The sequence below is a fragment of the Saccopteryx bilineata genome, chromosome 3, assembly GCF_036850765.1.
Source record: "Saccopteryx bilineata isolate mSacBil1 chromosome 3, mSacBil1_pri_phased_curated, whole genome shotgun sequence".
NCBI classification, from domain to species: Eukaryota; Metazoa; Chordata; class Mammalia; order Chiroptera; family Emballonuridae; genus Saccopteryx; species Saccopteryx bilineata.
Genome location: NC_089492.1, coordinates 269,655,956 through 269,717,365, shown reverse-complemented (window position 1 = coordinate 269,717,365; position 61,410 = coordinate 269,655,956). Strand labels below are relative to the sequence as shown.

The window sequence follows — 61,410 nt, the reverse complement described above, 5'->3', positions numbered from 1 at the left end:
ATTAGTTTATATAGAGACTCTTATTTCTCTCAAATTTTTCTTGAGAGTTGAGGAGGCAGAGAGACTCCTGGGATTGTTGCAGTAATATAATGTTATAGTCATTAAATATATAGAAATATAGGAAAACGTGGAAGATATATAGAAATAATTAGGATATAATATTAGAAGCAGTTAAGAAAATTGAATAAAATTATGCCATCTGGATAGGAATTAATATAGCGTGTACAGATATGATAAACAGACTCTGCCTTTTGCGCAGGGTCCAGTTGTGTGTGTGTGTGTGTGTGTGTGTGTGTGTGAAGTTATATATAGATAAAAAATGACTTGATGTCATAACTCTGTAGGTTAACAAACAAGAAGCTTCCCTAGAAACACCTTAAAAGTGGCTTGATGTAACATTTCAGTAGATAACATAAAAAGGGCTTCCTTCGAGGAACTCCCAAAAAGGGGGTTTGAGGTGATAATCCTGTAGATTGACAACTGCTAGAAGGTGTAGGCCAGAAAAGGTATTAAAGCTAAGTGACCCCTCTGCTGTGGTAGTCGCCCAGACTCTTTTTTTTTTTTTTTTTTTGTATTTTTCTGAAGCTAGAAACGGGGAGAGACAGTCAGACAGATTCCCGCATGCGCCCGACCGGGATCCATCCGGCATGCCCACCAGTGGGCGACGCTCGGCCCACCAGGGGGCGTCGCTCTGCCGAGACCAGAGCCACTCTAGCGCCTGGGGCAGAGGCCAAGGAGCCATCCCCAGCGCCCGGGCCATCTTTGCTCCAATGGAGCCTTGGCTGCGGGAGGGGAAGAGAGAGACAGAGAAGAAGGAGGGGGTGGGGGTGGAGAAGCAAATGGGCGCTTCTCCTATGTGCCCTGGCCGGGAATTGAACCCAGGTCCCCCGCACGCCAGGCTCTACCGCTGAGCCAACCGGCCAGGGCTGCCCAGACTCTTAACATTGAACATGGACTGTCTCCATGCTGCTCCGACCAGACTCCCTTAACTTGTACCCAGGAACACCAAAAGGATTTGTAAGTAATAAACTGCTTGTGTGATTCTTGTAACTAAATTGTGTGCCGGTCATGTTTTTCCTCCGGTGGCAGTTGGTCTCAGCATTGATAAGTAGAATCCTCATAGCTGCCTCAGGAGTAGTCTCCAAGAGGCTGCCAGCCCTGCTGATAAGCAGGAGTGCCCCACTGTGCGAGCAAGTTGAATCTGGAACACCTGATCTACGTAGAGCTCGTGGAGCTCAGGCTCTACTGGGACAGGGATCCACCCAGCAAGCCCCCTACCAGGCAATGCTCTGCCTATCTGGGGTCTTTGCGCCGTTGCTCAGCAACCGAGCTGTTTTTAGTGACTAAGCAAGACCATGGAGCCATCCTCAACGTCCCCAGGCCAACTTGCTCCAACTGAGCCATGGCTGTGAGAGAAGAGAGAGAGAGAGGGGAGAGGGGAGGGGTTGAGAAGCAGATGATCGCTTCTCTTGTGTGCTCTGACCAGAATCAAACCTGAGACATCCACGTGCCAGTCTGACACTCTTATCACTGGGCAAACCAGCCAGGGCCCAGACTCTTGTTTCATAAGTGGGGAAACAGGTCCAAAGAGGCAGTGACTTGCCATATTTCACAGGGGGCCAGAGGCAGAGTGTAGCCTAGAACTGGGTCAGTGTGTCAACTGATGGTCCATGGTCTGGGCAATTGTTGACACCAATTCAACACCAGCAAGAATCCCCAATTTGGGATGTAGTGAAAAAGGAAACTTTATTCAGTACAAAATAGCTCAACTGCAATACAGTAGAGCTGTGAAAATTGCAAAATGGGGCCAGGCAGCCCTGGGCCTAGACCCCTATCTGGCCAGACAGCTCTGTTCTATTCCTCAGTGTTCTGCTCTATGCCATACAGGTTTGCTTCACTATGCTCTGGAAGACATATGTGGTGTTTCAGTTCAGCCAGGGAGACACTATCCTCCTTCTCAGATGGAAAGAGGAAGTGCACCCCCAGAGCCAGAGAGGAGCTGCTTATCCTGCCCAAAGTCTCTGCCCTTGGTCCCTGATAGGTCTGTCCCCATGCAAATGAGGGCTCCAAAGCTTCACTGTTTGATTGGGCCAAAAGGCACTGTTCTGATTGGTCAGAAGAGCCACTCTGCCCAGAGCTACACAGCTCTGATTGGATAGAGAAACCCTCAATCCTATTGGTTGAAGTAGGATTCCAGGAAACCTTTATAAGGGCAAAAAGAAGTGCAGGTAAGCAGTTCAGTGCAGTTTGCGTAAGAGGTCCTTGTACAGAAATGGCTGTTAGGCTCTGCTTTTGTATTTGATCCCAGTTAGCCACCAAGAGCCCTTCTTAGTAGGTGTCTTCATTTATTTTTCCAGGGATCACAAATGGGTGTCAAGTTCTTAGCAGGGAAGTCTTCACTGGTCCCTTAAATATATATATATATATATATATATATATATATATATATATATATATACACACACACACACACACACACACACACACACCTCAAATCCTGGTTACCAAGTGGCTTCATAGTTGTGGAACTTGGGGGTTCAGGCTCTACACTTGCTTTCACACTTATCTCATTAATTTGTTAAATTCTTCTGTATGGGCACAGATCATGTCTGGGTTTGCTTATTATTATATCCCCAGTACCTACCACAATGCATGACCCTGAATTTTTTTCAAGTGAATAGTGTTAATGAGGTGTTATCCTTCCAGCCCATCTATGTAGCCAGGCACTTTCCAAAATCAAAGTGCTGATCCTTTTACTTGCCCACTGGACAGTTTACAATGGCTCCTCCTCTTCATTAATACCTACAACATAAGCCCCAACCTATTCATTCTGACATTTCAAGCCCTTCATAGTCTGGCCCAACCTCACCAACCTCACCTTTCCTATCTTAGGTCTTACAGCCCATCTTTGTTCCACTCTTGTACTCCTATATTTAGTTTTACCACTTAGCACTCTTGCTTTGTAATGAGGATCCTTTTTTCTTTTTCTTTTTTAATTTATTGATTTGAGAGAGAGAGAGAAAAACGAGAGGTCGGGTGGAGTGGGGTGGTGGGGAGGAACGGGAAGTATCAACTCATAGTTGTTTCGGGTGTGTGCCTTGACAGGGCAAGCCCAGGGTTTCAAACTAGCGACCTCTGCATTCTAGGTCGACGCTTAGCCTCTGTGCCACCACAGGTCAGGCATGGAGAGGGAATCTTGATTTTACTACTTTCTAACTGTATGACCTTGGGCAAGTTCACCTCTCCGAATCTCAGTTTCCTCCACTGTGGGAAACAAATATGTAGAGATTTGAAAAATGAGCTTATTGCACCTGCGTTTGTCCAGAGTTCTGCTCAAACCACTCCTTTCACTGGATGAGCCTCCCTCTAATTGCTAGCACCTCAGAGCTCAGTTCCAATCTCATCATCCACCTAACACTCTCACATTCTCCCCAGCTCCAGAGTTAGCCAGTCTCTTGCCTGCCTCTCTTTGTATTTGCTACTGTCACTGTGCTATATCCCAGCCTGCCTTGTATGAGTTCTCTTTGATATTTTTCCTAAAACCCATTCCTCTCCTTCATCTCAGAAAATCCACAAAGTCTCTCAGGCCAAAAAACCTCATGTGTGGTTTTTTGTGTGGCCTCCATTTCTCCATACAGGATCCCACCTCCATTTGCTTGAGTTCAAAAATAGACCCACATCTGCTCCTTTCTCCCTGTTTGCACTATCGCCTAGTAAGATGCCATCATCTGTGGCCTGGATCGTTACAGTAGCCTCCTGACCCAAGTCTCTGCTTTCATTCTTTCCACCATACTCTATTCTTCATGGAGCAGCCAGAGTGATTGTCTTAAATGTAAATCAGATGTTATCCCTGGGATTAAATTTCTCCAGAGGCTTCCTATAACTCTTAGGATAAAATTTAAACACACCCTTGGGGGTGGGGGGAGATAGAAGATAGTAAAGGGGGGATAAATGGTGATGGAAGGAGACTGGACTTGGGGTGGTGAACACACAATACAATATAAAGATGATATACAGTGTGTCCGTAAAGTCATGGTGCACTTTTGACTGGTCACAGGAAAGCAACAAAAGACGATAGAAATGTGAAATCTGCACCAAATAAAAGGAAAACTCTCCCAGTTTCATACCTATTCAGTGCAGTTTGATGTGGGCTTACGCACAGATTTTTTTAGGGCTCCTTAGGTAGCTATCCAGTGCAGGCGTCCCCAAACTACGGCCCACAGGCCGCATGAGGCCCCTTGAGGCCATTTATCCGCCCCCCCCCCCCCCGCCGCACTTCCAGAAGAGGCACCTCTTTCATTGGTGGTCAGTGAGAGGAGCACTGTATGTGGTGGCCCTCCAATGGTCTGAGGGACAGTGAACTGGCCCTCTGTGTAAAAATTTTGGGGACCCCTGCATAGCCTCTACAGACTCGTCACTGACTGATGGCCTACCAGAATGGGGTTTCTCCACCAAACTGCCGGTTTCCTTCAACTGCTTATCCCACCGAGTAAAGTTATTCCTATGTGGTGGCGCTTCGTTATAAACGCGCCGATATTCACATTGCACTTTGGTCACAGATTTGAATTTAGCGAGCCACAGAACACACTGAACTTTCCTCTGTACTGTCCACATCTCAACTGGCATGGCCGTGGGCTACTCCGCTGTATATAGTGTTACGTCATCATCTGCGCATGCGCACATGCTGCCACATCATCCTACAGAAACTGGGAGGGTTTTCCTTTTATTTGGTGCAGATTTCACATTTCTATCGTCTTTTGTTGCTTTCCTGTGACCGGTCAAAAGTGTACCATGATTTTACGGACACACTGTACTATAGAATTGTATACTTGAAACATATAATTTTATTAATCATTATCACCCCAAAACATTCTATTAAAAATAAATTCCCTGAAATAATACTTTTCTGAAAAAAAAAAAATTTAACACGTCCTTATGATCTTCATGGCCCTCTATGATCAAGACCCTGCCTCCACTTCCTGCCATGCTGGTCTGGTCTCCACCCCGGAACACACCGCGATCATTCCTACCTCCAGACATTTGATTAGCTCTTCTCTCTGTCTGGAATGCTCTTCTTTTGGCTGTTCACTAGCTGGTTCATCTTGCCATCCAGGTCTCAGTTCATATTTCACCTCTTTGGGGGGACATTCCCTGACAATGCATCTGCCTAGCATTGCCTTCCCCCTCATTCTTGTCATCTATCATAGCATTATGTCTCATTTTTTCACAATACTTGTCACTATTTGAATTGTCCTCTCTAAAGTTTATGTGTATATTGTAGGATTGCCCTTTTTTTATTCACTCCTCTATCCCCAGTGCCTAAAACAGTACTTGGCATGAATTCAATAGATGTTAGTAGTAGTTATACTGTATTGAATGCTTACTAAGTACCAGATATTACGCTAAATACAATGCATGGTTTCATTTTCACCACAACCTTTTGAGAAGATACTGTTGCCCATTTTTAATGAGGAGTTGAGGCTGAGAGAGGCTAAGTGACTTCCCTACTACCAAAAAGATAAATGGAGACGTTGGGATTTGAATCCAGGTCTACAATCTTTTAACTACGCAGTACTTAGTATTTAGTTGGTCTTTTCTTCATTACCTCTGTAAACCAGCTCCCTCTTCCCCCAGTCCAAAAAAAAATACTAGGTGGAATTGAATTGCAAAATCGCAGACAGGAAGAAGTACTGCAGTCTGGACAGAAGGTCGAGGGATATTTGGAGCAGAGAGAATAGTTACGCCTGGCCTGCAAACGGGGTAATGTGACACACGTTCATTTTATTCCACAAACATGTTAACCTACTGAGTGCCCACCACTTGCCAAGCTCTGTCTAGGTGCTGAGTTTTCAACTCCTAATATAACTTCACATCCCAGCTCCCTCTGCCCAGCAAAGGGCTCTTAGGAGAAGGGTCTATTGGATGTCTGTGCTATTTGGGGGCAAAAGTCATCTCCCAGGCTGTCAGAAACCAGCCAGAGCCAAGGCCAGGGCTGTGCCTCTGAGGACCTGCAGCAGGTCCAGGTGTGTTTATTTTGGAGAGGACTGGATAAAAGAGAGATCAGGATCTCTCAAAGACTGGAAAACAATCAACTCATTTGGCTCAACTACCTGAAGCAGGCAGAGGTGGGCGGGGCAGGGAGGTTCCTGTTATTGTACCAGCTCCAGCCAAAGCAGATCGCTTCCATTCCAGCCCTTTTTAGAGCACAGAGCTCTTTCCTGAGTTCATGGAAGCCTGTGATTGACCCATTAGAGGTGAGGCAGAGCTTGGTAATGGAAGGTCCATCCACTGGAAAATATCTCCTCCCCTAGAGACACATCATTCCCACAGGCATGCTGGCTCAGCACCAAGCTCCAGTATTGCTTACTGAGAAGGAAGACTGACACCTGATTATTATGGAATTAATTCTCTTTGATCCCAAGTAGAGCCAGTTGGAAATTTTAATTTCAGTTGGATGCTGTGGATCAGAAGGTGATTTGCAGCTTCCCACAGAACCAACAGAAAAATGAGAACAGCAGACATGGCAATTTGGATACATTCCCCTTCCATTATGGGCTCTTATGGAGAGTGCATTGATACGTTCTATTCCCATCAACTATTCAGGACAACAAAAAGATCTAGTCTGGTAAGAGGTTAACAGACCACATATGAAGTCTAATTAGATTCTGTTGAGTACTGGTGATGGGAAACCATTATGACAAAAGGAAGATTTAAATTCCAGAAGGCATCACGTTTTGGGACTCCTCTCTGCAGAATAAATAAGCAGCAGCCTTTCTTCATCTTACAGAGGGTTTCTCAATCCATTCTTCACACTGCTGTCAGTAAACTCCACATTAGGCAAATCTGACTCGACACACCCTCGCAGAAAAGCCCTGCTTCCCACTGTCTCCCTGGCTCACGCTCCACATCCCAGCCACACTGCACACTGTCTGTCAACACTCAGTGTGCTGTGCTCAGTCATCTCTGGACCTTGGCACGTGCTGTTCCCTCTGCCTGCGTCAATCTTTGTCTAGACACAGTTAGGTCCCTCGGCTCTGTGCTCCCCTGGTGCCTGGTACTGCCCCATCATCCTGCTTTATTGTAATTGCTCGTTTAACTGTCTGCTCTCCCCATAGACACTGCCGGGGCAGGGACCATATCTGTCTAGTTTGCCTCTGAATCCCCAGACAGTTCCTGGCACAAAGTAGAAAGAGGAAATGGACTCATCAAGTTAGGCTTTGCCAACCTGAATGATCTGTGCGTGTAGCTGTAAAAGGCCGGAGTACACGAAGAAATGGAGACAGAAGACTAACGTGGCGGGAATGTGGGAAAGCTGCCGGAAAGGGGTGGGAGGCGGGCGCCCCTCCTTCCTTTCTCTTCCAATTACCCCGTTCCTGAACTTAGGAGCAAAATCCATGGATTGTTTTTTGCTGACCACAGTAACAGCAGAGACTATCAATTCAGCTTTCCATCTGGTTCTTCATGGTCCAAGAAAATACAGCAATTTCAAACTCCAGGGAGATGAGCACTCAAATCATGAAAGCTTAAACCGAGCCTGACACACTCTCCGAAGAGTAGTGTGAATTTGACTCAAGAACAAAAGGGAAGGAAGCATCGTTTACTCCGCAATGATCAATGCCTGGGTGGCCCTCGGGTTGGATGAGTCTGATGTTTTCGCCTGGCGACTTTCCCCTCTGGCCTTCAAAGCCAACCTGCCTGATTCAACAGCTGGTCCTTGCTTCTCTTCCTTTCTACTGGCGCCAACGTGCTCCTCCTCCTGAGGCTCATCATCAGTTAACACTTCACAGGATGGGCTGGGAGGGGGCAGCTGGCCTTCCAATGGGAGTGCTTTAACATCTGCGCTCACCCGCTGTCCAAAACTGGCTGCTACTTCAATGAAAAATGATGTGTTTGCTTGTTAATGTCTTATGTTAGAACCAGGGTTAACTGGGAATTGCTGGTAAGAGATAAAATAAGAATTGATTCCTCCTGTACCTGCAAACATCATGTGAGGACTCAGGCATGCTCAGGAGTCAGCCTGGTTCACTCCCTGGGCCACACACTACTCTGCTCCAGTCAGGACAAAAAGAGGGCAAAGATTCTGAAAAACCACCCGTAGGCTGGTCTCCTGGTATTTGGAGTCCAACTTGAGAAGGGAATTTTAAGAACTGCGCTGGAAATATCAGCTCTGGAGATATTTGACAGCCAGTTTGAAGGCTTCTGGCAATTTGGAAATGTACCCTGGGTACATTTCTGAGCCTGCTCTGGGATCCCTTTGAAGTTCATTGAACTTGGATGAACCTTCTAGAAAGCTGGGGCCAGGCTTTCTTTGGAAGTCCCCGTGGACCCCTGCTGCTCTCTCACAGGGCAGCTGGCCCATCAGGACAAGGGATCTGAAAAGGAGAGAAAGAAAAACTTGAGCATGTTTCTATAATATTCAACTTGCTGTCCTTCCTTTCTTCCTAGCCTTTTTATGTACGGAGGAAGCAATAGATAGATCGCCAGACTCCCAGCAGACTTTGAGGACCACAAGCTTAGGTCTGATTGCGGCTTGCCCGTGACCCGTTTGTACTGATGCAACTTGTTTCCCAAGACTTAGGCTAAGATGAATGGGAAATGTTAGATTAACAAGTAACAAAAGATGCCATTTGCAGCCCAGGAGAGCTGGTGACAGGGCCATGCATCAGTACAGGCTGGAGGTTCCATCTCATTTCCCAGAGAAGCATTCCCTGGTTGCCTAGGCCAGGGGCTGGAGCCTGTCTTTCCTCCTGTTTCACAGGCCTTCTAATCACAGAATTACTGGAGCAGCAAGAAGAGACTGAGTGCTCGGAGGTGCTGCCAGGCGGATGAACACACTTCAGCACCGGGGGGCATTTCCCAAGGCGCACCCTAGATTAGCTCTGGGTCACACTCAAGAATAAAGAGGGTAGATGAGGTACTAAACACTGGTTTCTTTAGGAAAGCAACTAGGGAGGGGCCTTTATGAGCTGAAGGTGGGGGGGGGGGTTTCAGACCTGCTTAGGCTCACTCAAAGAGGCTGAGAGGGGCCCCTTCTCTGACTCTGAGAAGTGTACTGGGAAGGACGGGCAGGACACAGGTCCAGAGAACCAAAGCATGGCTCCGAAGCAGCTGGAGAGGACAGCTAAGCTGGCGGCCATACACAGCTGCACCCCACAGTGCTACTGGTCGACCACGGACAATGAGGAAAATACCCTTTTTGTAACCCTGGGACCAAATGTCAAAGGAGGATGACAGGGAGACCAGCTGCAGCACCAGAACACTGGAAGTGGGACTACGGATAGTTTTGTTTTTTATTTATTGATAAAAAAATATTAATAGCAATAATAAAAAATAAAAAAAAAACACATTCACAACCCATCACAGAGTCCTATAAGTTTTAGCCATTTGTGCCCAATGGAGTCCTTCATCTAACGGAGACGGTGATTTCAGCCAAAAGGCCCCTTCATGTTTTTCATGGGCGGGTACTGTTGCTCCATTGGCATGGCCCCAAAGCAGTCAGAGGGGTTGCAGTGGCCAGCCTTGCCCGGAGGGCCCGTGGGGCCCTGGGGGCCAGGGATGCCTGGGATGCCTTGTTGGCCCATTGGTCCCGTCGCTCCCATCTTGCCGTAGCCTGGAGGACCTTGAGGACCTAGAGAGGGAGGAGTCAGAAAAGGAAAATCAGGAGATCCAGATGACAAGAAAAGAAGAACTAATGATCAGCGTCAAAAATACCTTACATCTGATGAATATGTCTCAGGTTACATGTTCTCATGAAATCCTGATCTGACACTTAGTTATTTAATGATAACAATATTACTGGCTAGTTTTATTGAAAGCTTCTCAGACACAAGGCTGAGTGCTTTTTATGCATTATTCATTGAATCTTCATAGCTATTCCGTTAGAAAGGAACTATTATCTCGTTTGGTAGGTGAGGACGCAGGCTCGGGGAGGTTGCACATGTGGTAAGGGTCTCAGAGCCAAGTCATCAGGCTTTGGTCATTCTCTTTTAGGCTGTACAGCCTGGCTTAAATGACCTTGTCATGGTCATCCAGCCAGTGAGATGCCAGGCAGGACTGAACTCGCATTCCCTGGCCCCATGATATCTCGCTCTAGTCCACTGTGTCTATGCTAGCCCAGTTTAGGACCTGGCAGGCACCTGGTCTTCCACTCCGTCCCACACACACGCCTTAGTAGAGTGTCTTGCACACAGTCACGTTACTATAAATGTTGGTAAACAGGTGTGTGGGTATTTGAGGTTTCACAGAACTGTGTTATAGAAGGAGCATGAAGAAATGGGATCTCAGCTGTTCTAGATTCATGATCTTAAATGCTGGCTTCTCCTACCTGGTGGGCCAGGGAGACCGTTTTCTCCCGCGATGCCAACACCAATGTCCCCCTTTTCACCTTTGGTACCGGGCAATCCTGGGACAAAAGAAATAAAATAAATCCTACCCCTGAGCAGAAAAATGACACACCCAATCGGATCATTGGAAATAGACACATACATGCAAATATATTCACAACCGAGAATGACATGGGCACTTTGGACACCAGAGGGCATAATTACCTCTCATTCCTGGCAGGCCTTGCCGCCCTTCTCTGCCAATCTGACCAGGGAGCCCAGGTGATCCTGGAGCACCTGGCCGGCCGGGAGCACCATCCTTCCCTGGGGGCCCTGGTCGGCCTGGAGCTGCTGCTACCTCCATGGGAAACTGAATCCTGGAGGTGTAGTAAGCCATCCTCTCTGTAAGAAGGGACAGGGACAGGTCATAGGGCACCCCCGGGACTTAGAATGGCTGCAGATGCTACAGATGGGCCGTCAACATGGACTAGCAGCCTCCCTTCAGACGGAAGTGGGAGCGAGGAATATGGGGGTTAGTCTAAGTGGTCTCCCATGCCCTGGCCTCCACGTTGCTTTCCACGGCGATCCTTCTGAAGCACAGATCTAATTATAGCATCCCTTTTCTCCAACACCTTTCATTAATTCACCACTGGCTTCAGATTAAAGTCCAGACTCCTTGCTTGACATTCAAGGTCTGCTCCCCAATCACAGTGTCCAGCCCCTTGAGGACAGGTTCCATGTTTTCCCCAGTCCCTCGCATATTAATGCTGGACAAGCAATGAACAGGAAAAAAAGCTTAAAAGGAAAGCACACCAGCCCATCTTAGAGTTGCCGCTCACCCCACTATTTAGAGCTCACTTCATGCAGACTCGTTTGATGTCAATTTTCTTGTCTGTCTCCTTTGCTCTATTGGGGGCTTGGGGAGGGCAGGAGGGAGTTATTTTATCTTTGAACAGAGCAGGTGACAAGGAATGTCTGATGTTTTATTGAACATATGCCGGTAAGTGGGTGGCGGGGGCGGGGGCGGGGGGGGGTTAGAATATTGAGTTTTAAGGAAAAGGAGGGTAGGGTAGGGGGAAGAAGGAGCTGGGAAGGGCAAGCAGCACCCACTGCCACCCAGCGGCTGCCAATTACCATCAAACATTTTAATGATCTCTTGTCTGATGAATCTCTTGATTTCATCATAATTCACCATGTCTCCCTGAGGAAAGAGAAGGAAACCTGCCTCAATTATACTTCCCAGACTGGTACTCTCCCCCTGGAAATAGATTTTATGGAAACAAAGGATGGGGAGGGAAGCAAAGTTCCCAGGAGCTACCCACAGATATTTAATCCCAACCCCCCTGAAATGGTCCAAAACGTGTGCACAGGTACATTTTTCTGGGGAGAGGGTCCCCCCTTACACACACACAGTTAACAGCCATTCATATGGGGGTCATGCTCTTTCCTGCAGAATGTCAGCAGGAGGTTCTAAAGTGGTCCCTGCTCCACCCTGCATGCCCAGACAGTGTCCATGGCTGCCAGCCTCCCCTTACCATTGACCCAGGCAACCCCGGCAATCCGGGGCTCCCCACCGGCCCTGGGGATCCAGGGTGGCCTCTCTCTCCTGCAGGACCTGGTAGCCCAATAGGCCCCATGGGGCCACTCTTGCCAGGCCCACCAGGCATGCCAGCTCTTCCTTTCTCTCCCGCCTGGCCCTTCTGTCCTGAAGGTCCTGGATCACCCTACAAAGACAGGAAGTCACAGTCCAGCACTGCCCAGCACTATCAAGTCTCCCTCATCATGTCTAAGCATCTTACCCCCTCCATCCGTCAACCAGGGCCCTAGCATCTCCCTCTGAACTGTGGCCACAGCATCCTGACAGGCTGTCCCACTTCATTGTCCCCAGGACAGTCCTTCTAGAAGACAGTTCTTGTGATGTTACAACCTACTTAGAAATTCTGACAGTTCCCAACTGCCCTCTAAATAAAGGCCTAATTCCTTTGCCAGGCATTCAAGACCGTTCGTGATGTGGTCCTGATCACATCTTCTCTAGCCTCACCTCCCTGCCCTTGTACCTCCCTCCAGGCCTCAAAGGTTATGATTCTCTGATTTGACCATAGTGTCTTAGTCCTCTCTGCCTGAATGTTCTTCCCCTCCCCTCTACCCAGTGCACTCCGCCTACCCAGCTGAAATGTCCCTGTTTTTGTGCAGCCTCCCTGACTCCCAAGCTGAGTTGGGTGCTCTCTCCCTCTGATGGCACAGTGCTGTGCCTAATTTTTAGTAAAACCTGCCATGCTCTAGTCATGTGACTAGGCTAAGTGAGCACCTATTGGTTAGGGACCTTTGTTTACCCAAGGCAAGGACAGAGGGCCCAGAATGGAAGCAAGAGCCAGCAGATGCTTGCAGAATAAATGAATGAATGAATGAATGAATGAATCAGTCAATCAATCAATGAGTAAATGAACTGGAAATTTCCATTTCCCTAACCATAGCTAAGAACCCTGGAACAGCCCCATGTGAGTTTTCAAAGATAAGATTCTCCAAGTCGTGACCACTTTTTTTCCCTTTCCACTAGCCTTCCCGTGTCTCCTCTCCATGGCTAAAGTCACAGTTGGGAGCCAGGCTTAACCAACTCCATTCAAACCCAGCCAATGCCCACTCACCTTTGGACCAGCGGGTCCATAGAGTCCCTGTTTTCCAGGGGGTCCCTAGAGGAAAGCAAAAGTCAGGGGCCAAGTCTGTGCAGCATCTCCAAGCCACCCAGGGGAGACACGGTTGTGGAAGGACCACCCTCCACAGCCTCAGGCCCCTGCACATTGTCTGGCTGCGCTCTGTGTGAGAAAGGAGGACAGCCTCCCTGTTAACAGAAGGGTTGACAGCTGGAGAGGAGACTGATGTCCCCTAGGGCATAGCCTTGTATGATTATGTTGGCTGGGTCCCTTGTTACAGACAAAAAGAGGTGAGAAGTCAAGAATGAAAGGGCCAGTCTGTAGCATCTCAGAGGGCCTGGCCTTACTGGTGCCGGGGACATGTTTGTTTGAAGTTTATTATTGTTATTATTGTCTCTTTTGGATCAGGTACATGGTTTAAAAATAATAATAAAAAACAAGTCTTTCTCTTCTCCGCATCACCTAGTCCCCAGTGCCTCTCCCCAGAGCAACAGGGGCGCCAGTTTCCTATATATCTGTCCAGAGATAGACTGGACAAGGAGAACGGTTACTGAATGCACAAAGGGGGGTCAGGGCAGGCGAAGAGCAAGTGGCAGCGTTCCCGCAGGACGAGGACAAGCCCAGCACAGCAGTACCTCTTTGCCCACTGCACCATCCGCACCAGGCTCACCCTGGGAAGTAAGAGCAATAAAGATGTGATGAGTGCCAACCCAGCTTGAGGTCACATGCCTCATGTTGCCCACTGGGCATGCCCAACCCCCATTCCACCAATGGGTCATGATCCTCCCCCTCCTCCTCAGACACTCTGGGCACAGGCATGGAAATTTAGACCCACATTCCTGCCCAGTCCCGGAGCCCCACCCTGACAGCTCCAGGCTGTTCCCTGGCTGAGCCCTGCAAAGGAGCCAAGGAGCCGACTGCACCTCCCTGCTCTTTGTTTGAGATCCGGGCGCCTTGCACACTCCCTGGCTCTGAATGTATGTTAAATGTTTGCTGAATGAAGGCGTGAACTGGGGGAGCCTGCTCCCTCCCAAGGACAGGAGAAGCTTACTCCTGCCCCCCCTACCCCCCCCCCCCACTTCTGGTGGCTGCTGGGGAAGAGGAATCCGTAATTGCCAGGCAACCTGGCAGATTCATCTGGGATCCTGGAGGCTCCTGAGCCTGCAGGCTGGGAAGGCAGAGGAGGGCTAGAAGGACCTGCCTGCCCAGGGTCCTGGCAGGAACTGAGTGGGAGGTGAGACCTGGCCCTCTTGGCACATGGGCTGACTGATTGATGACCTTTGCTGGAATCATACACCCCATTCCAGGCCACCAGCCCCAGGGTCATTGCTACTGTTCCCCAGAAGAAAGCCTGTTTTTGCCTGACCAGGCGGTGGCGCAGTGGATAGAATGTCGGACTGGGATGTGGAGGACCCAGGTTTGAGACTCCAAGGTCGCTGGCTTAAGCATAGGCTCAACCAGCTTGAGTGTGGGGTTGCTGGTTTGAGCACATAGTTGTTGGCTTGAGCCCAAGGTCCCTGGCTTGAGCCCAAGGTCACTGGCTTGAGCAAGGGGTCACTTGCTCTGCTGTAACCCCCCCACACCCCTCATCAAGGCACATATGAGAAAGCAATCATGAACAACTAAGGTGTCACAACAAAGAATTGACGCTTCTCATCTCACTCCCTTCCTGTCTGTCTGTTCCTATCTGTCCCTCTCTCTGTGTCTCTCTCTGTCTCTGTGAAAGAAAGAAAGAAAGAAAGAAAGAAAGAAAGAAAGAAAGAAAGAAGAAAGAAAGAAAGAAAGGAAAAGAAAAGAAAGAAAGAAAAGAAAAGTAAGAAAAAAGAAAGAAAACCTGTATGGTGGAAAGTGCCCTGCTGGGAGACCTGGGTTCCTGCCTCAGCTCCGCCCACCGACTTTCCATCCCTAAAACTGACAATCAGTTCCACCTGATGGGGTTCACCAGCCTGGAACCTTTAAAAGAGTATTGCAGGGCGGCTAAGGAGCCAAGTTCTGGAATCAGGCTGGCTCTTCCACTCACTAGCTGTGTGACTCTGGACAACCTACTTAACTTTGCTGGACCTTGGTTTCCTCATCTGTAAAATGGGGACAATCAGACCTACTAAATAGGGTTGCAGTATTGATTAAGTGACAATATGTCAAGCACTTAGTCCAACACTTAACACAAACACATCCTCAGTGGTTTCTGAGTTGTTGAGAAAGCAAGCTTCAGTAATAACACTGTGTCTCTAGTTCCTGACATTTCTAAATGTTCTGTGGTCACCAACAAGCTCCCCTGGAGAGGGGCAGGGGTGGATCGGGGGTCAAGTGTCCCCGGCCTGACACCTAGCTGAGGGATCCCTACAAGCAGTGCTGGCACAGGTCAGAGACAGTGACCCGGTGTGCAGCTGGCCCAGCACTGGCTGCTGAGCTTGTCCCTTCTTCCAAACATGATGTGACCCTCAGGCCCAAGCTCCACACTGCTGTCCTCGTGCAAACAGCTTCTCTGTGCCTGGGACCCCCAGACATGCAGTGCTGTGCTCAACTGACAAAGCCACCTGGCCCTTCCCCTGGGGCTGTGCTTTCAGAGATGGGGTCTTACCGGGGGGCCAGGGTGTCCAGGTGGGCCAGGCTCGCCTGGAAGGCCTGAGAGGCCCCTTTCTCCAGTGGCTCCCCGATCTCCTTTCAGGCCCTAGAGGAAAGGAAGGAGGATGGTGAGAGGGGAGAGGGACATAGAGGCAGATATTATGTGCCAAGGACCATGTCCCCCAACCCCCAGGCCCCACAAGGGGAGCCGGTGCTTCCTGAACTTGAGACAGGGAGCACGGGCCTTTCCAAAGGCCTTCCCCACATGCTGGTTGGGGAGAGCTCTGGAGGCGAGAGAGGCTGACCAGGACAGGAGAGGGATGGGACAAACTGGTCTCCATCCCCCAGCTCCCTTTGGAAGGAGCCCACAGAGAAGTAGGGTCAAATTCCTGGGAGTGGGGGGTGGGGGGAGGAGAGCCTGTCACTCACCACTGCGGAAATCCCAGCTGGGCCTGGTTGGCCCGGAGGCCCTGGTGGTCCCTAGAGAGAGACAAAGTCAGTGGGTTGGAAAAAGTCTCCAGTAATAAGGCCCCCAGGAGGTCTGGCCAGACGACAGCAAAAACAAAACCTAAACTTCATCCTAAACCCTCCTTCCTTTCGGATCTTATACTTGAGCTTCTGCCAGAAGATTTGTGCCAGAGCTGAGGCCTGGGGGACCCTGAGCTCACGCCTACTGCACACGGAGGGGTACATCTGGGGCTGTGCGGGGGCGGGGGGGGGGTGATCGGGGAGTTAGAACCTACGCAGGGCAGGCTCAAGTGTCTTCTAAGCCCCCACTTTCCTTCTGTACTGTGGGAGGGGCAAAGAGCAGGAGCCGGACGTCTGCGCAGCAGGGCCGGAGGGGCCAGGGCTCAGCCCCAATCCCGGGCCTCCGGGTCCCTGCCGCCCCTCCCACAGGACGATAAGACTCAAACACGCAGCTCCCCTCCCACAGGACGATGAGACTCAAACACGCAGCTCCCCTCCCACAGGACGATGAGACGCAAACACGCAGAAGCGCTCCTGCCCTGCTTGCGCTGGCCCTTGTCCAAATGCTCTCCCTGTCTCTCCATATCTCCAGCTGAGGCCCAGCGCCAATGTCACCTCCCTGAACAGAGCTACACAGAACTACCCACGTCTCTGCAGTCACAAAGTCTCTCCCAGAGTTCCTCCCTTCACAACCCCAGATGGAAAGTTCTGGAGGCATGGTCTTCTATTCTACTCATCTGAAGTCTCCTGGACAGGAATGTCCAGCGCTGGGACTGGCGCACAGCAGGGGGCTGGGCTGGGCGGACAGAGGGGAGAAGGACCCTGCACCCCTCTTGTCCCCAGCCTCTGAATGAGTCCAGTGCAGACACACTTCAGAATGTGTGACTCCTTCTTTCATCTGTAACATGAGGGGGTCCCCAGCTGGGGGTCTCTGGACCCCTTGAGAGCAATAAAAATAGTGATGAAGATCTGAGAGTTCCATTTTTTTCGGCCATGAACTATTTTTAACATTTCCAAGAGCCTGTAACTACGCAGCCAGGCACAGTGGAGCTCAATAAAATGCCAGTGCATTAGTTCTCTCCTCTCTGGAATCCCACCAGCTTGGCACCCTCACGCTGATCAAAGGCAGCCATTGGCAGTCATCTACGTTACTAATGAGTAAAGTAGACAGGAAACCCATTATTGCATAATACATATCCTCTCCAACTCTCTATCTCAGTAAATACACCACCCACTTACCCAGCTACACCATGCAGGAGTCACCCTTGATTGCTCTCCTTCTACAGCTCCCAGCCTCCCATCCCACGCAGGTCATTAGCAAGTCCTCTGCCTTTAAACACACGCCAGACCTGTGCACTGCCACGCTGCTCCATCACTGCTGTCCGCCCACTGCTGGAAAGCCTCTCCGCTACAGCTCTGCCTCCCGGTGATATCACGCACTGCTTCCTTCTCCACCCCAAGCCCATGCCTGCAAGATCCTCTACCATTTACATCATGTCCTTTCCAAACCCAGCTTTCCGGTTCCCACTCCTGCCCTCTTTGTTTTTTTGGGGTTTTTTTGTATTTTTATGAAGCTGGAAACGGGGAGAGACAGTCAGACAGACTCCCGCATGCGCCCGACCGGGATCCACCCGGCACACCCACCAGGGGCGACGCTCTGCCCACCAGGGGGCGATGCTCTGCCCCTCCGGGCGTTGCTCTGTTGCGACCAGAGCCACTCTAGCGCCTGGGGCAGAGGCCAAGGAGCCATCCCCAGTGCCCGGGCCATCTTTGCTCCAATGGAGCCTCGGCTGTGGGAGGGGAAGAAAGAGACAGAGAGGAAGGAGAGGGGGAGGGGTGGAGAAGCAGATGGGCGCTTCTCCTGTGTGCCCTGGCCGGGAATCGAACCCGGGACTTCTGCACGCCAGGCCGACGCTCTACCACAGCCAACTGGCCAGGGCTCCTGCCCTCTTTGAACTCCACTCCAGCCATGCTGACCTTGGGCTTCCCAAATAGTACACCACACCGCTCCCCACCTCGCCCTTTCTGCATCACCTGCTCCCCCACCCAGCCCCATACGGGACCTGGACACTCTTCGCCCAGATGGCTGGACAACTGGCTCCTTCTTGTCAAAGATTCCTCTAAAGTCACCTCCCGGCCCCTCCCTGTGACATCACAGCACTTCCGCATTAATCTGCTTCTCTGTGTGCCTGTATGGAGGCTCTGGGCTCAGGTGACTGGGTTGATGTTTCCCACTGTCTTAGTCCAATGCTTGGAACGGTGCCTGGCACGGAGCAGGTGCTCCATAATTATTTGTTGAAGAACTGAGTGATTTTTGTTTGATCAGTAAATTCAAATGTACCCAGGAAATAAGGAAATGCCAAAAAGCCTGGGAACCACTGGACTGGGGTGGGCCCGAAGCCTCTTACAGCTTTGTGGGGGTCATCAGCAGCTCGCCCACCGCCACCCAGCCCCTACAGAATCCTAACTTCTCATGGAGACAGAGACAAAAACAGTTAACTCACAACGTGGCCAGGGGGGCCGGGTCTTCCCTGGAGTCCCATGGCACCGGGCTCACCCTGCAGGAGCCAGAAAAAAAAGAAGAAAGGACACAGAAACAGAATTACAAGGTTTTTAGGTGGGAGAAGGCTGAGCAGAGCAGGTGCAGTATCAATTGTCGAAGGAGCCAAGCTGAGCCCTGGTCTGCAGGCCTAAGTCTTCCAGCCCTGGCCGTGGGTACTGCTGGAGAGAGAAAGCAGAGCCCCAGCCTGAGAAGTCCAAGCCCTGCCTTTGTAGGCTAGTGACCCAACAGCCTATAGAAATGGGAACCGGTTACAATCCTTACAAGGAGGGAGAAAGTTAAGTTGTGCAGTGTTGGACAACACCTCTCCCAGAAGGCCAAGGAGGCAAGGCAGCCACTTTGCTAGGCAGTGAGAGGAAGTGGTCTCATCCTGGACCAGCAGAGCCCAGAGGCTGTCTAAAGGCAGCATGCATAGACCCCAATCCTTACCTCAGCCCCAGGCCGGCCACTGCTACCTGGGGGACCTGGCTTTCCACAATCACCCTAAAAGAGAAAGAGGCAACTGGAACTCACCAGACTGCCACTTGGCTCCCGTCACCCCCAAGCTGACTCCACACCAGAGGGGGCTGGCCACTGGACCCAGCTCGGGCCCTCTGACAACCTCAGGCTGGTAGATGGGAGGAGCCCTGACCCAATCTGCAGGCACCAGTGGCCTCGGGAGGCTTGGATGCTAGGACGGCATCTCAGCCCAGAATCAGGTCGTATGTCCACTCCAGCTGGGATGCCACTTCTGCCTGGGGTCAGGCTTTGAGAAGAGCCCAGAAAACCCGATTGGCAGAGGTTACCAGGCTCTTACCTTTGGTCCTGGGAGGCCAGGATGTCCTGTTTTCCCCTTGAAACCCTGGAAAAGAAGCAGGGAGCTGCCACATCCTTTGTCTCAACCAGAGACCTCTTCCCATGCTCCTTCCTCCGGGTAAACAAATTAGACCAGTCCACGGAGGATCTGAGCCACCCCACACACCAAGGCGGAGCTGCACCAGCTCAGCTTTGACACCTCTCAGGTCCCAGCTCCTCCTTGCAGCTCAACCTACCGGGGGTCCCATGAGTCCGGGCGGGCCAGCAGGACCGGGGTCTCCCTAGGGAAAGAGACCAGAGGCATTGAGACAGGAGCTTTGTCCAGCTTGTACCCAACTCATTCACCAGCGTCTTCTCCCTTCGCCAGTCCCTCCCCCAGCTGACCTAGGATGGCGGGAGGTCATGTGGGGCAGAGGGAAGACTTCAAGGCCAGGCTCAGCCTCTGACCGGATGTGGCCCTTGCATGCCATTGCCCCATCCCTTTCAGATGCCCCAGCAAAATCTGACCCAAGGAGCCAAGCTTGCTCAAGTCCTTCCATGTCTGCAACCTGGTTCTTTCTGACACTAGCCTCGTTGGGTCCCTTGGGTTGATCCATCCACTCATAAGCTGGGCACCTTGGTTCCATCCAGTAGGAGCTGCAAACCGGGCTGGAGTCCAGGTCCCTTACGCCACTGTGGCCACCCAGGCTACCCTGCTTGTGCGGGCCCCAAGCCAGGTGCCCAGAACAAGTGGGGCCCCAAGGGACACTAGTTTCTTTAGTTGTCTGAGATTTTGAATAGGAATTTACTCATTTCCCTGTCCTGCCTCAGGTGACGCCTTGCTCAGCCAAGCCGGCTGAAGCTACCAGCAGAACTGAGACACCAGGGGAGGGGGAAAGGAGAGGTCTCGGGGGCTGTCAGGGAGGCAGGGTGCAGTGAGAGGCAGAGCGACGGACAGCCTGGGCACCCTGGACAGAAGGGGTGGGCCACTTCAGTTCCCTTCATTTGGAGAAGGTAGGAGTCCAGGGGGTGCCCTCCCGGGCCCAGCACCTCACCCTCAAGCCAGGCTTGCCATCCTTGCCATCCAGACCATCCAGGCCAGCAGGGCCCTAGAAACAGAAACAAGGCATTTCTTTAGGCCTGCACTGGAACCCTTGGTGTGTGTGTGTGTGGGGGGGCTGATCCAGCCCCTCCAGGCTCTGCACCCCTCACCCAGCTCCCCGCTCTACCAATACACATGAGCACACATGCATGTACGTGCACACACACACACACACACACACATGCACAACCCACGCCTGTCAGGCTAAGAGGGCACATACTCACCTGAATCCCAGGAGATCCTGGTGGCCCAGGGGGACCAGGCATGCCTGATGGGCCTCGAAGCCCTTCACTTCCCTAGAAGAAATCCCCCCAACAAAGTCAGCAGGGTCTCATCCCAGGTTGGAGACAAGGCCGTGGGCTGCATGTTCGGTGACTGCTGGGAGTCAGGACAGCTGGCTTCTAACCCCAATTTTTCTCCTGGACTAAGTAGATATATTCCACACACCACTGTTCCAAGAGGCTCTGTCTTCCTCTGCAAAGCGCTTCTCACTGTCCCATGAGGAAGAGACAGGGCCTATCAAGTCCAGCATCTTCTTCAGGGTTGACCTGGGACCGGCATGCTGGGTGCTCAGTAGTGTGTGCTAACTGAAGGCATTCAATTCACATTGGTCCCAACAAGACACCAAGCACTATAAAGCCTCTGATTCTTCCAAGATGCAAAAAGGGGTGGCCCCTGTCCTCAAGGGGCTGAGAGTCTAGTGAGGGTCACAGACCCTCACAATCGGGGGCAATGCAGAAGTCCAGGTGCTCCATGGGAATAAGGGGCTATGGGCATTCTGAAGAGGAAGAGGCTCACTCTGGCCAGGGTCAGGAAAAGCGTCTCTGAAGAAGTGTCACCAGACACTAGACTCTGCAGGATGTCTGAGGTGTGGCTAGGCAGGGAGGGAGTAAAGGGCATGCCAGAGGGGACTTCAGAGAAGGAGCAGGGTTTGGAAGTGGTTACATGCCTGGCCTAGCCACAGGCGGCCAGGGAGCCCATCTGACGGTGGGGGAGGAGGCTGGAGAAGTTAGAGGCTGGTTGGCTGTGGGCCCTGAACACCGTGTCCAACTTTACTAAAAAAAAAAACCCCTGTGATTTTTCCAACTGTATTTCTCTGAGTCCCAGGGGTTCATGGAGGTCCTCAGAGCTAAGGGCACGAAGTGGGGGCCCAGAGAGTGGGACTCCAGGACCCCTCACCCTTGCCTCAGCCAGAGAAGCTCTATTTGTATCTGTTTTACAGACTGAGGATTCACATGAGCTCTTGTGAGATGGAAAGACTTGACTACAAAATAAAGTGAAAACCACTGCTACAGGCACCAGGGAACCATTGGGGTTTCAAAGTAGGAGAGTGATGAGAACAGACTGTTTGAATTGGAGTGTTTACAGGAGGAGGCTGGGTAGGCAGGCAGCTGGGGGAAGAGAACTGCTGCACTCCCCGGTGGGGAGAGGGTGGCTGCCCTGGAGCCGTGGCCATGGGGGTGGCCAAGGGGAAGGGATCTAGCTGGAAGCCCCATGGAGGGGGGCAGAAAAGCTCTGCAGGGCAGTGCAATGCCACCATCGACCAGGAGGGGTCAGCACAGCCCCAGAATAAAATGTCAACTCCAGGGAATGGGGAATGAGAACCCCTGGCCAGAGGTTTGGGATGGTCTACAATGACCAGACTAAGGCAAGCAGGTAGCCTGGAAGTATAGAGCCGACACAGGGGGCTCTGTCAGGGACTGCCACTCAGGTACCTCACAGAGAAGGGAAGAGACGTGGCCCCCACAACTGCCTCAACCATGAGTGGTAGGCAATGGTTCTGGGAAGCAGCCCGGGCTGGGCAGGAAGTCTCAGCTTCATCTCTAACTTACTGTGTGCCCCTGGGACGCCCTGGCCTCTCTGGGCCTCATTTCCTTACAGGAACCATGAGCAGTTAGACCAAGATAGCTCTTCTATAAGTCATTCCAGCTGTGCTGTGTGGGCTTCCAAAGGAAGGAGACTCCCTATGAGGGTGCAGGGCTCCTGCCCCTCCCTCTGAGCCATAATCCCCTTGCCCCAAACTCATGGGCAATCTTGGGGCCTCATTACACCACCCAGCTGTCACATCTGAGAAGCCCAGAAGTTGGGCTGAGACTAGGACATCAGCCCCCAGACCAGGAAAGTTTAGCAAGCCAAATACAGGGACAGCCAGTGTGGGGGCTCCCCAGACTGCTGCCCCTTTCCATCCTTGTTACCATGTCCCCTGGGGACAATGCCTCCAGATTAGTTTCTTCCTGCTATTGTCAGACCCCGAAGGCAAGTGCCCAGAGCTCCTCCTGCTGTGGGGCTTCTGGGGTGCCCAGTGTTGGCACTGCCTCCCTCCCCCAACTCCCCACCTCCTTGAGGAGAGGACGTTGGCCTAGGCGACCTGCTACATCCTAGTCACCCAGCTCTCACCACAGCCCTCTGCCTCCTCCCCACCCACACTCTCCCATCAGGCAGGGACCTCGGCTGCAGAGTCTGGCAGGAGTCCTGGGCCCATTCCTAGGAGCCCACTGGTTTGTCCTGGGTCCTGTTGCTAGTATGGGACTTGCTGGGGCCAACCTGGGGGACTCCCTTTCCCCACCCTGGATATAACTGAGGCAGTTCTTAAGTTTCCAAAGGCCTGGTGCTGAGGGTGAAACAGGCGTATGTACGAGAGCCAAATGGCTCAGATCTGTGACTGTAGCCAACTTGGGGGTCTTGCTTACCTTCTCCGCTTGGGGGCCAGGTGGTCCAGGTGCTCCTGCTTTGCCTGGGAAGCCAGGAAGACCCTATATCAACAAAGGAGCAGGCAGGAATGAACATGTGGGGCTGGAGGGGGAGCTCCCTTTCCTTCTTCTTGCCCTGCATGCTTCACTGTTGTTGATGCTTTCTAGAAACACCACCCGGGAGCGTGAGTCCGGCTGGCCTGCTGGGCTGGGGCCCACCCAGGAGGCCCTGCTCTCCAGGTCCCGGCTCCTGGAATCAGGCCTGGCCACCCAGCTATTCCTCCCGTGCCTCTTCCCTCCCTTGCACGGGCCCATGCTGCCAAGTCTGGCCTGGTCAGGCCTGCCCCTTCCAGATGGGGTCACGGCAGACAGAGCTGGTCTGTGTCTTCACTCACCGGCGGGCCTGGGAAGCCTGGTTGACCCTGAAATCCCTGTGGGAAGAAGCAAGGGATAGTTTGCTGTGCTGCTCCTTCTCTCCTACTTGGCCATCCAGGTAGAAAGAGTGACAGGGTGATACTGCTTCCAGATGTGGGGCCTTGCCCGCCACTCTGCCCGAGATGGCCAGCGGCTGAGGGTCTGGGCACAAGGCAGGACGGTCCTCAAGATGGATGGCGGTTGGGAGGCTAGAGCTGGTCATCTCTCCACACGCGAAAGTGGCCACGGAGGCAAGGGCCCAGCCCCCTTCTCCACCTCCCCCCAGCCATCCTCTGTGGTCAGAACGGCTAGCCAGGTCCCAACTGCCACTTACCTGGTCGCCCTTCTCTCCCGAACTCCCTTGGGGTCCTCGCTCTCCTCGGGGACCCTGCCACCACAGAGAACAATGTAGCTGGAACTCAATCTCTCTGCCCTCAGATCCCAGGACAGGACCAGGGGTCTCCATGCCCATATCTCCCCGTCTCTCCCTTACCACTGGACCTGGGGAACCTGGGAGGCCTTCAGATCCTGGTGGGCCCTGAGGACACAAAGGAGCAAAGTCAGTCACTCTGACTAGGGGAGAGGTGGGCAATCAGGGGATGAGGCAGGGGACAGGACAGGGAGCAGAGGCGGGGGATGGGATGGGAGGCCCCTCTAAGCCGGCAGGGCTCCTCCCATTTGGTTTGTTCAGGCTTCTGCTCTCTTGCCTGAGCTACTGGATCAGCCATTTTTTTTTTTTAATTTTTACAGGGACAGAGAGAGAATCAGAGAGAGGGACAGATAGGGACAGACAGACAGGAATGGAAAGAGATGAAAAGCATCAACCATCAGCTTTTTGTTGCGACGCCTTAGTTGGTCATTGATTGCTTTCTCATATGTGCCTTGACCACGGGCCTTCAGCAGACCGAGTGACCCCTTGCTCAAGCCAGTGACCTTGGGTCCAAGCTGGTGAGTTTTTTGCTCAAGCCAGATGAGCCCACGCTCAAGTTGGCGACCTTGGGGTCTCGAACCTGGGTCCTTCTGCATCCCAGTCTGACGCTCTATCCACTGTGCCACCGCCTTGTCAGGCTGGACCAGCCTTTTAACTGGCCCTGCCCCTCCTGGCTCGCTCCAACCCAGCCACAACTGGCTGCCATCTTCTCTTCCTCAACACAGCTTGGATTATAATGCTCTTTTGCTTCAAAACCTCCCATGGCTCCCTCTGCCAGCTGAGTAAGGAGCACCCTTTCACCAGTGCTGGGTTCTGTGATCTGATACCCACCACCCTTCCTGCTTCACTTCCCTCCCCCTTCCTTATCTTCTGCCCTACTTGGTCAGCCCACTGTTCCCTGAACACACTCTATACAACTTTTGCATCGCTGTACCCTATACCTACAATGCCCTCTATTCCCTGGCCCCTTCTAGGTCTCTCGAATCATTAGATCATTAGATGGCTCAAAGCTATTCCTTCAGCACCCCCAGCCATAGTTTTTCCCTCTGGGATTCTCCAGTATAAACAACCCGGTGCCCCCCTCCCCACTTCACTCAGGGCTGAGTTCAAATGCTTCCTGGTCTGAGAGGCCTCCCTGACCCTCTAACAGGCTCCGGCACTCACTCCAGCCGCTCACCTACTTTGTTCACCAGTCTTATTTTCATAACTTGTGCTTGCATATTTATCTGCTATCTGCCTCCCCCACCGGAAAGCGAGCTCCGTGAGGGCAGGGGACACAACTGCCTGTTTTATTCACCACAGCATCCTCAGAACCTGGCACCCAGCAGGCCCGTGGGAAATATGTGCTATTGAATAAATGCGCGGTGGGGTGGGCGGCATCATCGGGCCTCACACATGACACGTGTGAAGGGGAAGGTAAGACTAAGGATTGGGGGGTTTATCACACTCGGGTTCAAACGCAGGCTCCACCCTAACTCACTGACTAGCTGCGGGACCCTGAGCAAGTCACTGAGCCTCAAGGGCCTCAGTGTCCTCGTGTGACAACGGCCCAGCTCCTGCGCTCAGCACAGGCCTTGCTCTACAAAGGGTAGCTCTAGGTTTCAGTGGGGAGGACCGGCCAGATGGCTGAGTTGGGTCTAGGTTCCAGGCCTGGGCCCCTCAGGCCCACCCCTGTCAGCCTGCCTTCGCTGGAGAGCAGGTGGGGGTGTCCCCTGCCAGCTGACTCCTCAGCAACCCTTGGCAGCCCAGGACACTGGCTCCATGAACCCTGCTGGGATCCCCCGCTCAGCTCCAGCCTCCTCCACAGCCACAGCCTCAGCTGACTGCTTGAGATGCAGCTGGAGTGACTCAGGGAGCAGGGAAGCAGGGGGCCATGCTCCCCCCTCACAGGCTTCTGGGAAAATCTCTACTGGCGGTGGTGGCGGTGGGGGGGGGGGCAGGGCATGGCTCCGTTTGAAGCCCTGCTCCCTCCCAGCCCCGCGCTAGCTGGCACTCAGACTCACCGATTCTCCCTTCTCTCCCGAGGGCCCAGTGTAGCCGCGCTCTCCCTTGATGCCCTGACAAGCGAGCAGAGAGAGTGGAATTAGCCCCGTGGCCTGCTGTCACAGCGCTAATGTGCGGGGAGGAGACTGCGGCTGGTGCACAGACAGCGGGGGAGGCGAGAAGTGGACTGCTCCTCACCTGCCACTGTGGCTGTCCGTGGGAAGGGGGGACATGCCCACCCAGCAGACTTCTGTGTGGGCTGGCACCTTGGTGCCTCTATCTAACCCTCTCAATGCCCCCTGCCCCCCAGGAAGCAGAGCTCAGTCTTGTCAGGTCTCAGCCTCACATGATGATCAGAATCTGGCCTACAATGTGCACTGACTACAGTGGGCCCCCCAAGCTAAAGGTGGGATGAAGCCATCCTACCAACGGGGCTTCTAGTGTGTGGATGGCCTGGCAGAGACTTAGGCTGAAATGCTTGGAAAGGGAGGAGCTTCTCGGGCAGGGGTCGGGAAGCTTTTTGGCTGAGAGAGCCATGAACGCCACATATTTTAAAATGTAATTCCGTGAGAGCCATACAATGACCCGTGTACGTTACACATTATCCAATAAAAATTTGTTGTTGTCCCAGAGGACAGCTGTAATTGGCTCCAGCCACCCGCAACCATGAACATGAGCGGTAGGAAATGAATGGATTGTAATACATGAGAATCTTTTATATGTTTAACGTTATTATTATTTTTTTTTTATTAAAGATTTGTCTGCAAGCCAGATGCAGCCATCAAAAGAGCCACATCTGGCTCATGAGCCATAGGTTCCTGACCCCTGTTCTAGGGGATGTCCACGCCTGGTCCTGTCCTGCCCACCACCCTGAGGCTTCAGTACCCCCAGAGCCAGGGCCCCCGTACTCACAGGCAGTCCTGGTGGGCCCATGGCCCCTGGGTAGCCAGGTTGCCCTGGTGGACCCTACAAACAAAAGTAGACATAATCAGCCCTCTAACATTTTTGTTCCCCCTTCCTGGGCAAAAGGGCGGCCAAAGCCAGGAGACCTGGGGCTGCCATTCAGCAGACACCCTCCCCAGTGCCACCACCACCACCACAGGCCACTCCTCAAGGCCCGGTTCCAGGGTCTGATTCCCACCAAGACCCTGGGAGCTGAGCAGGAAGAGAAGGCCCAGAGCAGGGGCTGAGGACCGAGGAGGGGGGAGGAGAGGGGTTCTGCTGAGTGCTGCAGAAAGAGGGACATTGGTGGAAGCCAGGGGACAAGGGTGTGTGTCCCTGACAGTGAGTTGGGACACATGAGACTGGCCTCCCTTGATCCTGAGGTGGCTGAAGGCCCCCGTATGAGGGAATCAGGTCTGAAGGGCAGAGAGTTTCCACAGTAAGAGTCCTCTCCCACCTTCCATAGCAGCCAGCCAGGGGCCCAGCTGCCCCCCCAGGGCTCCTCGCCCATCTCCACCCTTGCCGCCCCCTCTTACCGGTTCCCCCTTCTCTCCCGTCAGGCCCCTGAGGCCCCGCTCTCCTTGAAGACCCTTGGAGAGAAAAGTCATGAGAAACTGCAGGGGAGAGCCTTCCCCACCCAGCCCCTGACTCCTCTCCCCTACCCCACAGCCCTCTGTTTCTGTTCCAGACAAAGGTGGGCGTTGCTGGCGGTCCTCTAGGGTCCCCAGCAAGGTGTCCAGAGGGCATGTGCCCTGGAAGGGTAACTGTCAGAGGTCTAAAGTCTCATGGATGGGTGCCTCTCAGAATTATACTCCCAAGACAGATAACTACAGAGACATGTCCCCCAAAGTGGGTGACTCCCAGACGGTACCTCTCAGGCAGGTGACTGTCATTGGTGTGCCCTGCTGTAGTAACTGTCAGGGGTGCAGCTTTAGGAGGGTGACATATGTGTGTTCACCCTGTGGTGGCAACTGTCAGGAGAGGAGTCCCTAGAGTGATGTTCCCACTAAAATGTATCACCAGATTCTCAACACTTACCTGTTCAAGCCCCCCCCCCCCCGCCCCAGTCAAAATCACCTTCTTTTAAGGATACAAGGGAGAGACATGGCAAGGCTCTCTCCAGAGAAATCTCTGTCACTTTTCGGGGTGGAAAGGGATATCAGTGTCAGTCAAAGCCAGAGCCCCCTCCCCTACTCCTTGCCCTGCCCTGAGTACCTTCACCACACCACTAAGGGGCCGTGTCTGCCCCTTCTCCCTCATGCCCGCAAGAGACGGCGCCCAAACCTTTCCACAACACAAGACAGATGGCTAGACGGACAGATGGCCCCTTCACCCAAGCAAGCAGAAACAGACAAGGTCCGGCCAGGATGAGGGTGTGGGGACAGATGGAACTGCGACAAGGACGGCCCTGCTTGCTGGGCTTTCGTCACCAGGCCTGCGAGGAGAGGGGCCAGGCTCCAGGAACACAACATCTGACAAACAGGAGGTTAGTTTCCATGACCCAGGAGGGAGCAACAGGGAGGATGGGGACAATTCAAACACACTTATGATGAGGATGAAGGCAGAGTGATTAACGACACCTTGAAGGAGCAGACCAAGATGCCGGGAACAGAGGGGCAAGGCCCCACGACACTCAGAAATCCAAAAGGCTGGCGTCGCATGCCCAGTCTCGGAGCAGACTGGGATGGGAGCCAAGGAAGAGGAAAGGAAGAGGAGGAAGCTGAGAGTTTCCTCCAGGACGATGGGAAAGGGGCAGGCATCGTCACCTTTTGGTCCCCAGGGTGCCTCTGGACAGCACTGCCAAGCAGCAGGGCAGCAAACCTGTGCCAGCCTGCAATGTGAAGCCCTAAAGCTTTGGCATCTCTGCCAGGCTCGGTGCCAGGTACCTGGCAGGGTCCCAAGAACGACTTTCAGCAAATCTTCAGTCAACACCAAAGGTGGGAGAAGCAGGAGGCAGAAATGAGAAGGGAGGAATAAAGAGGCCCCTAGAGGCACCAGCTTAAAATAAGAAGGTAAAATAGCTCCAGAGGACTTCTGCAGAGTGATGTGTGATTGTGGGGGAGAAAGGGGAAACCAGTGGGGGAGGGGAGAGAAAAGGAGAGAAAGAAAGCAGGAGAAGCGGGGAAAGGGAGAATGAAAAGAAGGCAGAGACCGGGAGGATGTTCAAGCTGCTGGGGCCTCAGGGAACCTGTGTCATTAGCCACCATGCCTGCAGGGGGGACGATGACAAACACGGAGGATGGAGGTGAGGGCATGACAAGAAAGGAGACAAGCAAAAGCCACAGAGACCTGGCTGACGGGGGGAAGGGAGGTCGAGCAGCGCTAGGTTCTTACAGGCAATCCGGGGGAGCCAACGGCACCAGGAAAACCTGGGGGGCCCTGGTGGGAGAAACAGGCAGGTCACATCTCACAACCCCCGTCTCTCCCGGGCACAGTGGGGGGCTGAGGGGTCACGGGAGAGGTCACGGGAATATTCCAAGGCGGCTGGAGAAGAGACTCATTGGAAGTCCTGGCCCGGAGAAGTGTGCTCCTCCCCTTGGCCGCAGGAAGAATGGCTCTGCCGTTGGCAGAGATAGGAAAGCCCTGAGCAGCCCTTCCCGCGTCTGCCCGCATCTGACTGGCCCCCTTGCTGGAGCAGCAGCCCCTCATGCCTGTTACCTGACTTCCACAGGCCCCCAGGTGGGTGGCTCCTGCTTCTAAGATAGCTCCCACCAGCCATTTTTTTCCTCCAAAGAAAGCATTTTCAGTTATTCCAGTCTTTTCTAGTCCATTCTATTTTCCTGCCATATCAACACCACAGAGGACTCCAGGGAGGATGCCCTGGCCTGGAATTATAACCTGGTCTTAGAGGCGGTCCTGCAGGCAGTGGAGGGCAGCTCCATCTCAGCCCCTGCCCCTGTAGGGACTGGTGTCACGGGGGCATGGAGAGAACTGGCCAGGCTGCCACACGCTTTCCTGGCTTCTGAGAGCATGATTCAGAAGCCTAGGCCACCCTGCCCAGGGCAGCCTGGGTCCCCCGTGCAAAACATCGCAGGGGTGGGGAGGGGGGAGCACGGGTGTGCCCGCCAGAGCCTCCTGCAAGCAGGACCACAGGCAGAGCCAGCCAAGTCCCCGGGGTTCGGTGGCGGGAGCCCACAGTCCCCACAGTTGCTCTGAGGAGAGAAAGGAGCGAGCAGTGGAAGTCTCTGCTTTCTGCCCCGCCCGGCTTCCTGGAGACGAGGCAGCCCCGTGGTGTCTGAGCACTGTGACCCCTCTGAGAGCTTCTCAAGCAGGCCAGGAAACCACAGATACTTACAATAGGGCCCGGAAGACCTGGTGAGCCCCTCATGCCAGGTGGACCCTGTGAAGGAAGCCAAAGGGAATGGATGAAAGGCTCAGGCCTCCCCAGAGCCCAGGGTCTCAGCGGCCTTCCTCCTGGCTCACACAGCCGGAGTGTACAGGCCGCGGATGTCAAAGAGGGATGTTAAAGCTGATGTTAAACTTCTCATTCAGTTCATTCAATTGGCCAATATCTACTGAGCAGCTACGATGTAACAGGCACTGGTCCAGGTGCTGAGGACACAGCAAAAAACAAGACACAGAAATCGAGCTTCGTGGCACCTACACTCTAGGGGAGAGGTGGACAGTGAGAAATAAGAGAGGGGCTGGCACATGGTTGGTGCTCAGTGAGACCTGTGGAATGTTCTTAACTGAGGGAAAAGCACAGTATGTCCAACAGGGATGAGTGCGAGGCGGACAGAAGCCGCACTGAGGCCAGGGCGCGAGGAGAGCCAATGAGATCAGAGCAGTCAAGGCGCCAGCTGACCTAGTCCTCCGAGGCCCCTGAAGGACTCCCAAGAGACAGCGAGCCACTGGAGGACCCAAGAAGATATTTGGCAGGAATGAAACAGCCCTTAGGAACTAAAGGCCACTGCATGGAGGAGGGACCAGCCCCTGGTCTTACCTCTTCTCCTCTCTGGCCTGGCAGCCCTGGAGGACCGGGCAGGCCGGGGCTCCCAGGACAGCCCGGATCTCCCTCGGTGTTGTCTCCCTGGAGTGGATGGGGATGGTGGGAGTGAGCAGTGGGCCCCCACCCCGTGCTCAGGGCAGGGGGTGAAGACAAGGCGAGGGCCCACTCACCCGCGCCTCCTCAGCTCTGGGGCGCTCCAGCTCTATGAAGCACTGTGGAGGACAAGACACTCTGTCAGGTGAGGCCACTGGGAGCTCTCCCTGCACCAAGACCGCCCCTGAGCCCAGCCTCCTACCCGGGCACAGTTGTCAAGGCCTGGCACGCCTGGGATGCCCTGGTCTCCCTTCTCTCCTTTCTGCAGGAGGGGCACTGGGCGGGCCGTCTGCCCCTGGACACAGTCGCCACAGATGCTCTGAGGAGGGAAGGGGCAGGGCAATGGGGCGTGTGTCCGAGGTGGCCAGGATGGGCCAGCTGGAAGAACCCCATCTGCACTCAGCCGGGGCATCCTGCCTGGCAGGGTCCTCCACCCACACTCTCCTTCTCCCCAGCTACGGCCCTCCGGCACCTCTGCTCCATCCTCAGGGGACCCAATCACAGCACTGGCTTGGAGTTTTCTTCAGGAAGAAGCAGCTCTGGTGGGGCCCTGCCCAAGCCACTTTCCAGACAGGCGTGTGGGAGGAGGAAAGGGGCCCTCAGAGGGACCATCTGTCCCGGCTGTTCCTGCAACCTGCACCCTCTGTGAGGACGCGGCACGGGGATTTGGGCTGAAAAGGCCCCTCCAAACAGCTTTTCAGGAGCAAAGGCAGCAGCTGCAGAAGCAGCCAGGCCCTTGCAGACGCCCTCTGGGAGGAGCCTGCCCTCGTTTGCCAGCAGATCCCAACTGTCACCGACTCCCGGTTCGCTGGGCCTGACAGTCTTCCCAACAAGAAGGTCCTCCTCTTACATGAGGGTTTTAAACTCTTTGGGTCACAGAGACCTCGAGAGTTTGATGGAAGCTATGAGTCCTTTTCCCAGAAAAATAAAACCCACCACTGAAAAGCGGGCTACAATTCTGGAGGACTGGGAGCCTGGAGCGTATGCCCAGCCTGGGGGTGTCCGCGGACCCCTAGGCAGGTGCACCTGCTCCACCTTCATTGTTCACTGCAGAGCCCAATGATAACGGTTGTCATTCACTCAGCACCCATGTGCCAGTCATTGTAATAGGCCTTTGCACATTATCACGCTCAATCCTGACAGCTCAGTGAGGCAGGTCATCTTATAAGCATTGTGGAAATAAGAAAACCGACACTCAAAGGGACAGCATGACCTGTCTGCAGTACGGGGGAGCCTGGACTAAACCCTGGTCTGTCTGAGGCCAGAGCTGGTGCTCGGTCCACAGGCCTGGGCATCCGCTGAGTTGTGTGTGCATGTGGTGGCAGCGGTGCCATCTGACCCCTCTCCAGACAACTGCTTGGGGCCATCTGCAGAGCACTTGGTTAAAAGACCTCAGATGAAATGTTACACAGAGAAATGTCAAATCCTGCATGAGTTGCACAATCACTTGCCCAGGGGCAGGACTTGGGGGAATCCCAGACTCCTGGAAGCCAAGGGGAGAAGTGCTGGGATTTCACTGCCACAACCCCACTGTGATCCAGCATGCGGCTGCTGCCAGGAGGTTAACCTGGCCCCAGGCTACTTCTGGAGATGTCTGCTGTCTAGAGCAGGGGCGGGACGGCAGTCCCTGTGCTATCCTGGTCAGGACCCAGTGGGGTCGTAGGACGTCCAGGGTTCTGACTAACCCAGTGCTAGAAGGGGGTGGCCAGAACAGGAGACTCTGGTGGCCAAAGCTTGGGAGGGACCCCTGAGGAGGATGAGCTGTAATAGAGTTCAGGTCTTGTCTCCAAGAGGTGACTGATCAAGGAAGGGCTGTGTGTCACCCTTGGTTCCCAATGAGAATCTCTCCCCATCGTGAGAGGCCAGACTAAGCCACAGTCCTTGGGTGTGATCATGACACTGTCTGCAGGCCCTGGCACAGGCTGACTTTCCTAACCTGAGTTTCCTTGTACCCCAGTCTTATCCTGGATTCTTCTCTTCCCTGGATTATCATCTCTTCCTTGGATTCTTTCTGGATTGACCAGAGGATGGCTGAAGCCTTCTTCCAGTTCCCCACCCAGTCTTATCATAGAATGTAACCTTGACAGGCAGGCCTGATGATCCCACAAGTGTACTTTCCCCTCCCCTATGCCCTGGATGCTGCTGGGCCCTGTCTGGGAGTGACCAGGGTGGTACAGGGCCTCACTGGCAGCAGGCTTTGGAGTTGGAACTGCCAACAGTATCCACCACGTGGGTACCTTCCCAGGGTTACTTCAAACAGTCATTCAGCAGGTGTTGTCCCCGGGGTCTGTTAGGGGCCAGGCACCACGCTAGGCCCTCTTAGACATGCTTGGGGTGCACATTGCCCACAAACAGCTTCATCTTCAGCTCTCTCTGTCACCCCTGCTAGTCCCTATTCCCTCCCTCTTACCTTCTTACCTGAAGGAGGTGCTGTTCAGTGGGTAAGGATCCCTGCAAGAGACAGACAGGAGGGCTCAGGCAGGGGAGGGGAGAGGGGAGAGGGGAGGGGACTCATGGCACCAGGTGGATCCTCGGGAAGCCACGTGCCACTCAGGCTTCTTCCAGGCTTGGGAGAGGGAGAGACGAGGGACCGCCACTGCAGCTCAGGGAGCTGGCCCGGCAGGCTCGGCCGGGAAGGGCAGGGGGGTGGCGGACAGTGAGAGCAGGCCAGTACCTACCAGCTCAGCCGTTAGCCCGGGCTGTCCTGGCAAACCGTTGTTTCCAGGCACTCCCTGAAGCCAAGAAGAGACATGAGTGAGGCGACTCCTCTCTCTAGCCCACAGGGCACCCTGCTCCACTCCCACCCTCCCTTCTGCCTCTTGCCTTCATTCTGTAGAGCTAAGCCCATATTCTTAGCTCAAGACCTCCAGACTGTTTTTAGGGAAAACTGAGGGGGCCCAGTGGGGTGACCCCCAAAACCAATCCAACAGGATGGTTTTTTTCCTCACATGTTACAGGATGTCACAAATTAGGCAGAAGGTCTTCTATATAGTAGATAACTATTGTTTCTAAGTCCTTTTCCTATCCTTTCTTATTGAATCATCTCAATCTTATTGGTGAACTAGGTGTTAGCTCCACCTTAAATACAGAACAAGAGAGGGTGAGCTACTACTACTCAAGGTCACAGGACAAGCAAGGCTCAACAGTGAGGTTCAGAGTGAGGGTGGCTGACTTCAACTCCTCTCCCCACCACTATTTCTCAAAACACACTCCCCGGAACACAATGAGGTAGAGGCTAGGGAGTCAACCTAGCTCGGTCCCCAGATTCCTACCACCTGTATAACTTTGACAGGTTACTTGAGGGGGGGAAAAAAACTCTGTGCCTCAGTTTCCTTATCTGTAAAACAGGGTTAGTTTATGGTGAGGCTTAAAGAAGACCATAACTGGTGCCTGACCTGTGGTGGCGCAGTGGATAAAGCGTAGACCTGGAAATGCTGAGGTCACCAGTTTGAAACCCTGGGCTTGCCTGGTCAAGGCACATATGGGAGTTGATGCTTCCAGTTCCTCCCCCCTGTCTCTCTCCCCTCTCTCTCTCTCTGTCTCTCTCTCTCCTCTCTAAAATGAATAAATAATAAAAAAAAAAAAGTAAGAAGACCATAACTGTAAGGGGCTTAGTGCAGAGTGTGGCACGCAGGAGGCTCTGCTCACGTGTAAAAGTTGCCACCCAAACTTTCAGTCCCCTTAGCAGAGTCACAGTGCACATTTGCATATTAAATACTCCATGGAGGCAGTGAGTATGTTCCCTTATAAATCCTCATGACCTGCATGGAGGAGGCATGCATTAAATCCAGGTTGAGTGAACACACCGCGGCTCACCCTGCTCTCCCCGCACGGGACTTCCACCCTGAGAGCTGGCTTCCCTTCAAGTCCCAGCTCCCGGCAATAAGACACGCCACCTTCTCCCCAGCCCACCCTATTTCAGGCCGGGCTCCTCCAAGCCGGGGTCAGACTCCATGTCAGCCTCCCGCCCCCTCTTACACCACTGAGTGTCTTCACCCAGTCCTGCTCATTCAGTACCCTACATGACTTAAGCTGGCAAAGTGCTTAGAACAGTGCCTTGGGAAAGAGAAAACACCTTGAACATGTTCATTATAATTATGTCCTAAATTATTATTCACCTCCTGCTCCACTCTCCATTGCCTGTGTCTTACTTAGTTCAAGCCCGATTCTTTGCGATTTGCTTTCCTTGACCTTCCAGAACTGAAACGCCCACCTGCTGTTCTACTGTGGATGTGCACAGCTATCTGCTCGCTGTCTAGCCTTGGGAATGTCTCTTAACCTCTGTATTTCAGCTTACTTTTCTGTGAAATGAATGAGGATTACATGATATAACCAAGCAGTGGCCTTGGACCACCAGTAAGTGCCGTATTAGCTCTGAGCCTGTTTCTGCGCATGGAGAAGAAGCTGAGGAGATGGCCTGGTGAGGAGGACCTGTACCTGGCCTGGCACAGGGCAGGTGTCCGTTAGTGGCAGCTTCAGCTTGGTCCCCAGCACTGGCACTGGAGGAGGAGCCTGGTGTCTGGGACCAGGAGCAGCAGTCGCTTTTTTCTGCCTCGTTCCCCCAGCATGCCTTGGCAGGGCTCATACTACATCAGTGTGAGCTTGTTAACGGGTCACTTTGAAATGACTGTCATGCTTCCCCAAGCAAGCTGCGGACAGATTCCTGTTTCCTGGCAGGAGTGTAGCAGGAAGCCTGGACACTTGGTAAATGTGTGGCTGCCCCCTGAGGACCCAGAGTCCAGAGTTGGCTCTACTTCTGCCTCTGAATGAGACAGAACTGTGATCCCAGTAAAGACTCCCACCAGCAGTGTGTGTGTGTGTGTGTGTGTGTGTGCATGTGTGTGTGTGTGTCTGCATAAACTTGCCAAATTGCCAGGGCTATGGGGAGCTTTTTTTATAAAAAGCTTCCATGTGATTCTGCTCTGCTTCTTCTGGCGAGAATCACTCTTTCAGGACCGGTACCTCCCTGACAGCCAGACATGCAGAAGCCACTGTCTGTGCCTCCTAGGAGCCCTGGAAAATGTGACCTGGTGTACAAACTGCCAGGGAACTATCCCGAAAGGTAGCCCAGGGAAAAAGAAAGTGCTCTATGCTAGGAAGCTCAGCCCAGCACCACCAGCTCTTGGCTGATGATTTCAGCCAGAGTCTTCACCTCTCAGGGCCTTTGTTTGCCCCGCTGTGACTTAGGGAGAACACCACCGCCCTGCCAGAGTTCATGTAAGGCTCCAATGAATGAGAGAATGGATGTAAAATAACAACAGTAGTTGTTGTTGTAATGATGGAGAATGCTTTCTAAGCCTCTACTACATGTCAGCCATGGTTCTATACATTTTGCATGCATTAACTTATTTAAAATTCACAGCAGCCCCACGAGGTGCATGCTGTAATTATCTCCACTTAACAGATCAAGGACTGGAGGCACAGAGACAGAAACATGACCAGCATCACACAGCTCGCACATGGCAGAGCTGGGATTCAGCATCAGGCTGCCAGGCTCTGGAACAAACACAGTGCAGCAGGGACCTAACTCTGGCCTCCTCGCCGGGGCTGGCACTCCCCCCTCCGGGCCCGTGCACCTGCTGCGTCCTCTGTCAGGAAGATTCTCCCTCACGGGCTCACTCCTCATTTCCTTTAAGTCTTGATTCAAGTGTCACCTCCTTTTCGATATTTTCCCCAAATCTCTCCCCTGCCCTCCTCCCATTTTCTATCCCCACTCCCGGCTTTGTCTTTCTCCTTAGCATGTATCACATTCAATATCCTATATTTTATTTCTTTATCTTGCCCACTGTTTGTCCCTCTTACTGGAAAGCAAGCTCTCCCAGGACAGGGCTTTCTAATTTGTCCACTGTTTTATCACCAGCACTTCAAAAACAGTCCCTGGGAAATAACAAGAGTGCAGAATACAGGTGGAGCTCTGCACTAGTGTAAAAAAGTTTTATCTGACCCAGATTCTGGGTTGCTGACAGCTGTGTCAGTAGTGTGCCTGGGCTGGCTCACACAGGACGTCCCTCAGAAAGAGGCTGGGAGTGCACAGAGCCTGCCTGAGGGTCAGTGGGCCGTCCACACCACTCTGGGGAGCAGCAGCGCAAAGGAGCAAGAAATGACAGGTGTCTGTGCTGGGCAGGGGAGCGGCACAGTTGGGGTCCAGCATGGAGCATGCGCCTTGCCTCCCAAACTCATTCTCTTCTCCCCCGTTTACCTGCAGGCCTGGCAATCCAGGGGGGCCTGGTGGTCCAGGAACACCTGGGGGACCCTGAGGGAGAGAAGAAATAATCAGACCCAGAAGAAAGCTCTGCCCCATCGCCAGGGGCAGCGGTGTGAGGGTGGGCAAGCCGAGGGGCGCTGGCGGACAAGAGAAACAGAGGAGACAAGCGACACACACCTGCGGGCCCGGCTGCCAGGAGCTGCCCATCCAAAGTCCCGGAGCACCCTGGGTGGGAGTGGGGGTCGCAAAAGAAGGGGAGAGGTTACAGGCAACGTCCACACCAAGCGCAGGGCTGCATGGGGAGGCAGCTGGCCAGGGCGCAAAGCCCTGCGGGGCCCTTGCATGTTGAGTTGTGGCAAAAAGCCAGCCACTCACCCCTGACTGGGGGGAAGGCTCTCAGCACCACTTACCGGCATGCCAGAGAAGACAGGGTCTCCTCGGGAGGGACAGGAGCACTCCCCTGGCTCACCCTGGAAAGACAGGAGCCTCTGTCAGAGGAGGGCAGGGAGGGAAGACCTTCCGGACATGATATCTGGGAGGCAGCACAGGCTCTCCGGATAGAGAGGTCAGTGTTTAAATCTAGGGTCTGCCTCCTATGATTGTGCACTTAGGCAGTCTGTTTGACCACTCTGAACTTCAGTCTCTTCATCTGTAAGGTGGGGATAATAATACCAAATTCATACTGTCATGAGAATGGAATGAATCAGTGTATGTAGTGTTCCTGCCCCCATGGCAAGCACTCAGCGAACGGGCTGCTGCTATTTCTGAATTTTTAGTTTCACTATTGTCTGCTAACAGCACAGGTATTCTCACCTCCAGAGCAGTCGCAGCTCTGGCTGCAGCTCTACTCCCCTTGGCCCAGCCTGGTTTCCGTGCCCATCTCTCCCTGTCCCTCATATCTCTGCCCTTTCACCACTGGTCCTTCCGGACTCAGTTCCTGCCCCTGTCCTCCACCTCAGCACCCATTAAAAATGCAGCGGCCCCTGGTGGTCAGGGGGTGGGGGGGGGAGGATAGCATCTTACAGCTCTCTGGGTCTCCTGGGATCCCTGTTAAGCTCTGAGTCAGCAACCAGATAATGTGCGGAGCATTTGGGGCCCCCGCTCCCTGGGACCAGGGAGCTGGTGGAAGGCAAGGAGACTCGGATGATTCTTATTTTCCAGTCCAGGACCACTAGCATATACCCTTGGGTGATGGGACTATAGGGGCTGCTAAGTTCCCGAGAACAAAACAATGGACTCACCTTCTCCCCCTGGGATCCTTTTTCACCCTGCAGGGAAGAGACAGAGGAAGATGAGCAGACAAGGGTGCAGAGGCAGGGCCAGCTGTGGCTTCCTGCTGCCTTGGGACACTGTACTCACTGGCATCCCTTTGGCTCCTGGAAGTCCAGCCTGTCCTTGCTGCCCATCAGGTCCCTGAAGGGAGAGAGCCCAGGGTCAGAGGTTAACACTGGACAATAGCCAGCCAGCGGCCTGCCTGCAGGGAGGGCTATAGGACAAACGGACACACGAGGTTCCCCTGGAGCCCATGTCCGAGAGGACAGACTGAGGTGCAGGAGACAAGGAGGAGGCTACGGAAACAGTCTGACGTTTCCTGTCACCTGGTGAGTGTCAAACACCAGGCCAAGCACCTGCCAGAGAAGACTGAATGGAACCCTCCTCCCGGCCCCATAAGAGAGCACTGTTCTGTTTTACAGGTGAGGAAACTGAGGCTGAAAGGAAGTTTATAACATCCAACAGCGTGACTGCACCCAGGTCTGTGTGGCCCAGAATCCCTTGCGTGTTGGACACGCATTCTCTTGATGGCAAGGTTTATTTTAGTTGATTTATTGCAGCTCCTATTTTAGCAACAAGGAACTGGAGATTTTGAGAGGCTGCCACCTGCCTAAGGTCACAGCTAGTGAGTGTGAAGCCAGAACTGGGGACCCTCCGGGATGAGATTCAGCTTCAGGGGAGAAGGTCTGGAGAGGACCGCCCAGCCCCACAGGCATCTGACAGCTGCCTTCCTGTGGGACGTGCCACTTCACACAGGGGACTGGAAGCTCGCCAAGGACCAGGACCACCTTCACCTCTGCTCTACCCTGGGAGTCCCTGGGACAAGCAGGGAGGGACCCTGACTGTCAGCTCTGCCAGCAGCCCAGACTGGCTGCACGGCCCTGGGCCAGTTCCCCAGCCCCTCTGGGCTTCAGAACTCCCTCGAAGGAATCCTCAGTAATTCCCAAACAGGTACTGCAATTTCTCTAGGGACCCATAAATATAGAAAAGATACGGTTCACTGGGCAATTTTCAACATTACCAAAAGCCCAAGAAAAATTCTACCATTTGTCCACAGGCTGGCTGAAAGGCAGCATTTCTTTGATTTAGGCTAGAATTTTATCATCTCGCAAAATTCTAGTGGGTTCACATGAAGTAGAATCTGACTGTTATACGGGTCTTTAGTAGACGAAAATGAGGAGATGCATTTATTATTACTTAATCAATGCAATTTGTTTAATAGACACATCTTTTAGGACCTGGGACTCATCGGTGGGACAATAACGAAGGGAGGTCTTAGAGGGTCAGAAGTGTTGCTGGTCCAAATGGATCCAGCTGTCCAGTATGGTGGCCAATAGCCACATGTGGCTATTTCAATTTAAATTAATTAAAGTTAAATGAAATTGAAAACTGAATTCTTCAGTCACACTAGCTACATTTCAAATGCTCAACAGACACATGTGGCTAGTGGCTCCCGTGTCCAGCAGTGAGGACAGAATGTTTTCATCCTCACAGGTAGTTCTGTGGGGTAGCACTCGTTTACATGATCCCTAATGACTCCAAGGTTTGAGGTGGGGGTGGGGGAGTTAACATACGGGCTTTGAGTCAGACAGAACTGGTTTGAGTCCTGGCTCTGCCTCCTCACTCTCTGGCTTTCAGTTTCCTTATCTGTGAAATGGGACAATAATATCCATTCCCTTACAGAGCTGTTGTGAGGATTCAGTGAATCACTGTTTGTTTAGAGCTTAGCACAGGGCCTCAGTACAATCACTGCTCAAAGAATGGTGGTGATCAGTATTGGTATTATTCAGGTGCTGCCCCTAAACAGTGTGGGTCCTTCTCTGAGGCTGGGCGGAGCTGAGGCCTCTCTGCTTTCATCCCCCCCCCCCCCCCCCCCGTGCTCCTGGGAAGGGGAGGGTCAGCCAGTGCTGTCTTCCCGGCAGTAACGCCCTAGGTCCCAACACCTCCAGCAGGGAGCAGAGAGCAGCACCCTTACCGGAGGCCCAGAGACACTGGCACCAGGGGGTCCCATGGGTCCAATGGCTCCTTTCACCCCTGGAGATCCCTGTGGAAGAGAGGGTACAAAGGTTGCAGGAACAATCCAGCAGGTGAGCCACATCAGACCAGGCCTTGTGCAGCTCTCCAATAGGCATTGCTCAGCTCCTGTGTCCTCTGTGCCGGCCGCCAGGGCACGCCCAAGCAAGCACTGTGGACCTAGTGATTAAGGAGGGAGAGGCTCACCTTGGTACCTCTCTCTCCAGCAGGGCCAGGTGGTCCTCGAGGTCCCGGAAGCCCCTACAGATGGAAGCACAGTTATTTATCCTTTATCCTAGAGAGGCCCCTTCCCCTGCCAGCCTCCTGCAGACCCAAGGCACACGTACCTGAATGCCAGGCAAACCCTGGGCTCCAGGTTCCCCCTGCAAGTCAGAAGAGGCAGACTGAGCTACACCAGCCCGAACCAACCTGCCCCACTAGCCCTGCCCCACTGGCAGACCTGGTCTGGGTGGGCTGTCTGCCAGAGCTCAGAAGAGCACTCCAAGGAGAGACCTTGAGGGTCACAGAGGCAGGGGTCAAAGCCAAGATCCCGTACAGGAGCAAGGCTAAGGCTGCTGCATAACTCTCTCCCGTGAGCACTGGGGGGAGGGCAGAGCTCTGTGGTTTTCAGGGTAGATGGGAGAAGACAGCTGCCTAGTGGAAGTGTTGATGGAGAGTGGGGGTGGGGGGGTTTGGAAGGCAGGCAAAGGTAAGGCTAGAGACTCACCTGGGGCCCCTGGACTCCGATTCCTGGAGGCCCAGGCTCTCCCTAAAGAGGCAGAAAGACATCCTTGGCTTGAGATGATTCCCACTCACCCTTGACCTCTTTCCAGCCCCTCCTCCCTAATCTCCTCTACCTTTTCTCCCTTCTCTATAGCTGACCTCCATTCCCCACTTCAGGCCCCCTGCCCCCACGCTTCTCTCCCCCACCCACACATACCTGCAGCTCAGGCCCCCCGTACTCACACCTACCTGCACACCCTTCAGTCCTGGGGGCCCCTGAACTCCTGGGAGACCAGGCTGGCCCTAAAAGACACAGGCCATCCATGAGTCTCACAGAGGGAAGGGGGAGAGAGGGGAAACGCAGACAGGAAAAGACCAGAGGGCAGGCAGCCTGAACTCACCGGTTTCCCAGGCTGGCCTACACCTTCCGGGCCAGGCTCTCCCTTGGGGCCTGGCTTCCCAGGTAGTCCCGTGTCAGTCAACGGTCCCTGCAGGCTGGGACAGGCAGTGCAACCATCACCCTGGTCAGAAATGGGCACGACCAGGAGTGGGTGAGCCAGGCTGGCAGCCAGGCCAGCGGCGGCATGAAAAAGAGGGGTCCTGGTGCCCCTCCGAGACTTCTGTCCCTCCGCTGTCCCCACCTCAACCCGGGAAATCAAAAGAGGCATCTGGCGCTCCTAGCGCTTCTCCCTGCCTCTTCTGAGGAGAGCAGAGGCGCCTCCCCAGGGCTTCCGGCCCCCCGGGAGGCTCGTGGCCCCACCGCACAGTCTTCCCCCTCATAGCTCTTGGCCTGATTTCTTTTTGTTCATGCAACAAACTGCCCCCTGGCCTGACTGACCTTTTCTCCTTTTGGCCCCATGGGGCCCCGAACCCCAGGCTCTCCCGACAGTCCCGGCTGTCCTGAGGTCCCTGGCGTCCCAGGGTCTCCAGGGTTCCCTGCATCACCCTGTAAGGAGTAGGCAGGGATCAAAGAGGGCAGAGGTGACCCAGCTGGGGGCAGCCTGCCCTGTTGGGGCCTGCAGATGTCAGAGCCCTTCGCTGGGTCTGGGGCTGGGCAGGGAGAGAGAGTGGGCACAGGACAATCAGGAAAAGAGGGTGGAGAGGGCATCTGAGAGGAGGTGGTTCCCGCCCATGCCCACAGAGGCGTTCTCACCTTCTGCCCCTTCCATCCACGCTCTCCAGCCTTGCCCTGGGGAGAAAGCATTTCAGCACCAATTCACGCATACCGGACACCCCTAAGTGGCTGTCATTGTGCTAGACCCGGGAAATGCAACAATATATATACAAAACAGACCCAAATCTCTGCTCTCAGATACCGTATAAATTCAGAGAAAAGACTCCTGCCTGGGTGACTCTGGGAAAGTTCCTTAACCTCTCTGTGCTTCAGTTTCCTCATCTCTCAAGTGGGAGGGATAAAATAGCGTAGGCCTCTATAGTGCGGTGTTCTTATGAGATTAGATGAGCTAATATAAGGGGAGCAGTGGGCGGCACATTGTGTATACTGTCAGCGTTTACTGTATTGGTAAAGTAGTAACAATAATCATCACCACAGTGGTAACTATCTTTTCCTGAACTGTGTGCTGCTAAGTGGTTCACGCACACCATTCTTGACTTCACACCACCATGCGCAGGAAAAAGGCACAGGGAGGAAAAGAAACTTGCTCAAGTCAAAAAGCCAGTAAAAGGCAGAGCTGGATTTTGAACCCAGGTCTGTCTGGTCCCAAGTTGGCACTCTTTCTGCACATCCTAGCATGCTGTGGCCCAAGATAAAGGGCAGAGGCCTGTGAGGACAGCGTTCTCTGGGACAAAGCACTGACCCCTCTACCACCTACTCCCCACTGCCTAGGGAGCCAAGAGACCCAGGCGGGGTCCCTCGCCTCTTTCGCGCCCTGTCTGCCTCCCCCTCCAGAGGCCCTGGAACTCACCTGTTTTCCCGGCAGGCCAAAGCCTGGAGGTCCAGGCTCTCCCTTTTCTCCAGGAGGGCCGGGCAAGGCTGCCACGCGGCTGTCCCCATCCTGAGGCTTGGGCAGAGCTGGGCATGGCTCACAAGGCTCTCCCTGACAAGCAAGAACATGGGGTCGGAGGCCCCAGGCCAGGATTGGAATCTGGGGAATGTAGCCAGGCCCGACGAGGCACCTCTACTGCGCAAGGGGCAGCCCAGGAAAAGTTGTGAAAGAACAGGTAAGAATCGAAGGTTGGGGCCAAGTCATCAGCGGTCTGTTGTGACCCTCAGACATCGGGAGCCTCGGAGAATTTGAAAGAAACAAGATGAGTGTGTGTTTAGGAAGTTTACTCAGGCTGCGGTGTGGAAAATGTCCCATACTCACCTTCTCCCCTTTGGTGCCTGTGGATCCCACTGGCCCTGGTGGTCCCTATGTGATAAAAAACCACATATGATGCCTGGCATCTGCCTGGGCCCTGCTGACACGCCATCCCGGCCTGTCATCTCCCCCGCAGTGGGCAGCACCTCCCGTCTTGCGTCTTGTCCTTCCCCAGAGCTGCTGCCGTCCCAAACACACTTACCGAGCTGCCTGCTGGCCCTGCCTCTCCGAAGTCACCCTGAGATCAAAGCAGAGAACGTAAGGTCAGATGGGGGTGCAGAGCTCTACTTGAGAAATCACAGGTGTGGTTTGCTTGGTAGAGCTGAATCTGAAGATACAGTTCAGTGTTTCTCACACTTGAACACTCGTACGCCCACAGAACCTCTCAGTTGAGTCACACAGCCTTGGAAGTTCAATGCTGTGATTTGTCTCCACTGCAACCATAAATAGAACTGTTAACAAGGCACTGAAATCGAGGGACCCAGCTGAGAGGTGAAGATTACAGGTTCTGGAGCCAGACTTCCTGGGCTCATATCCTACTTCTGCCTAAAAACATCCATGTGACTGTGGGCGTTTTACATGACCTTTCTGTGCCTCCATTTTCGCATCTGTAAAATGGGAATAATGGACAGTCTGGGGCTGGGGCTGGGGCTGGGCAGGGAGAGAGAGAGTGGGCATAGGATAATCAGGAAAAGAGGGTGGAGAGGAGACCCCATAAGATTTTGGGAGGAAGAAACACATTAATACATGTACAAGTACTTGGCACAAGGCCCTGCACATAATAAGTAATAAAGAAGTGTTAATATTACTGTATTACATATTAAAAGCCTGTCTTGAATGTACTTAATTGTTTTAGATTATCAATAAATTAAAAAGACAACATTAAGGAATTCTGTTGGAGAACTGAGGGCTCTTAGAAATAAATTCTTTGACTCGATGAATCAATTTCACCGGAAACGTACAGTTTGATCTGTCTATAATCAGGCGTTCCCAAACTACGGCCCGCCGGTCGCATGTGGCCCCCTGAGGTCATTTATCCGGCCCCCCACCGCACTTCCGGATGGGGCACCTCTTTCATTGGTGGTCAGTGAGAGGAGCACTGTATGTGGCAGCCCTCCAACGGTCTAAGGGACAGTGAACTGGCCCCCTGTGTAAAAAGTTTGGGGACCCCTGGTTGTCTCTATTCCTCGCCCAGAGCCCTCACCCCTGTGTCCCTGCCTGGTGTCCCTGACATCTAACCCACGTCTCACCTTCTCTCCTTTCAGCCCTGTTGGCCCTGGAGCTCCAACTTTCCCCTGAAAAACAATCAAGTTACATTCATAGCATCTCCCCATTCCCACCCTTCCAAGGCTGCATGGGTCCGAGGGGCTACCCAGAAAAAGAGGCCAGCTCGGAATTACAAATCCCATAGCCTTACAAGTTATTTCTGCTATTCAGATGGACACTCAGAGGTTCTAAGGGGGAGTTCCAGGGGCAAGTAACTTGGGGCAGAACAGAATGGGACCAGGATGCAGGCTTGGGGCACCTGCCTCAGGGCCTCCCGCCTGGTCTCTGCCTTGAGATGCGGGGGCCTAAGGAACCAGGGTGTCCACCATGCAGCAAGGACAGACTGGACTGGGCTGGGTTAGGTCACTCACAGGAAGGCCAGGCAAACCGAAGCCAGGAGCGACCACGTCTCCTTTGGTCCCTGGGAAAGGCCCAAGATGCTGGGCCGCCACAACTGGGCTGCAGGACAAGCAGGACTCCCCCTAGAAGGGAGGGAAGGGGTCAAAAAGGCTTCTGACAGTCAGAGGGGTCACCCAGGCAACTGGGGTTCCTTACCTTCTCTCCTTTGAGGCCTTGGATGCCAGGGTCTCCCTGCAAGGAAAAAAGGTTTATGGATTGAGACGGGGTATGTTGGGACACCCCAAACTTTCTAGCTATGTAAGAGCACAGCAATGTCACACACCACAAATGCTTTAGACACTTCAGGGTTACAGGGGTTCAAGGTTAGAAGCACCCCAGAGCCAGGGCTCATCAACCCACGTAACAGAGGGAGGAAACAAAGCCAGGCTAAGCTATCCTATCAGAAAGTTCCTATACATACCCGATCACCTTTTTGTCCAACAGCTCCCAGGCCCTCCTGCAAGGAAGAGTCTGTGAGGGAGTGGGGTGGGAGTCCAGGCCTGGACCCTAACCCAGCCCTGCTCACTTCTTCCCACTACCCCCAGCCAACACCCAGTCCCAGGAGGAAGGCACACCTCCGCTCACTATAAGGGCTGGCTCCATACCAGCTTGCCCAAAAGACATTTTAGCAGTTCCTCAGGAACCCTGGAAGGTTACCATGGAGACCTGGGGTGGCCTTCTAGCCCATCCCTAAACACTGTGGTTCAGCATTTAGCTAGAGCTAAGTGCCTAGACCAGGCATGGCCAACATACGGCCCGCGTAATGAGTTTATGTGGCCTGCGATTGAATTTTTAATATTCTCCGCTACTTAAAAATCTCAGCTACTCAGTAGCGGAAGCGTCTTTGATTATTGGAAATTGAGATATTTAAGAAGATAGTGATACGCGGAAAATAATTCCGCATGTGAATAATCTAGGGTTAATTTCCAATAATTGGTCGAATGGATTCGCGATACTTCCTTATTTTTAAAAAAAATTCCATTATAAAGATTTACAACTTTTGTACTCGTCTGTACTCGATATGAACTGTTTGACGTTTAGTGGCGATGTGAAACCCACATTGTTTTAGGCGGAGTTTACCAGTGCGCACCCAAGGTCAAACAATTCGTTATTTTTGTGGTCAAGTGTGCTGAGTCAAGTGGCATTGTAGCATAGACAATAGCTGCAGTTGATAACTGAAAACGTGTCCAGGCTGTTTGTAAAATGAAATAATTGTTTTATTTGCGATATAACCCCTTCAAGCTCATTCTATTAAATATTGTTTCAATTGATTGCAATACAGTTTGGATATTTATATGGTATGTAATTATATTTTTTATTAAAATATATTTTTATTAAAATAATATTGTATATTAAATTTTTTTTCACTCACATTTATTTGTAAACAAATTACATAATAAAACTTTGTTTACTTAAATGAATCGTTTTTGTATTTAACATTTTTTAATTTTAATATTTCGTCCGGCCCATGAAAAAAGTTTTTTTTCTAATCTGGCCTGGGGGCAAAAACTGTTAGCCATGCCTGGCCTAGACCCTCTGCGCATAATCTCTCTATGGTCATGAGGAGAACCCAGTCTCTCTGCCCAACTCCTCTCCATGATCATGCCCCCAAGTTTTTTGTGAGGTCCCTCCATGTCCATTCTAGGCACTCACCCTGACTGGTGCAGGATCACCTGGTTCCCCCTTGGGCCCTGGCTTTCCAGGGAGCCCCACAAAGTTCTGGAACCCTTCAGGCAGCGATGGGCACACTTCACAGGGATCACCCTAGCAGAACGAAGAGACCATAAGTGGACAAAGTAGAGCTGAGACCCAAAGGAAGATGAGTAGCTCTAGACATTGGGTGGACCAGCACCTTAGCCCCAACATCAAAGTAGACAGCAGGAACACTGGAGGACTTCATGTTTAACTGGCTCATTCCTTCAACTAATGATTTCTGGACATCTCAAAACGACATCCTCACAACTAGCCATAAGAAAGCATCGTGTCCCATTTACAGATGTGGAAACTTGCCACGGTCATAAATCATGTGTGGTTGAGGCAGGACTTGAACCCAGTTGTGTAGCTCTCCAACAGGCTTTGTATTTGGTAATCACACACGCACACTGTAGTAACAAAGGACGGGTGGGAGTCCCCTGAGGAAAGTCAGCAGTCCTGGTCACAGGACCCTTGATGCTTAGTGTCACCTCCAAAGAAGGGGTCCCACTCCCACACCAACCTGGGGCAACCCAGCCAGGGACTCACCTTCTCTCCCTTCAGCCCTGGCACCCCTGGCTTCCCCTGTGGGAGAAGCAGTGGGCATTAGTGCCAGGGTAGAGGGACTGGTGTGCCACAAGAGGGCCCAAGGACTTAGCCCCGCCTCTGGAAGCCTTGGTAGAGTAGACTCGGGCATGGTGGGCAGTGGCCCCCACCCCCACTGAATTAGGGTCACTTACAGGCTTCCCGCCAGGACCTTCCTTTCCTGGCACTCCGGAGCTGCCCTGTGGTCAGTAGAAGGGATAAAGTGGAGGCTCCTGGCTGTGACCTCGGTCCATTCACCCCTTCCCCGTGCAGTCCCTTCTCTGGATGGCAGGATAATCTCTGCCAAATCTCCCATCTCCCCTTGGGCTGTTTGGCCAACAAAGACTCCCTTCCTGTTGCCTGTTCTCTGTATCTAATGCACGTCCTTCTGGTTGCAAAGGGAGAACACGAGGCCCCTGTGGACACCTTCCCCAGTGTAGTAGGTTGGAAAGTGATCTGAGAGACCCCAGAGGGACCACAGCAGACAGATACACAGACATTTCCTGGGCTTTCTGCTCTTTAAGACACAAGGCCTTAAAATGAGCCTGGGTCCTCCAGTTAAGTCTACTCTGGTCATTACTGGACTTAGACCTGCCCTTCCCTATGCCTGGAATCCAGGCCACAGCTCCCATATCAGCAAATGCTGGGATGGGGACACTTCCCACCAAGTGACCTGACTGAGCAGACAGCCCGGCCTCCTCAGATGAATGCCTGCCCCCCACCACATGCCAATTGCCCAGCCCCATTCTTCTCTCTCCTCCCCCAGATAAGGGGGCTCCCCCATGTGTACATGCTCTAGCCTGTGCTTACCTTATCTCCTTTAGAGCCTGGTGGGCCACCTGGGTCACCCTGAGGACAGAAACAGTGTCAGGTAGAAGCTTCCTGGGGCCTCGCATTATAGATCTACTTTAGCCCCTTCCCCCTTCCCACAACCAGGACCCTGGTCCTTGCCTCTCTGGCCCTGGCCATGCAGGAAAAGGGTCTCTGAAGAAGGGATGGCAGGAGGGGCAAGGGGTACTCACCGGGGCCCCAGGAAGTCCTATCCCAGGGGGCCCAGGTCGGCCGGGTGGCCCAGGCTCTCCTGCCAGCCCCTCAGGCCCGACAAAGCCAGGGTCTCCCTATCAGACGTGACGTGAGTGTGAGAGAGCTGCCACCACAGCCCAGCACCCACTCTTCTCCCTGTAGACACCCACCGCTCACCTTCTGTCCTTTGGGTCCCATGACACAAATCTCTCCTGGCCGGCCCTGTAGGGGGTGTGTAAGAACAGCCAAGGCTGGGCAACCCCCAGGGCTGCAGCCCCTGATGGAACAAGCACAGACCCACTGCCCACCCAACTGTCCCTCTCCAAAGGCAGATTTCACCCAGTGTCCCAAAGTCATAAAATGTCAAACTCAGAGATCAGGGTGCTTAGGCTGGGAGTCAAAAGGCCCCCTCCTTGCTGTGACTCCTAGGGCACAGCCCTCCCTTCCCGGGTCTCTGTTCTGTCTGAGCAAGAGTATCAGAGTGGATTCTGATGGTTAAATCCCAGCGTTCCCAAATCCCATGCCAAGGGATGGGGGTGGGGGCCAGCACCATACATACGTCTCGGCCTGGCTTTCCTATAGAGCCTTTGATGCCACCGTCTCCCTTCTCTCCTTTCTGTCCCTGGAGAAGGAGGAGACATAGATGGGGTTGAGGGAAGGGCCTGGAAGAACCAGAGCAGCTCCATCTGGGGCGGGGGGAGGGAGACAACCCCCTCCTAGACCCATAGTCTTCACATCCCCTGAGATTAAATGGTTTCAGTCACCACAGGAGGAATTCCCAAACCAGCCAGACCACTCAGTCTGGGCCCGCGACATTTCCCTCTAGGTTTGTGGGAATTTGGACATGGTGGAATGACTGGGAGTGTTGGAAGGTACTTCCAACTCTGTGCCCAATGTCACCTCCCTCCTCATGTCTGTAGGGCCTGCAGCCCTCTCTGGCACCCACCCCTCCAAATCCAGGCCCATTACCTTCTGGCCTGTGGAGCCCGGGAGTCCTGAGGGTCCCTGAGATGAGTTGGGGACACAAAAGAAGGGATGATAAAGGAGAGTGAAGCTAGGTAGCCAGACCCCACTGCCCTTGCCCTATCCCCGGTCCCACACTCACCAAGGCTCCTGACTCCCCCTTCTCTCCCTTCGGGCCTTCCGAACACTGAGCAGGGAGATGAGGCGTTGAGAGGGGCCCAGGGCCACCCTGGAGGCTGCCAAGGGCACAGTCACTTCCCCAGGGCCGACCCCACATTGGCCCTAAAGCAGGCCTCGCCTCCAGGTCTTACCTGAAGCGGAGCATCGGGAGAGATTCGGACACAGTCATTGCCCTGGGGGTGGGTAGGGAGCAAAGTCATTGTCCTGGGGGGTAGGTAAGGATTAGAAATGGGGCCTCCTAGGGAAGTCTCCCTAGACCTGTTTTGAAGAGGACGGGCCTAGGAACCCCACAGTCCTAAGTACCCTTAGAAAATGGAGATTTCTACACACTAACCCCTAGAAAGACCCTGGCCCTCATCCCTCATTTGGGCCAGGCTGCAGGCTTCCAGCTGAGATGACAGGATGTTGGCTCACATCCCAGCCCATCCCAGGGCTCAGCTGGGAAAGGCCCTGCAGCAGGCATGGCTGGGCACTTACCCGGGCTCCCTTCTCTCCCTTGGGGCCTGATGGGCCGGGCAGGCCCTGCTCACCTTTCCCTCCCTGTAGACGAGACCAAAATGGGTGCTAGGACCAGAGGAGCACGTGGGAGCCTCCCCAGTCTGGTCTTTGCCACCCGTCCACCCCACATGGGTGTATAAATGTTCAGCCCCGCCCGCAGCCCCCACCACTTACACAGCACATGGATTCCATATGCATTCAACCACGTGTCCCTCCCAGGCCGGAAAGCTATAGCTGGCAAATCCGTAGTCTCACGCAAAGGGTATCTCTCCCCCACACCCCTACCCAAGCACACTAGCTCACACACAGCACACCAGGGGCACAGGGACACGTGCATGGACACAAACGTGGAGCAGCAGAAACCCACGATGGTGAGTGTCAGGCTGCCTGAGTTCAAATCCTGCTCCCACTGCTTTAGTATGCGACTCAAGTCATGTGACGTCTCTGAGCCCAAGTTTCTTCACCAATAAAATGGGGTTCACATCAGCACCTACCTCAAGGTGTGACTCAAGGTGTGATGCTGCAGATGGAGTGTTCGGCACAGGGCCCGGCACTCAGTCAGCACTCACATGAAGGTGGCCCAAGGATTACAGTACGTGCTCATGGGCACACGCAGGTGTGCAGCCTACCCCATCACTTACAAGCTCTGTGGTCCTGTCAGGCCCACAAGTATATGGGTTCAGCCTTCAACACCACTACAGTGGGCTGCACACGTGCAAACATGTGTCCGGAGATGTGTATAGCCACACACACACACAATCACTCTGACACACCTGGTCACACACATGGGCACAGCTGGGTCTCGGTTTTCCCTGGAATTAATGTAGTACCCACCCCACGGGATGCCTGAGGGATACAGGAAGGTCATAGATGTGCACACATGTGGCCCAGGGCCTGACATGCAGCAAGGCCTCTGAAAAGGACAGTTCTTAACAACCTTATACACACCCAACCCCCACTCCTTCCAACACACACATGCCTGATCACCACACACACACACACACACACACACACACACACACAGGCAGAGGCAGCCCTGATAGAAACATGCCATAGGATCACATGCCATAGGATGGGCTGGGACCACCAGAGAGGGCAGGAGTGTCCTGCTTTCCATCTGGGACGCACCTGGAGGCCAGAGGGATCCATTGTGACCTGAGGGGACAAAGGAAAAAGCATTATACATCAGGGAGGGAGAAGAAACCAGGGGCCCAGAGAGAACAATCAATTTAGCCAGGGTCACACAGCATGGCTGAATCTCACTCCCTGATCTGCCTCCCAGGCCAACCAGCAGGCTAGGCTAACTTTGTACCCTAAGACTGTCAAACTTGCAGAAGGGTCCAACCTGCTTTCTCTAAACCTACCTGGCTTTGGCTAACTCCATCTCTCAGTTGCTAAGATAACATGGCTGCTCAGTTGCCATGGTAACCCTTGTATATCAGGGGACTATCAGCCTTACCAGATTTAGTGAGGGACTGAAATGGAAACAGGCAGGCAGCAGAGGGGTTATTTCCTTATGTCTCCCAAGGTCAGGGGGCTTGGAGCTGAAGGGAGCTGGGGTTGTAGCCTTTGTGGACCCAGGTGACTTGTCAACTCAGAATGTCAGGCCTTGGGAAAGTGGTGATTCATGCTGCCCACGGAAGAGCACAGTTGGGCACCAGCTGGGCTTGCACTGAGTCCCTCTCCCTTGTCCTCTCGGACCCCAGAGGGAGGGTGGGCCGGGGCCAGCTAGGGAGGGATAAGAGGAGGCCTTGAGCCAACATGTGTTTTGGGAGCCAGTGCGGGGCTGCGTCACCCTGAGCCCTTCCCCTTCTCTAAAGATGATGTAGGAAGCCCTCAAGCAAAGTAGGCCCGAGTCCCTGTGGGGACTCCAAGCTGGAATCAGCAACCAAGGTCCTGATCCTCCTGGCCACTCCCCTATCCACATGGATTCCAATGCATTGCCCAGGTCACAGGGCGTGAGGCTTCCTTCCACGCAGCCCAGGCTTGGTGAGGATGGGGGTGGGGGTCGAGCCCAGCTCTGGGGCATGGGCAGGGTGGAGTGTGAGAGTGCACAAAGACCCCCTTGTCCTGCATCAGGAAGCTGCCAAGCAAACCTCTGAGCAACGCCCCCTCGCAGCCAGTGCCCACACCACCCTGCACATCTGTCTACTCACATTGCTTTCCCGGGCACCTTGGACACAGGGTGGACACTGAAAGGGAAGAGCAGGCCAGGAGGTCAGTCCTGAGAGCCCAAGACCAGCCCTCTCCAACCATTCCTCCCCATACACACATCAAGCACACAGAACATCACTTATGTTCTGGGTGGAATCTGAGAGAGTATGAAGATAAGTATCCTATCCAACCAGCCTTGTCCTTAGTTCCCACCCACCTAGAACCAAGCCATTTCTCAGATGAGGAAACCAAAGCCCAGAGAGGAATAGCAGTGGGCTCTGGGTCACACAGCATGTCAGGGCAGATTGAGGTCCATAATTTGGGTCCCGTGGCCAAGGCCTGTGCTTTCCCCATGATGCCCATGGTCACTTGCTACCAGTTCAGCAGGAATGTAGAGGGATAAAGCCCTCCTCCCCTGTCTCCCAAAGGAGAGGCAGCGGGCAGACAGGGCCCAGTGTCAAGCCCCCAAGGAATGCTGGGAGCGATGTAGTCATCCCACATCCTTATGCCCAGGCTCTAGTGCCCCAAAGCCTTGTCCAAGCGTTCATGGTGGCACCTCCTCCACAGAGCTCTTTTGCTAGTCTAGATGGGAGGCTTACCTCATTGGGGGCTGTCTCTTGATGGGCCTGGGAAGAGGAAGGCATGGGCATGGGCAAGAAACGGAGGGGACGAAGCACTGCTTCTACCACCCCTGCCCAAGAACCACCGGGGAGCAGGTCCCCTCGATAATGCCAGGTACTGTGCCTGTCTCACTCCCAGTCATCTTCCTTCTCAGAGCTGGCACCTACACGTCTTAGCTCTGTCCAGGAGTGGGGGCAGGTGAGAAGAACGTGGGAGTAGAGGCTCTTATGCAAGAGGTTCACAGAGGGCATGAAGGGCAGACTGAGGGAACCGTGCACTCCTCCCCCACCCACCGTCTCTACCTTTCTTCCTCTTTCTGTCTTCTGGCTGATTCTTCCCGTCAGCTGGGCATCCACCTAGGCAGAGTAAAGGGGAACTTTAGAGGAGGGGGCAACTCTGGGGCCCATGCTGGAAAGGGTTACTCAGGCAGGGGCTTGGGCCCCAGGGACCCCTTCAGCCTGACATCTGGCATCTCCTAAGGCATCAAGAGCCTGTTCAGCCCCCTGGCACCCCACAGACCCCCCTCCTTTCCCCTTACCCACGTGATGTCGGAGAAAACAAGACCGTGAATCAATGAGATCCAGTGTTCCTGCAGCCAGGGGCTGGGCATGATGCCCAGTGGCCAAGGAGCTTGCCCAGTGAGGGGGTGGGCTAAGAGAGAAGCTGGGCTTCGCTGCTACCACTAAAGGACCTGCAAGTGAGCAGGCAGCTGGCCATGGTGCTGGGTGCAGGACCAGCCTGGCATTGGCCGGCACTGAGCCCAGGAGAGTGAGCAAGTCCCAAGGGAAGCAGTGTGGCCTGGTCTCTGACCACGGGTATCCCTGTCCTGACGAAACTGCCTTTCGGTACAAGGCTCATCCTGCCCTCACCAGTAGGGTCTGGGGTGGTAACATGATGATGTGGGTAGTGCCAGAGCTAGATGGGCATACTCCTTAATGCCAACAGGCAGGAAGAAATAGGGTCAGCCAATGGGCTCTCTGAATCCTATAGGACTGGTACACAAAGAGGCAGGGCTTCCAGTGTCCTCCCTGCCCCAGACACAACTGACCCTGGTGGCAGACTTCCGTCAGATCGGGTGAGCAGTAGTCTAATTTTCCCTGGCTCTGCCTGTGTCTGCCTGCCCTGCCCACCCACCTTGCTGTTTTGAGGCTCCTCCAGGCAGAAGCAGCGGGTGTAGACCTTTCCCTCTGTCTGCGGATTGATCTCGATGAGTTCATTGCTCTGGGTGTCCCGGCGGGCTTTGGAGGTTTCTGGAGGGCACTGCCCAGTGGGGAAAGTGCTGGATTCAGTACGGAGTCAGACCTTCCTTCACCCACTCATCCTAAGAACTCTAGGTATTCCATTCCTGGTGCCCCACCTCCAGCACGCTGCGCCCCTGGGCAGTGCCCCAAGACCCCTCCCTCGGCTGTGCTGGGGCCAGGCCACTCACCCCTCCCGGTAAGATCTCACAGCAGCCCTCCTCGAGCACAAGCTCTGGGTCACAGTAGATGTGCGCTTGCTGAAGGTCAAACTGCAGGGGACACACAAGTCAGTTTCACTTTTTTTTTTTTCTTTTTGGAGAGACTGGCAGGGAGAGAGAGAGACAGGAACATTGAGCTGTTCCTATATGCACCCTGACTAGGGAATCGAACCAGCAACCTTCGCATTCCAGGATGACACTCCCACCAACCGAGCTATCTGGCCAGGGTATCATTTTAGCAAATAACTCTGTGTCCTGGCCCCTAGTGAGGCAGAGAGATGGCTCCACCCTAGGATTTGACCTTGGAGAATTTCTAGTCTGGCCTGGGAGACCATCAAGAATATAGCTGTCACCAAAAGACAAACAAAACTGCACGTGCAGGAAAGGGAGAGAGGAGGGAGAAATGTTCACTTTGGCCTGGAGAAACAGGGGAAAAAGAGGCTCCGTTCAAGCTGGGCTTGAAGGACCAGGAGATAGTCAACAGATGGGTATGCAGGAAAAGCCTGACAGGTGGAGGTAACAGCAGAGGCAAAGGCGTGGAGGTGCGACAGGACTGGGTGAGGTGGAAGACTAGGATGGAATCGACCAAAGCAGAGCGCACAGAGAGAGGTAGAGGGATGGTGCAAACATTTACAGGGACCAGGTCGTGAAGGGCCTTGAATGCCAGGTTAATATGCGTAGGCTGCTTCTGGGGGCCAGTGAGAAACCACGAGAGGATTCAGAACAAAGGACAGAAACAGACTCCAGGGAGCTGACTCGGGCTCCCAGAAAGCGGGAGCAGGGGCCAGAGCCCGCCCTAGCACTCACCAAGACAGGCTTGGCCTGCTCAGCATCCAAGCCCAGAAAGACATGACCCACAGGCCGAATGGGTCGCCGAGGCCCCAGAGGCTGGGAGGCGGCCGAGGTGCAGTCCACATGCACGGAGGCCACACGTTCTGCCACGCTCAGTAGCAGCTTATGCCAACGCAGATCAAAGAGCTGGGGCACCAAGAAGATGCAGGATACAAAGTCGCCATCATGGCCCCGGGCCCGAAGCTCCAGGCTCTGTTCTTGGCTGTTGACTTCCAGGGAAATCTGTGTAGCATTAGGAAAGATGCAGGACAGAGAATCAGAGCCCCAGGGCCACAGCAGGGCAAAGTTAGGGGCCCTCAAGCTCATTTCACAGGAGGGGAAACTGTGGCCCAGAAAGGAAAGAACACTGCCTGAGGTCACAGAGCAGTACATTCTTACAGAACGAGATAGATGGCGGTGGGGTGGGGGTGGCCTCGAGACTGGCCGCTGGGGAGGAGCTGGGAGGCCTCAGAAACCCCCAGCTGGGACGGAAACTGGGCTGGACTGATACTGCTCTCAGCCCCAAGGGCCGTGGGGGTAGGAGCGGGACTCACTTGTGGGTACCCATCTCCATCAGTCACTTGAAACAAATACCACGTGTTCTGGTGTGTGTGTTTCTTCAGCAAGAGCGTCAGCACCAGGGCAAATTCATCGGGCAGGCCCCGAGGGAATACTCGTCTGAGGATAGAGCAGGGAGGGTGCCCTGAGGCTCAGGGGACAGCCACCTGCTGTCCACTGTGGGCCCTACACCAGATTTGTGCAGGCCCACACCTCTAAACCAACACACCCCTTTACACACCCATTCATTCTACAGACATTTCTTGAGTGCCTACTATGTGCCAGGTGTGGGTCTGGCTACTGGGGGTGACAGCAGTGGGAACACAGAGAAGGTGCTGCCCTCATGGAGCCTTCACGTCTGACAGGGGCAGGGGCAGGGGGAGCGGACGTAAACAAAGACTCCCTACAAGGACTGTTTCACGTCTCATTATAAAAGCTTCCAAAGAATTCAGGATGCCCTGGGGAAAATAATTCAGGTGGGGGGGGCAGTTAGGAGGAGAGACACAAAAAAGATGAAAAGGGTTCAGTAAGACTAGAGAAGCGAGAAAGACGAACATTTTAGAAGATGAGGTTGGAGAGGTAAGCAGGGGCCAGAACATCTAGGGACTTCTGGGAGTTTGGACTTCACACATACACACAGAATCTTGCCAGGTTCCCACCCCCATCCTGGGGTCCTCATGATACCCACAGGATACAGACCTGTCCCCTGTCACTGTTAGCCAGAGATAGGGGAGGGACAGAGTGTGGGCCTGCCAGGCACCCCTTTCTGCCCACCCGGCAGGCCCCCAGAGTAGAGACCAGGGGGTGGGATAAAATGACCCATAGGTGCTGTTGGGCTTAGCACCTTAACATCCAGAGTTGCTGGGGAGTGTGACTGAGGTCAGGATTGACTCCCAGCAGTCACTCTGGGCCCTTACCGTGTGGGCTGGGTGAGCGGGGCCATTCCCAGTCGCAGGATGAGAGGCCCATTGGGGTTGCGGATCTTCTTGATGGCAGATGTCTTCATGAGGCTGAGTCGGCGGATGAGGTTGAAGCCTTCGGAGGAGACACCAGGTGGCAGGTAAGAAGGGGTATGGGCCACTCCCGGATAAGGGTTGAAGGGGGACAGTGGAATGAGATGGGCACTCACCAGTCACATTGGTTGATAAGTCACTTCGGTGTTCCAACTTGAGTCCTTCTTGCTGCGAAGGTGGGCACTGCTCACCTGGAGGAGAAATTGGCAGTGGGACACTTGGTGGGCTCAGGCTGAGGCGGCTGCACATTCAGGCTCTTGGGGATCCGAGAAGGAGTTTATAGTCCCCACTCTGGACCTTTAGCCAGTCTGTGCCTTGGATCAGCTATCACCTCTTGCCTTCTGACCCTGGCTACCCTGGGAGTCAGGAGGATCCCCAGCATACAGATAGAAAGACTGAGAGGTCCAGAGACTAAGGCCTGGCCCAAGGCTATGAAATGAGTTCACAGCAGAGCAGGACCAGAACTCCTAGAACCCAAATCCCCCCAAGATCCCTAGTCAGTGGCCAAGACAGCAAGAGAGAGAATGAAAGAAACTCTAGGAAACCCTAGAACTCATTGGGGAGCTGTGTGTACACGTGCTCCTGCCATGACATACACCCAAGGTGGGGCCGAGCACTTCAAGGATAAGGAAGTGTCAGGTTCATGCACACTTGTGTTATACACAAGTGCATGCCTGTCTCTGCACATGTGTGAGTTGTGGATGCTCATGCCATATGCAGGGATACCATATGCAGCTGGCACAACTGTTCTCAGCAATAGGTTGGTTGGATTTCACCACCCACATCCAGAGCAGGAGAGCGGGCCAGACACAGGTTTGAGTCAACAGACCACCACCTTGTGAAACAGTGAGAAGAGACTGAGGGCCTGAGGGGACCACAAGCTCAAGGGAACCACCAGGGCCTTAATAGACAGGTCTATTAAGGGGGTAAAGTCTCCTGGAGAAGGCGATAGCTTAATTCAAGTCTCCAAAACCATGAAGGGACAGGTGGGTTCCATACCTGCCTCCCTCCTAGGCCTGATTGAACAGAAGTTTTAGGAGAGGTGTTACAATAGGAGAGATACAGGCTAGAATCACAGAAGCCTTCCCATCAAGACAGATGTGGCAGCTGGGACAAGACAGTGAATACAGCTCCTAGAAGCTGGGCATTGGATTCCCTGGCTGTCTGGCTGAAGGAAGGCATCCTGGGTCCCTAGGCTTGGTGACTTCACTGGAGTCTCCCTCCCCCAGGTCTGACCAAAACGATTATCACTGCCTTCAACATCAGAAGCAGCAATGGGTGACTCACCCCATGGCAATGGGCCCAGATTCCTTACAGATGTTGAAATTCTCTACCCCATCCCCCAGGAGACCCGGTGAGGGAGAGGAGAGCAAGGCACATGTGCACACATGCAGAAACACATATGTACGCACACGACTTGCAGGCAGTCACCTCAGCACCTTGATTTCTCTGCCTCCTTTGGCTGGACTTGGGTTCTAGGAGCTCTATTTCTGCTCAGCTAAGAGGCTAAGCTACTGAGCCCAGAGGGCACCCAGCAGGGCAAGGCACGTTGCCCAGTCAACTTCCTCTGGCCTTGGGCCTTGGAAAGCTGCACCCTCTGTCTCGTCCAGCGTCTGGGCCTCAAGGCGAGCCCTTTATCTGAGATCTAGGGCCAGCCATGCAGGAGGATCACGTTGTCTGGAGGATGGAGTCTCCACCTTGAAAACGATTGGAGGGACCTGGGCCTCTTTCAGGATGCAAGAGGGAGAGCTTACCGTCTGCTCCTCCCTGCCCCACTGGCCCTACCAGCAATCTGTGCACAGAGACAGGGTGTTGCCTCACACACAGAGACACAGGAACACGTACAGATGCATAGAGCGACTCTGCGATACAAATACAGGCAGGCCCAGAGACACACAAATAGGCAGACAGAAATGCACACACACTTTAGCTCACCTCACACAGGCTCACATGTACAAATACCTCAGGCCACCGTGAGCCCAGCCCCCAGACTCTCCTATATAAGCCCGCATGGCCCAGGCACATGGTCACATAGGTGCATAGGACCTGGCACCTCAGGGAGCCAGTCACAGGCCTATGGCACCCTGATCCTTGTGTGTCATCTCACCTGTATTTGCCCCATGGCTGCAGGTGGCCCAGAGACCAAGCAGCCACAGGCCAGGAGCCCAAGATGCCCACATCCTGGTTCAGAGAAGCTGGCCACAGCCACAGCACCTGAAAGTCACAGAAACCAGGAGGGTGGGTCCCCGAGCTCCCTCAGCACAGCTCCACATGTAGGCAAGTAACAGCTAGACCACAGGGCCCAAGCACTGGTACTGAGGTGACAAGAGGTCTGGCCAGGCCTTAGTTCCTCTCAGAGGCCCAGCAATAAGCTCTGGGCTACGATCTGGGCCAGGGTAATATTCAAAATATTTAACCACAAGTATGTCATGGACACCAACCAGCCAGGTCAGGATGCTGGCTGGAGCCCTGAGTCCAAATGGCATCTGACTGTGCCAGTGGGGAGTTTCTGGACTGGGGAGAGATCTAGGGCATCCTAGAAGACCAGGTCGATTAGGACAGTGAGAGGCTTGTCGTAAGGCTATTAACCAATACACTTGGAAGAATTTCAATATTTTATCAGCCTGTGCGCTGTATTCATATAAACCAGCCTGGTTCCTGACTAGCTGCACTCAGCTCAGCCAGGAGGCCCTGCTAGGCACCCCAGGTCAGGGGCTGATGACTGGGCTGAGTTTCCTGGCAGGTATTACAGGCTTGTACTGCGCCAAGGAAGCTTCCCCATGGGCACAGTGGGTGGGAGAGCAGGTCACCAGGGCTCAGGACCTTGTTGCCAACCTCCAGTACTGATGGATGCTCATCTTTTAGTTTTATTAAACCCTGGATGGATGGACCCAGATAAATCAATGCAGGCTCAGCAAGCAGCCAGCAGAGCCATACATCATCCAGCCTCCCCTGAGACAGGCAGCTTGTGCACGCACACACAGAGTCATGCATGTGGCAGCATGACACGTGCAGCTATACACAGGCTCCTATACACACAGGCACATACATGCCAATGTATACATACAAGCCTACCTACATACAGGCATGCTCACAGAGATCTATGTTCACTGATATACCCAGACACAACAGCTTGCACATACACACGTGCACACAGCCAGCTTATGAATGGCCTTCCTGTTGGGAAGTTCTTGTGCAAGTCTGACCTCATTCCTTCCAGCTGTAATGGAATTCTATTTCTCTTTCCTCAGTCCTGGAGAGGGAATGAGAACAGAATGGATCCCCTCAGCTCAATATATTTGAAAATAGGACTCCAATTCCCTTCCTCCTGGGGCAGAACTGTACCCCCACCACCTTCATCACCCCCCATTCTAGTGGTATGCACATCCCATCTCTCAAACCCTATCCTGGCCTCCCCTTCTGCCAGTCAATAGAAGGGCTGCCAATTGTTCGAGACATGTGAATGCACGTGGAGGCGTGAACACTGATGTGCTTGTGTCCTCTTCCTGCTCCAGATCTTTGGTCTCCATGCCCCTGGCCCTAGCCAGAGCAGGGGGCTACAAGGATAGGAGAGAAGCTTCCAAGGAGAAGATCCCACCACAATGCAAAGGCACAGACTTGGGGACAGGGAGAGTCAGAACTGAGATACAGTTTAGAGCTCCTTCCCCTAGAGAGAATGCAATTGAGATCCAGAGGGGGAAAGTCATTTGCCGAGGTCACACAGCAAGTCAGGGGCAGAAGGGGCCCTTCGGTCCAGAGTCAAGAGGCAGTTCACTCCACCCCCACTTACCGCGGCTGGAGATCCCCCTACCTCACTGAGTAATCCAGGCAGCCCAGTGCAGCCAGCCAGGGGAAGCAGGGCCCGGGCTCCGCAGGCCCAGTGGGGAATCCTCGATCACTTCTGCTGTCCCCAGTTCCCCAGCTTCCTGGGTCCTGTGCTCTTGGGGCTGAATGCTGCCCGGAGCATTAGCCTGCCTGCCTGGCGGGACTGCCGGCCACTCCGGGTGGGGGAAGAGGGGGAGGTTCCAGGGGCCTGGGGACCAGCCAGGGCCGCTAATGGAACACAGCTGGACCCGCCCGCCAGGCGGGAGGAGGGCGGGAGGGCCAGGAGGGGTCTCAGCAGCAGCAGTGGCAGAGGTGGCGGACGGACGCACAGCCCTGCTCCTGGCCTGGCTGTCCTCCCAGGCCCGCCCTCCCAGTTCCCGCCAGGTGAGCCAGTCAGCCAGCCAGCAAGGCGGGACCCTGCGTGCCCAGAGCTGCCCTGCAAGGGGGCGCTGGGGGCAGGCCGGTGGGCGGGGAAGCCGGCCCTTTAAGAGCCAGGCCTGGAGCTGGAAGGGCCTCCCCTGTGCCACCCCCTTTCCCTTCCCTGGCGCGGCCTCCTGATGACTGGGGTATCAGGGCGGAGACCCTCCTCCCCACTTCCATGGCATCTGTGACGTGGCTGCTGCCCAAGCCTCCTTGGTCAGCTTTTTCCAGTTTCTCGGCCTAACATTTCCAGTTAGTCTGTTTCTAGGTCTGTCTGAATTGGGGGGAGGTTGCCACCACCAAAAAAGGGGGGGTTAAACTAACCCCTTCTGCTCTGGCCTCTTTTGCTTGCTCTTCCTTATGGCTGGAGATTAGAAGGGCTCCCATCCTTGTCCTCTGCTCAAACTTACTGTGTAACTCTGACTCCATTTTCTCATCTGGAACAT

At 53.8% G+C, this 61,410-nt stretch overlaps 1 protein-coding gene across 8 annotated transcripts; it reads right to left on the bottom strand.

The window, feature by feature from the left end:
* Positions 1-9,278: 9,278 nt before the first annotated feature.
* On the bottom strand, positions 9,279-60,935 carry COL16A1 (collagen type XVI alpha 1 chain). 8 transcript variants are annotated; one of them, XM_066269814.1, is made up of 73 exons: positions 60,510-60,934; positions 59,926-59,972; positions 58,827-58,933; positions 56,836-56,910; positions 56,624-56,741; positions 55,703-55,826; positions 55,125-55,391; positions 54,288-54,368; positions 53,993-54,118; positions 53,161-53,214; positions 52,837-52,863; positions 52,240-52,275; positions 51,212-51,238; positions 50,063-50,125; positions 49,717-49,758; positions 49,548-49,592; positions 49,412-49,447; positions 49,002-49,064; positions 48,620-48,664; positions 48,442-48,537; positions 48,230-48,268; positions 47,575-47,619; positions 47,384-47,419; positions 46,796-46,906; positions 45,564-45,599; positions 45,299-45,334; positions 45,115-45,225; positions 44,728-44,772; positions 43,680-43,715; positions 43,484-43,528; positions 43,082-43,213; positions 42,310-42,345; positions 41,995-42,102; positions 41,558-41,677; positions 41,406-41,459; positions 41,161-41,202; positions 40,781-40,816; positions 40,641-40,694; positions 40,396-40,464; positions 38,508-38,561; positions 38,390-38,416; positions 37,559-37,618; positions 37,326-37,373; positions 37,143-37,196; positions 33,622-33,675; positions 33,362-33,394; positions 31,146-31,262; positions 31,021-31,062; positions 30,845-30,931; positions 30,197-30,241; positions 29,236-29,280; positions 27,438-27,491; positions 26,872-26,925; positions 25,980-26,033; positions 24,040-24,084; positions 23,881-23,934; positions 23,528-23,563; positions 23,133-23,195; positions 20,667-20,738; positions 20,396-20,449; positions 19,598-19,642; positions 19,363-19,407; positions 18,996-19,049; positions 18,511-18,564; positions 15,968-16,018; positions 15,555-15,644; positions 13,609-13,644; positions 12,968-13,012; positions 11,858-12,046; positions 11,457-11,523; positions 10,548-10,724; positions 10,325-10,402; positions 9,279-9,628 (listed from the first exon to the last, which is right to left on the bottom strand). In XM_066269814.1, the coding sequence occupies exons 3-73, from the start codon at positions 58,897-58,899 to the stop codon at positions 9,426-9,428; spliced, it is 4,875 nt and encodes a 1,624-aa protein (XP_066125911.1). In that variant the 5' UTR covers positions 58,900-58,933; positions 59,926-59,972; positions 60,510-60,934; the 3' UTR covers positions 9,279-9,425. The 8 variants fall into 8 exon arrangements, with proteins under 8 accessions (XP_066125911.1, XP_066125913.1, XP_066125910.1 ...); XM_066269816.1 differs by having other exon boundaries at positions 59,863-59,972; positions 60,531-60,934; XM_066269813.1 differs by having other exon boundaries at positions 60,531-60,934.
* Positions 60,936-61,410: the final 475 nt, after the last annotated feature.

Excerpts from the sequence above, each read along its gene's own strand:
- COL16A1 (XM_066269814.1), bottom strand. The coding sequence starts at position 58,899 with ATGTGGGCATCTTGGGCTCCTGGCCTGTGGCTGCTTGGTCTCTGGGCC. Across the intron at positions 45,335-45,563 it reads TTGGACAAAAAGGTGATCGG|GGAGACCCTGGCATCCAAGG; the intron begins GTATGTATAGGA and ends TTTTCCTTGCAG. Across the intron at positions 11,524-11,857 it reads CGGGGTTGCCTGGGTCAATG|GGAGACATGGTGAATTATGA; the intron begins GTAAGGGGAGGC and ends CTCTTTCCTCAG.